This window comes from Cryptomeria japonica, chromosome 11, assembly GCF_030272615.1.
Source record: "Cryptomeria japonica chromosome 11, Sugi_1.0, whole genome shotgun sequence".
NCBI classification, from domain to species: domain Eukaryota; kingdom Viridiplantae; phylum Streptophyta; class Pinopsida; order Cupressales; family Cupressaceae; genus Cryptomeria; species Cryptomeria japonica.
The window spans coordinates 578,085,582-578,157,670 of NC_081415.1; the positions used below are offsets into that span (position 1 = coordinate 578,085,582).

Below are 72,089 nucleotides of genomic sequence, written 5' to 3' on the forward strand. Positions count from 1 at the left end.
TGATATGTATAACAATAATGGCCTGTTTGGAGATATTGGTGTTAGTAATGGTGGCATCATCAGGTAGTCCTTTAGTTGCTGGAATGCTTGCTGGAAGTTCTCTTCCCATTTAAAACAGACATTCTTATGGAGCAGATGTGTGAAGGGATGACATTTATCGACCAATTGTGCAATGAAGCGATGGATTGACTATAGCCTCCCTTGTAATGTCCTCAACTGACTGATGTTCTTAGGAGGTGGCATCTCCCTGACGACCTTTACTTTTGCAGGATCAACCTCAATTCCTTTGTTCGAGACAATGTATCTTGGGAGCTTCCTAGAAGTCACTCCAAAGACACACTTCTTTGGATTGGGGAAGACATTATATTGTTCTAGTCTGGTGAATATTTTGTCCAGTACTGTAAGGTGATCCTCTCTTGCTAATGATTTATCTTGTAAATCATCAACATAGTCTTCCATTAGTGTATACATCATGTAGTGGAAGATGGTAGTCATTGCCCTTTGATATGTGGCTCTTGCATTTTTGAGACCGAATGACATCACATTCCAACAATATGTTTCCTACGAGTATGTGAAAGTAGTTTTGTGTTGATATTTTGAGGTAATCTTTATCTGGTTGTATCCTGAGAATCAATCCATGAGAGAGAGCATAGCATGCCCTGTTGTTAGGTCCATGATCATATCAATGTTGGGTACGGGGAAGTCATCCTTATGATATGCTTTGTTTAAATCTCTGAAATTTGTATAGATACGGATGCCCCCAGTCGGTTTTGCCACTGGTACGATATTGGAGATCCATTCTACATAGTCAATTGGTCTTATGAAACCAACATCTAACAACTTTTTGAGTTTTGCTTTCACTAATAATGCGATTCGAGGATGGATTTTCCTGAGCTTTTGTTTTACTGGTTTTTCTCCTTCTGTTGCTGTCAAGTGATGCATTACTAGATCTAGATGTATTTGTGACATGTCTGCATACGACCAAGCAAATTTTATTTGCCGCTTCTTAAAGAATTCCATAAAGCGAGGATCCTCTAGGTGAGTTAAGGATGCTGCTAAATGGATTTTATGAGGGTTCCCCTCTGATCCTAGATTGACTTCCTTGGTCTCCTCTATGAGAAAGGATGATCTCTCTTGATTCATGCTAAAGGGGAGAATGTCAGACCTTTCACCTTCAGGTGCCTTATAGAGGTTTTTACCTTTAGATGCGTCCTTTGTTTTTACTTTTTTTGGGATCCAAAAGTGCCACAGTGTGGTTTTCACTTGAAGATCCTATTTTGATTGTAATATTTTTGTGACTGAAAGGTTTGACATTCTCTCCAAATTAGGCTACACTATTGAGTTCAATAACATACCCAGCCTTGTGATCCCCGCTTGGTATGCTATCTCGTAATTTGAGAAAGTCTATTATCACCTCATCATTTTGGAAGGTATCAAGGCTTGGAGGGTCTTGTTGGTCTCAATCAATGCGTTTGGGGTGGATAATTGGCATTGCTTCATATATTAGGTTAAGTTGATAGGATATATCAGTTATGGTGAGGATGAAGGTATTAAGGTCATCATCAGTACTCTCCTCTTTGTAATCGGGCTCGAGAGGTGACCTATCTATCCTAGAAGTATCCTCAGTATCTGGATCCCAAAAGGTTGTGATCCATGCATCTCCTTCAACTCTTTTATCTTCAAAAGTATCAAATGAATCTTCTTCAGATTCATATGAAGCTAAAGAACCCCATTCATATTCATGTGAATCCATCTAGGAATCACTTTGTAGAAATCTGTCATTGTATATTATAGGGATGTCTGCAGGTGTTAAAGTTTTATTGACAATGGCTACAAGTGTTGTATCTGATGGGGTTGTTGATGTTGCTTGGGTGTTTGTAGTGGACAAGAGCGGTAACCCTGAAGAGAAGGGTTTTCTTGCAACATAACTTTTGTGTCTGTTTGGTGTATGTGCGGACTTTGATTGAGAAGTGCTTGCATGACTCAGATTTTCTGATGCTATAGGTTTGTCTACAGTGGACATTAGCTTGACCCTTGAAGTAATGGATTTAATACTTGGCTGCTATTGTTTATTGATAAGCTTGAGCTTAGAAGAGCTCCCTGAACTAGAATTGAAGCCGAGTCCTATTTTATCTCTTGGTGTTAACGAGGGTTGTAATGGCTCTTGTACCCCTTTCTTGTCGGATCCCAATGCACTATGACCATCATAGCCCATCTTTTGCATCATGGTAAAACCTTTGCCATACCTCTCTGTAGGAATTTGGATTTGCTGTTTACCTTTGTTTGAAGGGTCTTTGTAAATCCATCCTACCAAGTCTTCATCAATAGTTTCTTGTTCTTGTGATCTGCCTCGGATGAATCCATCAAGTGTACATGTATTTGCTGCAATAGGTGGCTTGAGTGAATTTTTTGGTTTTCCATGAGTTCTAGGTAAGAGGGGTAATTGACTAACACAAAAAAGTTGGCTAATATTATATTCTCCAGGGCCTTCATCTGTTTCCTTCATCTTCAACTTGTCTTGTTTGGGTGTAGGGATCAATGTACTGGTAAGAGAAGCTGGGTGGATGTATGATGATGAGGTGGTGGCTTCTCTGTTGCTGGGCATAGTAGTATCAAGTTGTCTGATATTGTTGAAAAAGGCAAACGGGTTAGCATCACCAAGGATGGTAATCTCTACTCTGTTATGTAGAAACTTGATGCATTGATGGTACTGCTTGCATGACATGAATCCATGGTTTTCCCAATAGGAGATTGTATGGAAGAGGGAGGTCTAGGACTTGACAAACCACATTCTTCACCATAGGTCCTACCCTTACTAGTAAAGTAACACACCCTTTAGAGGAGTGTTCTGCATCGTCATAGGCCTTAATGGTGATCCTCTTTCTGACATCAACTGCTCCTTTTGTATACCCTAATACTATGATTAATTGTAATGTGAAAATGTTAAGGCCAATACCATTGTCAATCAAGAATCACTTGATTTTGTGTTTATGTATGAATCCCTCAATGTGAAGAGGAGTTTTATGAGGTTGTTGAATGGATGCATCGTCATTCTCAGCAAAAGTGAGACATGGTGATGATTTGAGACTTCTAACCATGGCCTGGAAATGATATGTGTTTAGGTTGGATGGAACTGACACTTCTTGGAGAGCTTGGTCCAAGATGGTTTTATGTGAAGGTGATAGGCGCAAAAGCTCTAGTATGGAGATGAGTGTTGGCGTCTTATCCAAGTGGTCCGTAAGGTTATATTGTTTGGGCATGTATGTCACTCTTGATGGTGCTCCTTGTACGGTGATCTTGCTACGACAAGTAATTTAGGATCTTTGCCTTTGATTGTAATGGTTTCAACTTGTTCATTAGCATCATAAAGGTTATTGACGGTATAGGTATATGGTGCGCCTGTATAGTTCACTATGCTATCTTGGTTCTTCCCTTGATGGGAGGGACCCCCTTTCTCTTATGATGTGAGCGGATTCTTCAACATGGTATGATCCGTATTGGAAGTTTTTGTTGTGTGGCCATTGAATTCTATGTCAACTCGATCAACGAGGTCTTGATGAATACTTTTTAACCGATGACATTTGTTCGTTTTGTGTCATTTTCCCTTGTAGAATTCACAATATTCATTATCTCTCCACCATGGAGGTTTAACCTATGGTTCACAGTTTGATGTTTTATGCAGTGTGATGAGTTCGAAAGATATAAGTTGTCGTAATATCTTTCCAAGAGGTTTGTCCAAGGGTGTATATGTTTGATTTGGCTTGAAGGTAGAGTACCTATTCTTAGGTGCCTCTTGCTATGTGTTGGGAGCTTGATTTCCTTGATTGTTAGGGGGAGGACCTTGATTGGTGTTGTTGTGGTTATGATTATCAGCTTGCCTAGTTTTATTGACTATTGGTTGGGTGATCTTGACAGTCATTGCATCCACAATACCATTGTTAACAATGTTTTTTTTCTTGGTCCAAAATTTGGGGTTGTCACTATTGTAGGCTGGTCGTGGACTATCTTTGTTGTCTTTGTAGATTTTGACAAGTTCCTTCTTGATAAGGGCTTTCTCGATTTTGAGTCCTTGGGCTATCACGTCCTTAAAAGAATCTGAACATTTGACTTCTAAGTGAAATTCCATCTCTTCATTTAAGTTTGAAATGAAGATTTTGATTGATTATTCCTTGAGAATGGGGATGGAACGTCTACTAGAAAGGTGTCTCCATCTTTGCAAAAATGTAGAGAATAACTCCCCATTCTTTTGTTTAGTGTTGCATAGATCAGCCATGGAGATATCATGTTTTATGTTGTGTGCATGATGAGTGACAAATTCTTGCACTAAGTCGTCAAATATCCTAATTCCGCTGGGCAAGCGTGAAAACCATTGCATAACGGAACCTCCCAAACTCTGAGGGAAGATGCGCATTAAGAATGTTTCGTCATACACAACTTCTAAGCAAGTGGAGTAGAATTCTCTCACATGGACTCTTGGATCTCCCTTTCCTTTGTATTTGTCAAATTTTGGAATCTCAAAATTGCATGGGAAAGCGGGCTTGATCATGTTCCTATCAAATGGATAAGGACATATATCTTCAAGAGCATATCTCTTTTGTGCCTTCCCTGAATTTAGTTAGTGGGTAAGGTCTTGTACTTGTTGTCTCAACATATCCATTTATGTGGTAGGAGGCAGGATGTTCCCTTGTTGATAGTTGTTGTCATAATTGTGGGTATTTCTCACCCTTTTGTCGTCTTGATTTCTTTCTTGCCGATGGCTATGTTGGGCTTGTTCTAGTGCATCCCTAAGTTGCGATATGTCAAATTCTAGAGGGAGTTTTTCTCCCTCTTGAGAAAGTCTTCGGAAATGGGTGTCAATATTTCCTTTAAGAATCTCATTGAAGAGCCTATTGAACCTGGGATTACTATTTGCTTCTTCTATTTCCGCTTGTGTAGGAGTTTCTGGGTCCTCTCTCCGTGCAAAGGGTTTGACGTCTTCTTCCTCTTCCCATATTTTATTTTTTTGTTGTCTCTGACTTTGAGACCGAGTCCTAACCATGTTTGAATTTTGTATTTGTGGAAGTGAGGTGGGTGAAAAGGGGGTGGTTGATCCTCTTCTTGTAGTCCCAAGATTTGATGATGGTGATAATGAGTTTGAAATTTGTATGGATGAGTGATCTCTTTTACTAAGGGTTGGATATCAACAAAGTTCTCTTTAAAATTGCTTGCTTGCTTTTCAACAATTATGTGATGAGGTGTAGCAAGGTTTGTGTTGTTACAATCACAAGCTACTTAGCTATGAGAGGATGCACTTATGCACTAGTTTTAACCTATCTAGATACTTAGTAATGCCCCTTAGGATGATTGATCCTAGACACAAAGACACACTAGAGAGTATTCGTTGTTTGTGATTAGCAATATCCAAAAGAACTAAGGATAAAACCTATTTGTTTGAGAGGAATGGATTTTTGATTTTTTGGAATGAGTGTAAAACCTTTATTCTTGGTGGAAAATATGGAAGATGTATTTTGATTGAAAAATGGAGAAGATGAGATGTGAAACCTTGGAATTTCTTCTAAATGATTGTGAGTTGTGGAAAATAAGATAGTGGATGAGATTAAGAAGACGAGTTGATGAAAGACTACCCTAGATGGAAAATGACTCAATAGGTGATTTCTGGTTGAGGTAGATATGACAATGAGATTTTACCACTTCTATTGAGAGATTGGGACAAGGTGGATCTTTGTTAAAAGGTACGTGTTTTTAAAGATTCCTCATCAAACTCATTTCCATGACCATGTAGATAATTGTGAAAAATAGTGAAGGAATGTTCGATGTTTGAATAAGACTTTGTGGTTTATGTAGATAAATTTTCTCTTCTTTAAGATCTCTTTTTGGCTAGGTTTCTTCTTCTCAAGACGATGATATATGGATTTATTGATATGCTTGATGATATGATGCATTTGTAAATCTTGTGGTGATTTGTTTGTTTTGGATTGTTGTTGGGGTTGAACTTGTTTCAAATGTTTGATTTCTTTGACAAGAAGACACATCAAGCACACAGACACATATAAACACTTCTTTTCTTTAATAACTTTGATTTGAACGCGATGTGTATGTTTAAGATCTTTTCAAATCCTCTTTTGTTTTTCACAAGTTTTGAACAATCAAAATATAAATAAGTCAGACTCTCCTAAGGTCAAAAAGGTCATTCCTAATATCAAAGCCCACATTGTGATACTCCTTTAGCTGAAACAACCCTGTCACATCAGGTTCACCAAAATGATGCATTCAAAAGGGGACACAATAAAAAATAAAGCTCAATAGTTAATAGGTTAGTTTCCAACCAAAAACCAACACAAATGAACTAAAAACCCTTTAAATGCATATCAAAAGAGAATAAAAGCATACAAAAGAAAGCATAAACACAATAAAAGAGGAGCACGAAGATTCCCTAAGATGCTCCCATGACGCTTGATGGCTCTCCCTTATTATTCTCCTCGTCGAGATCCAAAGCTATGCTTGAGTGCGGCCCTCAGTTTTTAGCATGAAACTGAAAAGGGGAAAATCTAAAGCCTAATGATTAAAGTATAAACCAAATAAAACATGAAATAATGCATTCAAATACATAAATAAACCATTATACCTTAGCTTCTACTCTTCCTCTGATTGAGCTTGATGAAGTAGAGGCACCCTTGTTGCTCTACTTGATTTGCTCTTTTGATGGTGGATTGTGGATTGCTCTCCACTACACAACAAGATTGGATTTGGATTGGATTTGAATGATGATGCTGGATGAGAGAGATTTGGCTTAGATGAGGGAATATTTGGGCATTATGCTGGCATGATGGATGATTTTGGATCTCAAATGGACATCATAAGATTGGATAAAAATTGGTTGATTTGTGAGGAGAAGAGACTTCAATTTATAGATTGGAGGAGGCCGAAATGGAGGGCCAAGATTGATTTCAAAATGAAGGGTTGAAATTGATTTGAAATGGAGGAGAGGATTGAGAGGACAAGGTGTGGGATTCAAGAGATATGTCATAAAAGGCTTTTTCTTGTCTCCACACCTCTCAAGGTACATGGTGAAGAACTCCCAAGTACATTGGCAAGAGAAAAAAGAATATAAAATTCCTTTCCTTGGGGGAAGAGAGGAGGAATTAACAATTCCAAAATAAGAGGATGTGTGGGAAGAATAAATGTATAAAGGAATTAAAAATTCCTTGGGAAGACGATGCATGGGGAGATTCAAAGAAATTGAATTTATTTGAAAGGATCAAAATTGACCCATTGCTAATCAAGGTGATTAGGGATATGCAAATGATTAAGGGGATAGAGGTGGCTTAATGAGTGACTAGAGTGCAAGTGGGAAAGTTAGGAGGATGTGACATGAGGAGAGATAAAGAGTGGAGGAATTTAAAATTGAGGAATAATGATAATCATGCTTAAAGGGGAATTAATTAGGCTAGGTGAAGATTAGGGAAAGTGATTTGTAGGAATCACATGATTAGCTTAGTTAATTGAAATTAATTAAGTAAGTAGGGTTTAAAAGAAATAAATGATATTTGAAATGATTTTTTAGAAGAATGAGAAATTATTAATTTATTGATAAATTAATTATAAGGTTATAATGATAAAACTGATTAAATAAGATTTAATCAATTTTAAGAGGAAGAGGACTAACATAATTAATCAAATTAATTATGTGGAAAGACATCAATTAATTGAATATTAATTTAATTAATTTTAGGTGTCTACATAAACCATGGATGCCAAATGAAAGATTGAAAGTGGTTGAAGATGAAATGCTAATGTTATGCAAATGCTTAAACTAGTATTGCTATGAGAAAGCTTAAGTGTGAGTTCTATTCAACTATAGTACAATGCTAAAAATGCTTCCTTCCTTTGCTTGAGGAACGAGGCTCCTTTTATAGGCAAAATGGTTAAATGAATGGTCAAGATTGATTTGGCTTATGGAGGGCTAGGATTGCATGATCTTCAATCCATGTGATAGTTTTAAAACCGATCCCATGTTGACAAGTGTCAATATGAGAAGGCTTGAGAGGAGAGGGAAGAATCATTAAATGTTTGAGAGGACATGAGGGTTACCATGGATGGTTGGGGTTATGGGGTAAGGCTATTATCCAAGCGTAATGTTATTATCCAATACGTAAAATTTTGTGCAAATTTTACCCATGGTTAAGCCTTGACCAAAGGGACAGAACCCATGTGGGTTATAGTGTGTTGAAGAAGGGAAGGCCTTTAAGGCTTTGTAAGAGCCGTAAATATTTTTGGGAGACTTTGAGGGTTAACTTGTTGGAGAGAAAATAGCTTTAAATGTTTTTGGGAAGTGACTCCTTCCTAATCCTTAGTTTAGGAATGTGCAAATGATTAGAAGGGGTCAGAAGATTCTAGAAGAAAGGTTAGTGAGCAAGTGGGCTTTGTAGGGGAATGCAAGTGGATGAGCGTAAATAGGATTTTTAAATAAATATAAATTTATTTAAATGTGTGTGTGCAACTTGCATTTGGATAGATATTTAAATAAATATTGATTTATTTAAATGTGAGAAGGGTATTTAATTAAATTTAAATTTAATTAAATGTGAAAGAGGGTTTTTTAAATAAATGTTTAATTTATTTAATATGAGAGGAAAGGGTGAGATTAAATAAATTGATAAATTTATTTTATAGTTGGACTATAGTTAGCAATTTTAATTTAAATAAATTTATGAAATTTATTTAATTAAAATAGTAGAATGGGGTCGAAAAGAATTAGTTAAATGTGAATCCAATTAATAGAAGGATATTAGTGTACCAAACAAATATTAAATATTTATTTAATTTAAAGGACAGATTTATTACATGATACAAAATTATTACAAATACAACAATTGGAAGACCAAGGGTCACAACTTAGAAATCCACTTTAAACAATGAGGCAAATACAACCAATGGAAGACCAAGAGTCACAACTTAGAATTCTACACAAAGGTGTCCCTCATGGGAGTTGAACTTGGGTCTCCATATTGAGAACTCAATGCTTTAACTAACTAATCTCAACCCCTTGGACTTTATTATTATATTGTTGTTATCTATTTATTTATTTTTATAAATATTAGTATTATATTATTAATAACATTATTTAATTATCAAAATTTAATATGATTAAATTGCATGTGAATTACTAAAATAATATTGTTAATTTATATTTTTTATATTATATATATGTTTATTTATTTATATAATATAAAACTTTAAAAAATGTAGATATAGATTCTAAATAATTTGTTAAATATTTTTTTATAGGATGTGTAAAATAAATTTGAAATTGTTTTTAGGTTGCAGATTATGTTAATGTATCTAAAACTTTGCCTAAAAAATTTCATTTAGATTGTGAAATTTGCTAATAAGATGTAATTTTTTTAGCCAGTTGAGAAAAATCATTTATGTAATTTAGAAACTAAAAGATCTGTTGGTGTAAATAATTATTCATCTTGGATATTATTACACTTACTTAAGTTTACTTAGGAAATGCATTTCATAGTAGTTTGGGTATGAGACACTTGGGTGTTTGTGCCACATTGGGATAATGTGTGTAGGAGAAATTCCACCTTTTATGGTGTTGATCTTGTTGTTACACTCCACATTCAGTGGGTGATCCACCTCATGTGGACTATTATATTATTTCTCCTACCTACCCACATCTATTTCCTACCTACCCTTGTTTCTTATTGAACCACATGTCATGTTTGTGTGCTCACATATCCCTAGCCTTTCCTATATAAGCAAACTCATCTACATTGTATGTAATTATTATTATTGATCATTTTCTATTGATGAGAATACAGTTTATTCTTGTCCTATATTGTGTCTCTATTTTGTACATTTCATTGAGCTCTTGATCTTGGCAAAATCTCACATGGTATCAGAGCCATTGGGGTTCATTGATTCGTCTTGAAGAGGCATTATTGCAACGTCAAGAGGCAGATCTGAGGAGCAGCATCTTTTGGAGGCGTCCTAGACCAGATCCGACCCCGCCATTGCGTCCAGAAGGCCGTTTCCATGAATTTTGGTTATAAAGTCGGCCTATTTTGGTGAGAATTTTTTTTTTGCCAATTTTGCTATTATTGTACGAATTTCAAAATTTTTTAATATATTTTTCGAAAAAAAAAAAAAAAACTTTTCGAAAAATTTTAAAAAAAAAAGAAAAGTTTTTTCTGGTTTTTTGGGGGGTCCGCAGACCCCCCCCCTTGTGCAGTCCATACTTGCGTGTCGCAGGTGTTGCAGGTTCGGACCTGCCACTGTCAGCGCCGACCGTCCCGTCCTCTTGCCGTGCCGCTGCTGAGACCTGCCGCCGCCTCGTTCCGCACGCCGTCTCGCAGAACGTCCCGCCGGTTGCCCAGACCGCCGCCCGCCGCCGCAGAACGTCCCGCCAGCCGCACAGGAACTTTGCCGGCCGCCTCGCTCCCGCCGCCAGCCCGCTCAGCTCCCGCCTTCGGCCGCCTTGGCTTTCGGCTCGCCTCTGATGACTCCGACAGCCTCCTCCCGCTGGCAGTTACAGAACCGACGGACCCGCGCTCGCCACGTGGCAGGCGGCCACTGGCCCGCCGGTAAAACCCATACACACAGTCATCCGCCACATCATTTGCCACGCAGAGCTGACGCGGACCGCCCAGTCAGCCGTCCGTACGGTACGACAGCTCAGTCACCTGCATAGTCATCTGCCCAATCAACAATCCGTACAGTACGGACGCCCAGTCAGCAGGGAGGCGAAGTTTTCGCGACGGTCATATGGCCGTCAAATTTAACCCCGCAGTTTGCTGATGTCATCATTTTTCAAAAATTTTGCAGGCCCCTCTCATTTGCATTTCTGATTTTGCAATTCAACTTCAGACGATGATATCTTGCTCATTTTTGCTCCTTTTTTCGCGCAACTTTTTAAAAAATGGGCTAGAATTTCATGCTCTCCGCAGTGGTGAAGAATGTTTTTGATTTTGATGCACTGATTTTTCAAAAAATGCAGTTTTTGGTGACTGTACCTGAGTAATCCCAGTTTTTGCAACTTTAGAGGCTTCGTTTAGGGTCATACGACCTCCTTTTCATGAGCTGTTTTTTTTGAAAGTGCGTATTTTTTCATCTACTTTCACATGATGCTATCAGATTGATGCCATTGTAAGTAGAAATTGTACTTTCAAATTTTGGCCATTTTTGGCTCTCTTGGTACTTGTATATTTGCTTGAATCTCAGTTAGATTCATTGCACTATTGATTGAAGTCTCTTGTATCTCATTTGAGAAGTTGTAAAATTTGCATCATAAGTCCACTTTGCCTTGTTTTGCAAGTGGCTCATTGTGATCGCACTAAGTATAAAGTGCCAAAATCATCATTTTTGGGGGGGTACTTTGATTGAGTGAATTTGGGGGGGCGTCTCTTGTGCTTTTGTGCTCTTGTGTTCCTTCCTTTTTGCTGCTACGGGTTCTTCTAAGTTTCCTCTCTTAACTCCTCATAATTATGCTACTTGGAAAATTGATGCATGGAGTAAACTTATGGAAAAAGGACTCACTCATTACATTGATGGAACTATTGTTGCTCCAGCTGATCCTAAGGTTGATCCAGTTGGTCACTTGGATTGGCTCACTAAAAATATCATGGCAATTGGTACCTTAAGAAAGTATGTATCAAAGGATCTCATTTTTCATATTGAGAAGTGTACTCTAATCAAGGATGCTTGGCAAAAGTTTCAAGACTTGTATGGTCAAGTTGATGAGATTAGGGGATATCAAATTGATAGTGATCTCACCATGTTAGATCCCAAGAAATTTGATACTATACAAGATTATGTCACTAAGGCAAATGAGTTGAGGGCACAACTCAAAGATTGTGGCATTGATAAAAAGGATACTCAATTGATATTCAACTTGATAGGCAAGCTTCCACAAGAATATGCAGCATTTGTTTCTAGTTTCCAAACCCATAGGATGATAATGGTTTCAAGCTACAAAATGCCTACATTTGATGCTTTCAATGAAATGTTGATGATGGAACAAACTAAGTTGATAAGCATGGGCATTCTTAAGGCTTCTAAGTCTCAAGCATTAGTGGCAAATCAAGGGAACAAAGGAAATCAAGGAAAGGACAACTCAAACAAGAAGAAATGACAATCAAAGCCTAAAGAAAAAGCACCATCTTCTCCACAACAAGGAGATTCATCCTCTTCCAAGAGAGATAATTCACCAAAGAGGGAGAGACCTACTTGTGCTTATTGTAAAAAGATTGGTCATGAGGAGCATCGTTGCCATTCTAAGAAGATTGATGAGCTTACACATATCATCAAAAAGCATAACATTGATTTGCCTAAAGTCTACAAGAAGGATGATTCATCAACTTCCACTTCCTCACATTCAAAAGGAAAAGGGCAAGCATTCATGGCTTCTACAAGTGGGAAGACTCACTCTTTTGGGACAAGAAAAGGAAAAGCTCTATGTGCTACTATCAGTCATGATTCAGAGAGATGGCTTCTAGATTCAGGGGCTTCTCATCATATGGCATCTTCGCAGTCTATGTTCTCTACATTTGAGCCTTGCACCATGCCACAGATTTTGATGGGCAATCATACATACATGGATGTGATTGGGAAAGGATCTATTGACATTGGGGATAACTCCTTCAATGATGTGTTGTGTGTACCCCACTTGACAAACAATCTCCTTTCTATCTATCAAATCACACATAGCGCAACTAAGAGAGTTGTGGAGTTCACACCTGACTCAGTTTTCATTAGAGACTTGGAGACTAGAGCTATCATTGCGACTGGGGTGGTTGATCATGCATCTCAGTTATACGCCTTTTCAGATTTTGTTGATGATGATGATTTCACATTTGATGATTCTATACATGATGATCACACTTCTTGTGATGGTTCAGATTTTGAGGAGAACTTTGGGCACTTGAACATGGGGATTCTCACATGTGACCCCATTCTTGAGCCTTGTATTTCATCTCCTCATATTGATATCACATCACCTATTGCACCTGATGATGCGGATAATGCGATAGTTTTGCCTTCATGTGATTCAGTGCAACAGGATATTTATTGTCTTCCAGCTTCAGATTCATGGGATGATTACTTAACAGATATTGCAGGTTTGTTTGTGGAATCCTACATTGTAGATTTGGGAGACATCATTGATGACATTCATCTTCTCTTTGATGAAGGTGATCCTTCTTCGATTGTTGCGATGGCACACTCTGACCCTCTTGTTCATTCTCTACATGATCATTCTTTCGAGGTTGACATGATTGTGGATACTTATGTACAGCAGTTGGAGGAGGTCTCTTTATGTTTTGAGGAGACATGTGAGTCTTTGGGACATGTTCTACATCCATCTCCACTAGATCTTGGAGTGCCTTTTTCAGCAGTGTGGCACAGTTTACCACCTTTGGAGGGGGTATCTTTCAGCATCGACATGGGGACACTTGAGTAGTTTTCAGAGATTCCTTTCATCATGAGTTTTCTTCATACATCTTCCCTTCATGATTGGGGAGACTTCATGGATACACCTTTGGTTTTGTTTCTTCCTAAGGGGAGGAATGTTGTTCGCCGTTCGTGGAGCAGTTTCTTCATACATCGAGTTTCTATCATTGGTACAGATTCCACATTGAGGGGGGGCTTCCTAGCTTCTCTTCTTCTCTCATATGGGGGGGACTTTTTCCTCACATGGGGTTTTGTCCTTCACATACTTCTATGAGAGTTCTTTGTATCTAGTTTTCATCTCTCTTTTGGGGGAGGGTTTTTTCCCATTAGGTTTTTCTCTCTTTCCCCACTTTGTGAGAGATTTCATTGCATTGGTTTGCATGCATTTGCATTTGTACATGGGTACCTAACATGGCCTCGTAGCCGGGACCCATCTTGCATTGCTTAGTTGCATTGTAGACTTAAGTGCATTCCCCTAAGTTGCACTTAAGGGGGGGTGTTGGTGTAAATAATTATTCATCTTGGATATTATTACAGTTACTTAATTTTACTTAGGAAATGCATTTCATAGTAGTTTGGGTATGAGACACTTGGGTGTTTGTGCCACATTGGGATAGTGTGTGTAGGAGAAATTCCACCTTTTATGGTGTTGATCTTGTTGTTACACTCCACATTCAGTGGGTGATCCACCTCATGTGGACTATTATATTATTTCTCCTACCTACCCACACCTATTTCCTACCTACCCTTGTTTCTTATTGAGCCACATGTCATGTTTGTGTGCTCACATATCCCTAGCCTTGCCTATATAAGCAAGCTCATCTACATTGTATGTAATTATTATTATTGATCATTTTCTATTGATGAGAATACAATTTATTCTTGTCCTATATTGTGTCTCTATTTTGTACATTTCATTGAGCTCTTGATCTTGGCAAAATCTCACAAGATCATGCATCTTAACTTTTCAAATAATGAAAAAAAATATCAAAAGAAAAATTTAATAGTTCTAATTGGTAGAAAAACAATTGAATAATAACAAGTTAACAAATCATTTTTTGGATCATAACAAGTATAATAAAAAAGGATTCCGCTCTGCAACTTTCCCGCTCACTGCTTTTTTGAATTTTTGCTATGGTTGTCGTTTCTGCAGGGGAGGGCCGTCCTCCTCAGACCTTGACCCCCCTGCTCATCTGTAGCTATGTCGAGATCTGGCACTCATGCTGCATTCTCAAAGTGTTGGGTGGGTTCTTTTGGTCGAGGATTCTATTGTGGAGGCCTGTAATGCGGCTTTGCACAAGGCTCCCTCCCATGTGAAGATTCCACATGTGGCCTCTAACTTGGATTCTCAGGTGTGGGGTCTTTGTCTGGTGAGGCTCAAGCGAGCACTTGGAAATGCGCTCTTGTTGGAAATACAAAGGCAGTGTTGTCGACTCAGCTGTTGAAGGTCACTGTTGGTGAGGATGGTCCTGAAATTTGTCTCCTCGACAATATTATGGATAATATTGTCTCCTCTTTACACCTCTACTTAGTGGGAAGATTCTTGGCCTTCAGACCCATGATAGACATGGTTAGAAGATGGGCTGGTTCGAGATGGAAACTAAAAGGTAGTGTCTCTATCTCTGTTATGCTGGGTGGGCTCTTTTTATTCAGGTTCACTACTGAAGAAGACTTTATTTACATCCTCTCTGGTTCGTGGTCCTATGGAAAACACTGCTTGGCCCTCTCTAAGTGGAAGCCAAAGTTTGACCTTAGTGCTGATCTCCTCAGACTTGCTCCTGTTTGGATTAGACTCCCTGGCCTCCCTTTGGAATTCTAGGACGATACCATTTTCAGATGGATTGAAACTCATTTGGCCAGTTCGTTGCTGCTGACAATGTGACGATGCAAAAGTCCAGACTCGTTTATGCTCGCCTTTGTGTGAATGTGGTTGTTAACAACCCCCTTCCTAACTTCATCGCTCTCAAATCTAAATGGGTTAAATGGACACAAGCTATTGTCTATGAGAATGCCTCCCTTTATTGCCAAAGATGTGGAAAACATGGCCATGTGATAGCTCCTCCGCCTCCAGAGGACAAACAAAAGGAGAAATTGTCCTCCCCGAGAATTGTCAATGAGGATTCGATTCAGAATGTTCCCCCCCTAGCCCCTCGATTACTGACAAGGTTGAGGACCCAGTTAAGGAATTGATGGAAAGGAACGATTCTCAAGTTCATGTTGAGGATGGCTACCCCTTCCTAGAGGATATTCTTAATATAATGAAGACCCCTGACCCTAAGGCACCCCCCCCTCCTCAGGGAACTACTTGGGTCCAAACCTAGAAGAGGGAGAGATCTCCCGGAGGGAGGAAGAACAAGAAGGACTGAAAGTTGAGGAGTGCTTCAGGGAGAAGGGGTATGAGGAGGCTACCCTTAATGTGCTTAAAATTATGAATCCCAATACTATGAGGAACGATGGGAGGGGTATATGGTGTGTCGGGGCTACCCCCACGCACCCCAAAGTGAACGACCTGGATCCGAGTTCTTCTTCTACTGCTACTTGTGTGGAATCTACTGGGGAGATCATTGTAACCTTTTTCTCCCAGGGTAGTCGATCTACCCCGTCTTCGCCTGTGGATAAAGAGAAAGAGGAATGGAAAGAACCAAAAAGAAAGACTAGAGGAAATAGGAAGGCGGATGTCGGTAATGACTCTAAACCAGGTAGACCCTCTGAGAGGACCCTCAGAACTAAGGTAATGGCCAGAGAAATTGTCAGTGGGCGGCAATTAACTCTGGAGACATCTCAAAAAGGCAAGAAATAAAGTTCCTTTCTTGGAACTTAAGGGGCTTAAACAACCCTCAGAAGTAGTATGCTCTTAAGAAATGCATTGTAACCAATAAGGTTGATATTATTTTAATTCAGAAAGTGAAAATGACCTATCAAAACTTTGCTTCTCTTGTGAACAATTTATGGCATGGTGCTGCCTTCTATTATAGTGAGGCGGAAGGCGCTTCAGGTGGTGTTGCGACTCTGGAATAACATTAAGTTGGATGGGAATGCAGTTACCTTGTCTCACAGTTTTCTTGCTATAAGGTTCACTTTGAATAAATTATCTAGGTACTTTTTCAGCATATATGCTCCCAATACTAGAAATGGTCGGGCCCTGGTCTGGGAGGAAATCTCCATCTTCATGGCTGATAATAAGGAGGCAACGTTCATGTTAGCTAGTGACTTTAACACCCCTCTTTATCCCTCAGAGAAGTTGGGTGGTCTAACTGATTACAGTGATAACATGCTTGACTTTGCTGACTTCATTAGGAAAAATGACCTGTTAGATCTTCAACGGAATCCCTTCACCTGATCTAACAACAAAAAAGGCTCTAATCTTATTCAGGTCAGGCTAGATAGATTCCCAGTCTCAGCTAAGTGGGACCTCGACAACAATACCTCTCTCTCAAACCTCTCTCGCACTATTTCTGACCATTCCCCAATCCTCCTTTCTTGGGTTGATAGGCCGATCTCAGGCCCCATACCCTTTAGGTATGAGATTATGTGGCACTCTCACCCAGAGTTTAAACAATGCATCCAAAATTGGTGGAATTCCCATGTTCAAGGTTCTTCTATGTTTAAAATCTCCAACAAGCTGGAAATAATTAAAAGGGAGGTCAAAGCTTGGAATAAATCTTCTTTTGGTGATATCTTTAAGAGAAAGGAGGTTGAAACTAAACTAGACCAGCTCCAAAAAATCATTGCTAAGAGGGTCACCTCTATGGATATCCACAAAGAGGAGGAACGTTGGAGACAAAAATGGAAAGACATCATGGGCCTCAAAGAGATCTATTGGAAGCAAAGATCCAGGATCCAGTGGTTAACTGAGGGGGATAGGAACATCTCCTTCTTTCACAGGTCCGCTTCGAAGCATAAGAGGAGAAACACTATCCATTCCTTATTCAATGATAGAAATGAAGAATTGGTGGGGACTAATGAGATTGGGCAATGGGCTTCTCTTTTCTTCACTAATGCTTACACTAATGATAGGGCGAGAGAACCTATAGAATTAAGTGATAAGCTACTCAATCTTATTCCTCATGTCCTTAATGATGCTGACAATGAGCTGCTGATGTGTCAAGTTACCGAAGAGGAAGTTAAAGAGGCGATTTTTGCTATGGCTTCCTATAAGGCCCTAGGCCCTGATGGCTTTCCCCTGACCTTCTTTTAGGAGTTTTGGGAGATTGTGAAGTATGATTTGATCAAATCCACTAGGGACTTCATTCGAATGGGGAACCTTCTGAAGAAATTGAATAATAATTTGTGTTGGTCCCCAAAGTGCCAGATCCTAAGCTTATGACAGATTTCCGTCCTATCAGCCTGTGCAATATAGTTGACAAGATCTTTTCTAAAGTTATGGTTAACATAATCAAACCTCTATTGGATAGATGTATTAGCCCCTCGTAGAGGGGTTTTGTTCCGGGCAGGCAGATCCTTGATGCCGTCATAACTACTCAGGAAGTCATTCATTCCATGGAGAAGAGTCGCAACCCAGGTATGGCTTTTAAACTTGACATCTCTAAGGTTTATGATAAAGTTAACTGAAATTTCTTGTATGCTGTTCTATCCAAGTTGGGATTCCGGGAAAGATTCCTCAATGTTATCAAGGTGGCTATGGAAAGTGTTCACTACTCAGTGATTGTCAATGGCACTCCTTGGGGATTTTTCAAGGCTGGGAAGGGCCTAAGACAGGGTGACCCTCTATCACCTTACTTATTTATTATGGTGGTAAAAGTTCTGAGCTATAAATTCTCCCACTTGATCAGGAATAGAAGAATCTCGGGTGTGAAAGCGACTTCTACCCTTCCCCCGGTGGTTATGCAACAATTTGTTGATGACACTTTCCTGTTTGGCCAATTGTCTTTTATTGAAGCTAAAGAATGGAAACACTTGTTGGAGGATTACACCAAGGCCTCAGGACAACTTATTAACTATAACAAGAGTAAAATTTATTTTCTCAATACAGATAGGAATCTCCAAAATAAACTAATCCAAATTCTTGGATGTTGTGCTACTAATCTCCTCGATTCCTACCTGGGTCTTCCCCTCACGATTAAGGAGGTCACCCCCCAGTTTTGGGAGTCTATTCTGGAAAGAATGCAGAAGACACTTGTTGGTTGGATAGACAAAACTCTAAGTAGTGCCGACAAACTTCAGCTTCTGTTAGCTTCTGATCAAGGTGTCCCTATCTATTTCCTATCCTTATTTAAGATCTCCATTGCTATGGCTGAGAAACTTGAGAAAATCCAAAGAAGTTTTCTGTGGACGGGTATGGAGGAAAAATATAGACTCAGTCTTGTCAACTGGGAGGTGGTGTGCAAACCCAAGTACATGGGAGGTCTAGGGATCAGAAAAATTTCGGACCTGAATAAGGCCTTGTTGACTAAAATTGGATGGAATCTTGTGATGGGTAGTGCTGACCGGTGTAAGATTTTGTGGGCTAAGTACTTCAACCACTCCCCCTTTTCTTCCCTTTTATCCTCTCATGACCTCCCTTCAGGCTCTAAAATTTGGAACAACATTGTCAAAAGCCGGAAACTACTTAAGGGAGGCCTAAAATGGCAGTTGGGCAATGGTGAGAAGATTAGATTCTGGGAGGATAACTGGATTGTGGATAAACCCATGGCCTTTACTCGCTTCAGCTACCTCATGGGGAGTCTCAAGGAATCACTTGGTCCTCTCGTGATGAATTGTATATCCCCCCTTCATCGTTGGTTGAGGCTTGCTAATGGCCTGGAGGATAACACTCATTTGGGTCATTTGGCGTGAGACCTTCAGTCTATTCTTGAGGAGGTCAGGATTCCCCTATCCTCCCATGCTGACAAGTTCGTCTAGGCAATGAATCCCTCTGGGTCCTTTAGTGTCAAGTTGGCCTACAATCTTCTCATCACTCCTACCAATGATTGCTATAGCTGGAGGAAAGTTTGGAATTCATAGAGCTTATCCCAAAAATAAATTTTTTCCGGTGGACGGCTCTCCATGGGAAGATCCTAACCATTGATAACCTTAAGAGGAGAGGCTTTCTGATGGCCAATTGGTGTGTGTTGTGTAATCGCGTCGAGGAAAGTATCAATCATCTCTTTATTCATTGTCCCTTTGCCTCCATGGTCTGGTACAAATTCTTACATAAATTTAACATCGCCTGGACCTTCCTGGAAGACTTGCAGTAGTTTATCATCAACTGGAAGTGCCTGTCTTCTCACCCCCCGATCAGACAGTTTTGGAAACTCATCCCTCCTCATATCTCCTGGAACATCTAGAAGGAAAGGAATAATCGGATCTTTCGTGATACCAACAACTCTGTGGACACTGTGGTCGGCATAACGAAGAAGCTTCTTAGGGGGAATGCTCTAGTCTGCAAATGGAAAAAGCCGCAATATGCCCCGTTGGAGATGGATTGCAGTTGGGTTAGGATATGGAATTTGCCTAACAAATTCCTCCAATATGACATTTCTAAAAGGTTGGAGAGATTCAACACTAGATGGTCAGCCCCTCCCCCCTCATTTGATGTTGCTACTCGCAGCGGGAGGTGGAATTATAAGGGACAACTTGGGCAATTTGGTTTTGGCCTATACTAGAAATTTTGGTTCAGCCTCGAGTAACATGGCTGAAGCCTTAGTGCTCTTTTGGGGTCTTAAATTGACTCTCACTATTGACGCTAAAAGATTGGTCATTGAGGGGGATTCTAAGCTGATCATTGAGGCAACTAAAGGTATTTCTGGGATTAGTTGGATGATTCACAACATTCTTAATGACATATGGTCTATGATTGTTTGGCTAGAGGAATTTCACATTCAACATATTTATAGAGAGGGCAATTCGGTGGCAGACTCCTTGGCTGCGACGAGCCTTGAGATGAAGGGTATGAGGTGCTGGAAACACTTGGCATTGCTTTCTGACTGACAAAAATCCCTCATAGGGAGAGATCAAAATTACCTTACCAACCAATGAATTGCTATGGTTTATTTTACGGGTGGATATACTGGTCTATCTGGGGGATCATGATGAAGGCGGGAAATTCAAATTTGAATTGGGCGGGTTTTGCCAAGGTGGCCAACGGTGGTCCCATACTCTTCACTGCTTTGACCTGGCAATGACGTGTTTGGTCACCTATGCTTGTGATACTGACTATTTGGAACTGCATCTTTTAATCATTAATATGATAGACCATAGCAAGTGCAATAATTATTGCTTTAATTGGAGTTCGAGATTTTTCCAAAATGAAGCTTTTTGCAATTTGGCAGAGGAGATAAGAGGTGTCCTTTTGCATGCTTATCGGAGCTGGCGGGTACTTGCCTTGGGAAGTACCATAATTGATAATTATTGCCGTTCTTATCACACTTCGTCTAATATTCTATTGGCCATTCTTGCTCTTCACACTAGTTTCTCTCTCTGCAAGTCCATATTCAGTTTGATGCTACTTACCAGCATCACTTTGGAGGAAATTGATATGGGGGGGATTTAGTCCGAGTTGAGCCAAACATTATTGATGAGTGCATCCGCAACGACCCTTGTGTGTGGATGTATGTCAAGGAAGGGGACATTGTTCCGTTCATGGAAGCCATGACTGGGTTTGATGAAAGTCTTTCCATGTAGTTTATTAATAGCTGGAACAACAAGAGAGTCATCATGGGTGACATCTCATTTGAAATTAATGAGGATGTCATTGCCCAGGCTATGGGTTTGTCTACCGAGGGAAGGAAATGGAAGAAGACTAGTAGGGTCACTGACGAAACCAACATGAACAGATTCTTCAAAAAGGGAGAGGAGACTGTTAAGCTGCGGGGGGGATTCAATAGAGAAGGTCCTCCTTATCTGTGGGACCAGGTGTGTAAAATTGTCATGAAGTATTTTACCCTTGAAGGTAGATATGGGGTTTTCTATTACTACCACTTCTCGTTGCTTAATTATTTCCATAACCATGATATTATTTCCTTTCCCTTCTTTTTACTGCATGCTTTGAAGTCCACTATTAAGGATGTTCGACAAAGTATGAGTCAGGATAGCAATATCACTATCCTTCACCAGGGTTTAATGTTTCATCTATAATTTCCACCGGGCCCTTTGTCCACCCAAACCTATCCCTGTCCAGCCTGCCCCCTCCTACCCGGGCCCCTCTGCTGACCTTGCTGGTGCTAAAAAGGGAAATAAGAAGACCTCAAAAAAGACCAATACCCCCTGTCAATCCCCTGGCCACACCCCCCTCATTTCCCCTCCTAAAATTGGAGAAAGAAAGAAATGTAACCCTTCTGCTGCCAAAGTTGCCTCCAAAAAACCCATAAATGATCCCAAGGTCCTTTTAGTTGAGTCTAACATGGAAGATGGTGTGACCCCTCGTAGGTCCAATAGATTCGCTTGTAAACCCTGTATGAAATAACTTGTTGTGAGAAAAAAATATGTCGAAGATGATGTGGAAGACCCAGAGAAGGAGGACAATGATAAGGTCGAGGATGACATGGAGGCCACAAAGGTTTCAGAGTCTTCTAAGCTGGACACCAATGCTTCTGACTCTAGGTCCTTGTAGGAAAAAAGTAAGAACACCTCCCCTTTATCTGCTACTCCCCCCCCACGATAAAGGTAAACAGATCTGTGAGGAGTATGAGAGGAAGTCTGAGGGCGTGCAAACTACTGTTGATGGAGGTGAAAAGGAGGAGGCTGTTCAATGTGCGGGCTGTAAAGTTATTTTCGAGGAACTGAACAATGTGAAAAAGGAGTTTGACTCTCTGGATATGCATGTCAACAGAATTGCGAAATTTGCCCTGAAGGTCATGCATTCCTCAACCACTACTCTGTGTCTTCTGCATCAGGACAAAGAGAACCAGAGAGGCTTGGGAGGTGACACCACGAAGGATCTGTTTGAGTTGCTTGCTGATGATTGGATTGGTCTGCTGCTTTCCCAACACATGGTGGCTAGAAAAAATGAATAATGGGTATTTTTTTACATTTTTGTTTATGGTTTCGATGTTGGATCTGCTGGATCCTAATTATGTTTAATTTCATCATCAGCCCTGCGTGGCTTGTTAAGACTCTTTTTTATTTTTTCCAAATACTGCAGTATGAACAATATGCTTACTACTAGGGATAGTTGGTTTAATGTTAGTTTCTTTGTGGATATCTGCTTTTTTAGATGTTGTATGGACAAGATTGCCATCAATCTTGTGATCTTCTATAGTAGTAGGTGGATTGTGTTTTTGATAGTTAAGATAGGGATTGGCCGAGGCTCTGCCGTTTGGCTGCTGTGTGTGTGCTGTTAATGCTCTCTTTGAGGCTAGCTATGTAATCCGAGTCAGCTCCCTTGTTTTGGCTGTTTTTTAATCAAAAACAAAAATCAAATGTAAACAATTGCAATAGTACTAAGCTGAAATTAATATTATACAACTTCAAAAATACAAAATAATAGATATGCACTTAATGTGTATTATAAATAATATATAGCATGATAGTGACCAAATACTCTTTAACAATTATTAAAACATTTAAATAATATAATTAAAAAAATCAATATTATATAACTTACAAAATACAAAATACAACAGTAAGAAATTAGGATGAAGAATAATATCTCCATACTTTATTATTACATACATTTAGCCAACCCGGCTGAGATTGTCACTTTTCCAGAATGATTATTTATGTACGACAGTGATTGATTTGGGGGAAAAATACGAGTTGAAATTGCATGCAAGTTAATTATGTGCGGTATCTAGAAAATTCTCTGGTTTCTTTGGGCCCACAAAGTCTTTTTTTTGACAGTGAGGCAAAAAGCGACGTGCATCCAATAGCTGTGGTGGCTTGGATAAGAAGGAATAAGAATTTAGATACGTGGAATTCACACGAGGGCCGGCCGACATAAAATACAGTTTTTGGTATTGTAATCTTAAATCTGATCCAGTGGATTCCTGGAAGCTTCTATTCATCCCAATCCGCTTTCTGATGTCATCATTGACGTCAGCGACAACTTTGCAAAAGGCATTTTGAAGAACATCATGATCGACGAATCACCTATACTGTTTCTTAAAACGACGGCTGATTGCCTGATTTTTCATTGAACAGGATACCCAATTCATTCTTTGCCGAACCATTTGATTTTGAAGATACTTATATATAGGACAGAGTGAACCCAATTTGCAGAAATTGATATGGGTATGATGTCTTTGAATGGTGATCTTATCAGCCAGATCTTAGGTCATGTGGATGGAACAACACTTGCAAATGCAGGATGTGTGTCTTCAGAGTTCTGGTCCATTGCAAGAGAGGAGAGGATATGGGAACAGGTGTGCTGTTCTCTCTGGCCTTCCATAGAGGATACAGGGATTAAGGAATTGATCTCTGATTCATTGGGTGGCTTCAGAAACTTTTATGCAAACTGTTTTCCCCTGATTGCTTATGAAAGCACCCAGAGGGATTCAATGTCCATGGAGCTGCAAAATTTGAATGATGGTGTTCCTTCTGATTTTGTGTCAATTGTGGATGTGGCATACAAGAATAAGGCCATCTTTAACAAAGTTGTGTGGGGCATCCTCTGTGCTCATGATTTTGAGGGCTGGTTTTCTAACTGCCCTTTCAGAATGGAGCTCATTGAGTTTTCTGATGTTGAAGATGATAATCATGCTGTTGAAGATGGGTTGCCAACAATTATAGAGTGTCTTGGTAAGGTGAAGAAAGATGATAAGATCTGGGGGGAATTGATGGAAAATATTAGGTTAAGCTGGATTGTTGTAAACAGAAGAACAAGGAAAGTTGCTAATTTTTCAAGCTGGAGTCCCTTGGCTGGGCAGAGGCATTGGGTATCTGATAAGGATTTTGTCATGCGCTTTGGCTCCATATTACCTGCACACAACATATTGCCTTGCAACTTTGTGCATTGTATTCTTGTTATGAAGTGTAGAGTTTCAGATGGCGATCAAGCCAGTTTGAAGATCAGTCAACTTAGCATGCAGTTGGAAGATGCCATGGGAGGTCAAGTTAATGGGAGGAACAGTTTGCTTATCCTAGAAAGAGCTCTTGGTTGCAGAAAAAGTAAGAACCATGCTCAGATTTTGGTATCTTACCAACAGTATTTCAGTGAGCAGAGAAAGTTGAAGGAAGCAAAGATGAGGAGTGAAGAGCGTTTAGACACCCTCTGCATTCTAAGCGGCATTGTTGCATTTAATTCGATTTGTTATTTCGTTTTCAGAGAGAGTGGTGCCATCATGGGACTTTGATCTCTCTAAGATCGACCTATTGTTCATAAAATTCATTATGAGAATGTGTATAATTGAACAGAATTTATTGGAATAAATTGTAAGAATATTTCTTGTATCAATGTTTCAGATCGTATTCTATGATACAGGAGAACATGAAAGTAATAACAATAAAATCTATAGATTGTAAAAATCTAATAACATAATTTCTCGAACCTTAAATATAATATCGAATTATATGTTTTTTCTTCCAATTTCATCTAAATTTTTTGCAAACGTCCTGTAAAATTAATACGTGAAACACCTGAGAAGGGGAATCCAGCACATAGAATTTATCCTATGATGATGTAAATGACCTATGATTTATAATTGTTGGTCTACATATTCTTACTTTGGTATGATACACAATTGTCTGTTTAAAAGTTTTAGGTGTCAAATTATGAGTGACATAATATCCTAAAAGAGGAGCTCCCAGAAAATTTTGGGGCCAAAGAGTCTGTTTCTGAGTTTGCAGAGGATGGAAACAGGGTATGGCGGTAATCTGAGTTTTCTTTCCTACAACGTTTGGATGATTTTTACTTTTAGATTCGTAGATTCTAAGGAAAATTTGAGTAGAAGGGTAAGGTTTAGAAATAAATATTGAGTAATAGATTGTATATTGATGTTTAGAGTTTCTAATTAGGCAAGAATTCATAAGTTTAAGGTTGGTTTGTTTGATTTTTCAAATGTATTTGACATTGTTCTTAGATAATTTCCAATTCAACGGTTTTGAGACATTCTAGAACAGTGGATTGTTATTGTCATGATACTTAATGAGAATGGTATTGGTAGAAGTTTTTATTCTATTTTATTAGGTTGTTTTGTGTTGTCTTTTATTTAGGATTATTTTTCTCTTTATTTTTCTTAGGCTTGTTTAGGAGTGAGTCATACAAGAAATTGAGTAAGTCACTATTTCTTATTATATGTATTTGTTATTTACTCTTTCTTATATTTCTTAGAAAGACAAAACAAAACATTTAAAATACAATCATACAATACATTCAAAATTATTTTAGTTTGATTGAATCTATATATTGTATTTGTGACACCACATAGTGTGTCATGGTAGGATAGGTTCTGATTGAAGACCCTTGGGCATTTTTCTATAAAAGAAGAGATTTGACACTTTATTTATAAACCCAATTAAAGACTTCGCTGTATGTTGAGAGAACTTGATGTTTAAGACACGATAGAGGTTGTGCACTTGAAGGTAGAAGTGGATCATATCAAGATTTGTTTGGTGATTCGCTAGCACCACCAAACCATCAATGAAAAATCTTGATTTTAATTGTACGTCATGATTAATCAAATTATGGGATCAACTTGACACTTTTTGATTTAGGATGTGAACACATTGAAATATTGCCACCTTTCATTTTGTCATAATCCATTACTACATGCTATTTCTTCATTAGTCATTCATCACCTAGTTGTTGCAAGGTGTGCGCCCTTGGTCTCCTTGTGCTGTGTAACACAACGCCCGGGTTTGTGACATGGGTTAACCGTCTCCTGTGGATTCTATAAGTCTAGATAGTGGTTGTATTGAGCATTAACAGGTTGATCTTTTGGTGCAACAACAACCGTACTCCTAACAAGTGGTATCAGAGCTTGGGTCACAGGTTCAAACCCCTTCGCTTGCACTGGGGGGAAGATTGTTGCAAAGTGTGCACCCTTGGTCTCCTTGTGCTGTGCATTGCAATGCTTGGGTTTGCGACATGGCTTAACCGCCTCATGTGGATTCTATAAGTCTAGTGGTTGTATCGGGCATTAACAGGTCGATCTTTTGGTGCAAGGACAACCGTACTTCTAACACTAGTACACCTAGCACCTCTTATTACCATTCTTTCATCATAGTCCATCTAAAGTTAAACATCTAGTGCACTTTTTCTTATCTTTGACTGGAGTTGCAAATGATGTAGATGGAGAAGAGGAAAAACCACATGTCCTTGGTCTATGTAATTGAGTTTGATTTGTTTTTGAAGATACCTTAACTCATCAATTTCCTTTTTATAACATTGGTGTTCTTCATGTCCTAGTTGCTTACAATAACTACATGTGGGCCACTCTTTAGAAATTTTCCCTTTGGATTAGGAAGATGAATTAGTTGGAATCTATAACTTTGTGCCTTTAGCTTGATCCTTATATTTGTTTCTTTGCCTTTGTTGTATTGTAATAAGGGTGTGTGCCTTTGAAGATTTCAAAATACTCATTTTCAATTAGTTTGTCTTGCTCCTTTGTGAGAGAAACAACAAAATCTATAAGTGAAGGCATAATAAAGTGTGCAACAAAAGTGTTTTTTGTTGGATGAAAAACAAAAACAAACATTGAATAGTGAGGATTTAACTTGTATAAGACACTTAAGACCAATTATTCATCTTACTTTTCAATTTCACATTGTTTGAGTTGAAACTTGATCAAATTCAATTTGGTGAAGTAATCATATATGGTGCTAATTTTTTGTGGATTGAGACTTACTAGTTCATTTCTCAATTAAGTCCTCTCATTACATCTTGTTTGCCAAATAGATATTCTAATGTTGTCTATACATCATTTGGCTTTGTGGTGGATTCAATTCAAAAGAGTGGTTGGTACCATAAACTTCATTATTATGATCAAACTATTTGTGCCTAGTTGTGGCTACTATAGATTCATGTTCCAAACCCATTATGACATGACATAATCCTAGTTTCTTGATATGCATCTCTATTTTACATTTCCATTCGTAGAAATTGTATGGAGTAAGGATTAGTTCCATTGTTGTTGAATTGAAAAATTATACAAGACAACCCCTTAATTTATTTAGAAATCAACATAAGCCTCCCCAAAAAATATTGCAAGAAAAATTACAAGTTGCATTAATATTGAATGCATAAATCTTTCATTTCTAAGTCATGAATATTTTTACAATTTTTTGATAAAATGACTATCCAAATCTTAAATTTGATTACAAATTTGAAATTCTTGTGATTTTTGATTAAATTTCAATAATATATTTGTAAATTTGTTATCTTGAAAGTGAAAGTTATGCCTTGTTAGAAATTATGAGAAAAAGTTTTGACTTCAAAAACCAAAAAAAGTTAAAATGATATAATTTTACAAAATAAATGATGTCACTATGCCCACAACAAATCAAATTTCCATCTACTACAAGAACTTCTAAAAACACTCACCATCAACGGCCCCTAGTGAGGCTGAATGGACGAGCCTCATATTGAGTGGCAAAATCTAGTCTGTGAAAGCCCTCTAGACTGATGTGATCGTAGACTTTGTGTCCTTGCTAGACTGCCGTACTCACAAGTCTGAACCTCTATTAAAAAAAAACGCAAGACAAAAAGAAAAAAAAACCCACCTTTGGACACTTTAGAGAGAACCTGGTAATTACGACTTGGTGGTTTGACCTGATTGCTAGTGGCCAATAGTTTGAAAGATAATTACAAAGCTACCAAAAACTGCGGCCATGAGAATCCAGAAAACCGCGACCTGGGAAACCGCTAGCGATCACAACCAGAATAGCGACCTCGTCGCGGTTGGATATTAGTGGCGCCGTTGGAATTTGATATATTTATTTTTAATTTTTGGATTCACAATGCTTGGTTGATAGGGCTTAGTATTAGATTCATTAAAATTTGAGCATAAATTTGCAATTCATGACTCTATTATCATGTCAGATAGAGCAAGCAAGTAAAATCAGAATACAAATTTAGTGATATCTTTTATAAATAAATAAACAATGAGCACACATGTTTGTCTATTAAATAAAAAATGAGTGTGTAAATGTACAATGAAAGGAAGAGGAGGTAAGAAAGTAGAACTGAATGTTTGGCTGCTCACTCGCAATGTGCAGCACATGTTAGTTCACATTAGACAAGTATGAGAATGTGTGAAATCTATATGAGGTGAGGTCAATTAAATTTTATTAATAGGACAAAATTGAAAAGAAAAGCACAACTAAAATTTGTTTTGATGTATGTCATAGAGAAAGTTATTTTACATACCTAAAACAAGTTATGCAAGAGTTTTATGTGTGTTCCATTATTGTAGTATTTTCTGAGTCATGGTAATTTGAAAGCATATTGTTGATAATCTAATTTGATATACTTAAGAAATTTACAAAACTAATATATGTGATCATTTTCTTACTTAAAAGGTCTTATTTTCCCTTGTTACAACTAGAATGATGATCTCTATAGTATGGAATGGTCATTCGATTTGGAAAACATGGTTATATATTTGATCTGTGATTCATAACCCAAATAGTGTGGTGAACCATGTAGTTTAATTTTGTTAAATTAAAATAACGAGTAAAAGTATTCTTAGTTTAACTTATAAGCTATCTTTTGCAGCTAATAGTTAGATGTCTAGAAAAAGGTGTAAATTTAGTAGGAATTCTAGTTCACATCCTTGGGTTATGACAATTTGCCATTGGAAATGTGGTGTTGGTTCTAATGGCATACTTTAGTGTCTAAGTTTGTTCATTGATTATTTTTGATGTTTGGCATTAAGTATTGTTGTCAAGATAGTTTAGGAAGCTTCTAGTAAGTTTTCTCTTAATGATGTTGATTAGAATGCTCTCATGATGTGGTCACATGAATGCTCCTTAATGATCTTAGATGAATAATAAAGAATTAGAAAATTTTGTCAAACATGTCACTCTAACATGTAATTAGAAATTATTTACACTTTAGTTGGCTCATAATGGTTAGTTAGGGAGGAAAATATGAGGCTAATTTAAAATAAATAAATTTAAATGTTCATGGCTCAAATTTGTACACAATACAATGAATTGGATCAGTTACGGATTTAAACTAGAATGACAAACAATTAGATGTAGATTTAAATTTGAATCTTATCAACTTTTGTACAAAATAAATTAATTTACATACTAATTAACATATAATAAAAACCTAATCAAAATATATCTAAAACAGTTCAAAAAAAAATGTAAGATTTTACCACTCTAATTTTAAAATTCTACTATTATACTTATAATATTTTACAATGTATAACTAAAAATTCATCAAAATTTTATTTGCAAGTTTTCCTCCTAAATTTAAGCTCATAAATAAAAAAGCACCTAACAATTCCAAGCAGTCTCTCCGAGAGAACCTCCTTACCAACCTTTTTGATGTGCATTTTTTCTTCGTGTCCACACAATAAGTACTCTAAAAAATAAATTAAATCCTGTAAAATTAAATATTTATTTAGTAGTCGTTGGATCCTGAAATAACACCTAAAGTTAAGTAGCATGCCATTAATCATGTGCAAAGATGAGATATATACAATAAAAAAACATCAATTGAAACTGAAGGTACTGAACCTATTATATGCTATATTGGCAGTTACAACGTCCCACTAAATTGATGAGTGAACAAACATTGGAAATAATCAAATCCATATTTAATTGTACAAGGAAAAATTTTCATTCGAGAACTTATCATATTTATTACTTTTATATTATATAATCCTCCGACGGAAGAGAGTCAGAAGACAGAACACCAAAATGAAGCGAATGTAATAATGCCAGTTAGAATAAAGAAAGCATCCAGACGTCCTTCCTTCCTAATCTGTTCTTCCTTCACTGCTCTCTGTTCTCTCAAGTATTTTCCACAACATTCCAACATCTTATTGTGGTTCATACTCCTCCTGCAATGCAGAGCTCTTTCTAAAATAAGCAGACTATTTCTCCCATTAACATGAGCTCCCATGATATCTTCCACCTACATACTCAGCTCAGTCATCTTCAAGCTGGTATGATCAGTTTGTGAAACTCTACACTTCATCACAAACTTACACTGTACAACTTTGCAAGACACTATGTTTTCAGCAGGCAATATAGAGCCAAAGCATATGACACAGTCCTTGTCAGAGGACCAATGCTTTTGTCCAGCCAGGGGACTCCAGCTTGAAAGATTAGCAGCTTGCCCTGTTTTCCTGTTTATCACAATCCAACTTAACCTAATATTTTCCATCAAGTGCCCCCAAAATTCACCTCCCTTCTCAATCTCCCCAAGCAGAATTGTGGGCAGCTGATCTGGGCTAGTGTGATCCTCATCAAAATTAATGAGATCAATCCTAAATGGGCAGTTGCAGAACCACCCCTCAAAATCTTTTGAAGCAGGGATGCCCCACAAAACTTGAGAATATATGAACTTATTCTTGTATTGCAAATCCACAAGACACACAAAATCAGATGGTTTGTTAGCATCACCCAGATTCTTCAAGCACCTTGAATTTGTCCCAGATTGATCATAATCAATGAAGGGAAAGCAGCTTGCATAGAAATTTCGAAACCCCCCCAATGAAGAAGGGATGAGTTGCTTAACATCTGTCTCCACTGTGGAGGGCCAGAGAGTCGAACATGCGTCTTCCCATATACTCTCCTGCCTTGCACTACACCAAAATTGGGAAGACACACACCCTGCGTTTGCAAGTGTTATGCCATCCACACGCCTTAAGACTTCTGTTATGAGATCACTGTTCAAAACCATCTCACGGTGATGAAGCTTCACTGTATGCTATAGATGCTTAGTATAATCTATGAAATGGGCAAAAATTTAATTCACTCTAGAATTGTAGAAGACACCTGATTCATAAAAGCTACAGAATGAAGGGGTGCAATAAATGGAAGTAGGATCCACAGCTGACAAACTCTCTGTAATAAGAAAAGATTGGGTATAACTCGAGTGAATTATGGTCTCCAACATTTATATTTATAAGGCGGGTGGATAAGTAAATGCGGGCACCAAAAGTCGTGATTGAGTTGCGCAGGACATTCCGTCTAAAAGCACGCAAAGCCGAGATGAGATCAGATCAAAGTCTTAATAAGTTAGTGGCGTTCACGACGAATGGATTCTCCTTGGCACCGATTATGCGATTGTTTATTTTGGGCAGGATGAGAGTGACGGAAAAGGATATATCACGAAACCATCCAGAGCAAGGATATGTTTTTTATTATTATTATTATAATATATAGCAAACAATTTGTTCTTGTGATTGTGTCGCTTTCTTTTTGGGTTAATGTAGGGGAAAAGATTGAGTAGTTGAGTGCGTCCCAATTCTTGTGATAGAAGTTGTTGATTTAATTCCCCATTTAATGTCCAACTTTTGTGCAACATTGCACCAATAGTTGAATGAAATATACCATTTGTTGTGAAAAGTAACCAATCACGTGATGCCACATCAGCTGCACAAATATTGGGGCCCTTTTGCACACCTATTGGTCTCACTTTTTTTTGGGTTATTTTGGACACCTTGGACACACACACACACATATCCCCTTTATATTTTGCAAGTCATATGTACTCTACCTCTCCTTTTTACCCGCATCTCTACCTCTTTCTATCCCCATATCTCCTTCCTATCCCTATCTGTCACCATCACTCCCTCTTTTTATATCTCTCTCTAGCACATATACACAAACTCCCTATCCGTGTCTCTTTATATTCCCCCCTTTCTAGATCTCTCTTCCTCTCTCTAAACCTTTCTTTTTGTTACTTTTATCTGTCACATTTTCTCTCTCATTCATCTCCTTTATCTCTATCTTCGTATCTCTCTCTCTCCTCATGGGTGATCTCACAATAGTGGGTTACACTTATTGGCCAAACTTGACAAATTGACATCAACATTTTGAAATAAATCTTATTTTTTTGACACCAATAGCAACTAAAATTTTAGGAATTTGAAGATGATGTGAGCTAAATGTATTTTTAAAATTTTGGAATTGGGTAATAGCAAGAAGTTGAGTCCACTTAGAGTGGAAGTTTTACACTTAGTTGATTTTCACAAATTGTGTGGCGTGCAACGAGATCCGGACCAAAACGAATCGAGATCCTGTTTCACTATTTGAACCTGGAAAACAAAATGGGATATCATTAGAGATGTGATCTTAAGGCTAAAATTTAGGATTGAGATCCCATTTCAAACTAATCAGAATCCCATTTTATATGAATTAGGATCTTGTTTTGAAAAATTATTAATTTTTTTTGAAAAAACGGGATTCGATTCATTTTCATTGTGAGAACAACTCAAGATCCTGATTCAGAGAGCTCAGTCGACCGCTTAGCAACCCCTCCAAGTAGGCTTTTTCCTTTTTAAAATTTTTTTAGTTTTTGTGTATTTGTTTTAATTTTAAATGAAAAATATTATTATGTTTAATTTTTTATTAAAAAAATTGATTTTAGGTTTCAATATTAAATTAATTTATAATTTCACATTTATTCATGTTTCAAAATTAATGTAGTTTATATTTTTTTGTAAAATAACTTGTTTTGCATAATCATAGAATAGGAAAACAAAAATGAAAGTTAAACCCAAACCATAAGCACAAAATAGGAAAATCTTGATTTTAATTGTACATCGTGATTAATCAAATTATGGGATCGACTTGACACTTTATGATTTAAGATACGAAGACATTGAAATATTGCCATCTTTCATTTTGTCATACTTTATTATTACATGTTATTACATCATTAGTCATTCATCACCTAGTACACCTAGTGTATATGGTGAAAATGGATAACAACAATGTTGAAAGAGTAAATGAATTCAACCACAAAACCCTAGCCTAACAACAACAAAGATCCACCATAACATATGACGATTACCTAAGACAATGCAAATCAAATGAAATCACAAAGATTATACCATCACATGTCCAATAGGGTTTGGATCTCCATTCTTCATATCTCCATTGATCTTGCTTGATATATTTGCTCTCATATTTTATATGTGCACAAGAGCTCAACAAAGAATGGAAATGTGGTTGCAAGTAGGCTTGATTGCATATGCAAGTTCGAAAGCGTAGTCGGGGGTTTGATAATGAAGGAAGCATCTCCTTATATAGAAGACACTATAAGAAATGGAAGGATAAGATTGAGAGGTGTAAAAGAGGTCGACTATGATTAGAGGGTAGGTAAAAAAAAATAAAAATAATGAAAGGGGTAGGTAGTGTATGAATTAAGAGATGAATGACATGTGTCATAGGTAGAAAAGGTTAATGAATTAATTAAATAAATAAAGATTCATTTAATTAATAGAAGAAGTGGGATCGAATTAAATAAATAAAAGTATTTATTTAATTTAGGAAAAAGGATAATTTAAATAAATAAAAGTATTTATTTAAATGAGAAATAAGGCTAGAAGAGGATAAATGAATTAATTAAATAAATAAAGATTTATTTAATTAATAGAAGAATTAGGGTAAAGTAATTAAATAAATAATATTTATTTAATTAGACTGGATAATTTTAGGTGTCAACATTTTGCCCCTCTTTGAGACAATGCAGCTTGTCGTGTTGTTTCAAAGAAGATAAGATGAACTGATACAAAGTTGCCCCAAGATGGGAATGATATGCCCCTCGAGAGATTGGATGAAAATGTCTGAAAAGATCACAAAAAATCTCTCGATAAGAAAGAAAGGCTAAAATGGATTGACCGGATAGGATAGAGTGATAGAGTCATAGGATAAAGAAGACTGACTCGAGAAACGAGGGCTAGGGCTAGGGCTAGGGCTAGGGTAGTCTATAAAATAGACCACGAGGGGAAAACATCCTCATTGTCATCCACACATCCAAGAGATCAGAGTGCAGAGAGAGAATAGAGCAGTAACAGTCAGCAGCGATGGCATTGGTGCATAGATTCGATCATGTTCGCCGATTTCAGAGGCCAGCAGATGCAGGAGAGCCGGTAAGTACAACAAAACATCCTTGTACTTTGTCGCAATAAATGTTGTCATTAATGCATGTTAGGTAGCGCATTTAATACATTTTAGAATATGTCAAACAAGGTCAAAAAATGCTGAGGCGTGTCTGTGTTTGTGCCAGGTGCGTCTGTGTTTGTGCCAGGCACGTCTGTGCAGGAAAATGCGTCTATATCAAATGCGAGCGCGTCTGTGTTGTGCAGGCACCTTTGTACAATATGTAAGTGTGTTTATGTCATGAAGGCGCGTTTATGTCTTCTAGGTCAAATCGACAATTCTGTGATGAACAAACGTTGTCGATTGGATAAACTGCTGAGAGGATACACTCAAGCAGGTCCTCTAGGAAAGACTAGGATAGATCGAGGCACTTTGTGATGAATAGTGAGTATCAAGACATAGTACTTTGTGATGAACAAGGAGTACTAAAAAGAGCAGCACTTTGTGATGAACAGGGAGTGTAAAACACGTAGTACTTTGTGATGAACAGGGAGTACTACTAGGATAGAAGCAACACTTTGTGATGAACAGTGAGTGTTACTAGGATAGAGTATCATAAATACTGAGATAAAAAATAACATTTTGTGATGAACAGGGAATGCCACTATGATTGACATGATTGATTTGCTTGACTTGCAGGAGGACCTACCTATGCTGGAGTCAGAAGAGATATTCCCGTCGACTCAGAGTTTGTGAGCAGAGCTGACAATTGAGGAGAGAGCAACGGTTCAAGCTATGGACCTGCGACATATTTTGTATATGCCTAAGTTTCGGGCAAACATGGGGCTGTTGATTGCTTTAGCTGAGAGATGGCACTCAGAGACTTGTACGTTTTCATTTGCCAATGCGTGAGATGACAATCACCTTGGAGGATGTTTATAGGATTCTGAAGATATCGATCGATGGGGAGTTAGTTCCTAGGGAGGGAGTTCATCATAGCCTTAGAGGGCTCCCTATGTATTAGTTTTGTACCATTTTGTATAATGATGTAGACACCTTCAGGTGATTTTAGCCATATGATTTTGATTGTATCATGACACTTATGATTTTGAGATATATATGAGATGATTCATCTTTGCGGCAGCTATATGCATGTGTACCTATGTGATGAGATGTTTCATGATGTATGTTTCTATGTGATGGTTATGATATGGATGCAAATATGTACATAATGAAATGCAATATTTTTGTTCTTTTATGTTTTATATGTTATGCCAATGTGAATGTGAATGTATGAAATGCAGATGAATATGATGAGAATGTAGAATGTGCTAACATGTGTTGTGTGCAGGATGTGATGTAATTGTGATATCTATATGTATGTATGAAATGATTAATATGTGGTAATGCAAGTGCAAACTACATGAAATGCAAATGTTTTTGGTGTGTCATTATACTCAGTCATGTGATAATAGGCTATACAGACTCAAGAAGGACGATGGAAGTCAATCAAGAAAGGGGGATGGAAGATAGAAGATATGAAAGTGAAAGAGCTTCTTGTGCATTATCATCATTGAGCTTTATTATGGAAAAATAAGTTATGACAATCGAAGCATATGTTCGACCCAGAAGGTCAGTGTACCTGTTTGCATGGAGATTAGACAGTTGCAAACAAGGAATGCCCTAGTTCATACTAGACTCATAGTGTCCTCATATCCTTGGACAAGTCATAGCATTACTAAGAGACAATCCACAGACAACAAATAAAAATAGGTGACGATACCCCATCCTCGCCTTTCTAGTCAAAGACATCTCAGAGATAAAATCTCTAGTCAGAGACATCCCAGAAAAGCTAAAAGACATGTCACCAAAAGATAAAATCAAAAGAAAACCAAGACTTGACACCAACATCCACTGTAGTCCTCAAGTTTAGTGTCTCTTGTCACTTATATAAGTCTATTTGATTGTGGTCACAATGTTTACTGTCACAAAAAGGATAGATAGCACTGAACCATAATGTTGTCAGAGTCTATTGAAATATTTGATTTGTTGAAGCCCATTGTTGCTGCTGTGTCTCATCTGAAACTGACTAACTCCATGCAACTGATACTTTATTGCGGAGAAGACAAAACCTTATTGCGGATTGGTGATGTAAATGTTTCTTTATTGTGGATTGTGCGCGGATAGACTGAAGGAAACTAGAAGAAACTGTACTCCTCAGAACGTGTGATGATCTCGGTTCCACGCCCATCACTAGACGTAGGATCTGCCTTAGCCACAGATAGGAGTTGATTTATTATGGATGTAAAGGGTGAAAAGGGGGTTATTATGAATGGCTAACCAATCTTAGGTAGATCAATAACAAGCCATGATGGGAATGGGTAAGGTTATTATGGATGGATAGGTTGTGAGTGTGTGCAAAGTGAAAGGATGAAATGGAATCCTGAAGGAGGGAGGAGCAATGTCTCTACACATAGCCCTAGTGACCCATTTTTCACCATGGTACTTGCTCAGGGCGCCACTAAAGTGGTTTTCATTGTTGGATGAAATGTTTTTTGTTATTCAATTTTTTTTTTGTATTTTTTTGATTTTTTTTTTGTATTTTCGAATTTGGATACTTTGAAGAGCTATGTGTGAAACCTGAAAAGGTGCATGTTGTTGATAGGATCCTCCAAAGGTTCGCCCTCTGGGGTTGAAAGTTGATATGCACTAGATCCATAGGCTATTGTAATGATGTAAGGACCAAGCCAATTTGGTTTGAACTTGCCCTTCTTCTCTTTGTCTTGCTGATTTATAGGATTTTCTCTGAGAACTAAGTCACCCACCTCAAATGTGTGAGGCTTGACCTTATGATTGTATCCACATTGTTCCTTGACCGAATGATGTGTAGCTCGAGTGACTGTCTTCCTTGATAAAGCAACTAAGATAGAATTACTAGCGTGTGGACTACATAGGCCTATATGCGTGTCACCTAAAAAAGTTTGGGCATCCCTGATAACAAAGTCCCTAGAGGAAGTTCCATTAAAGGTCCATGATGTATCGCCAGAAGGAAAAGGATGTGTGAAACAAGTAGATGAGTTATGAAGGCTTATGCTTGCGAAAAGAAGTAAAAGTAGGATAGCATGATGGAGACTTAAGATCAACAAGTATGCTTTTTGACTTGAAATTTTAGAACTTTTGCCTCCAGTTATTTTGATATTAGGGGAGATCATCTCTTTCTCTTTTTCTTTCATAGAATTTTTATCCTTGACCTTGATTTTTTCAGAGTCTAATAGCTTTTGATTTTGATTTGGACTAAAGGACTTTTCTTTAATTTTGACTTTTAGATTTTTCTTTTCAAAACTTGATTCTTGATCCCCAATAAGTAAGGGCTTTTGTGATTCTTGTTGATCCAAGTCTGGAAGTGGAGTGGAAATGGTAATACTATGTGAGTTCTCAAGAGGGATGGCAATACGTTCAATAGATTCTTTGTTGGAACCACTCTTAGGACTATTGATATCAAGAGGTGCTTGCACCACTAGAGGAGATTTGCATTCAGACTTAGTAGCCACAACACTAGGTGGTTCACACCCAATTTCTTGATATTGTAAATTGTTTATAGATTGTTTCTGTTGAGTGAATACCTTAGGAGATAGTGGGTGTTGATCAATATGAAAGATATACTCACCACATCCCATGTCTTTAACCTTGAACATTTCTTTGATCTCTGCTTGTTTTGATGTAGAAGCTTTCAAGGATTCTGGATCAACATATGCTGATGAAGGAATACCCTCTCGATTAACTGGGATTGTTATTTCTGATCTAGGTTGCAGATTGTTGCAATATATGAATGGATTCGGATCACCTTTGATGGTCACTTCAACTCCATTGTGAGGAAACTTAATGCATTGGTGGCATGTAGATGGGACTGCTCTCATCTCATGAATCCAAGGATGTCCTAGCAATATGTTGTATGTGAGATCAAGGTCTAGGACTTGACAAATCACATCTTTTGTAATTGGCCCAACTCTGAGAGGTAAAATGACTGTGCCCTTGGATGAACACTCTTCATCATCATATGCTTTGATGGTAATTTTGTTTGCAGCATTCACAACTTTGTCTGAATATCCCAATTGTTTATTAGTGCTCAATGTACAAATGTTCAGACCTGCTCCTCCATCTATCAGGATTTGTTTTATTCGATGCTTGTGTAGGAAGGCTTCAATGTGTAAAGGTGCATTATGTGGTTGGCTCACAGAGGCGTCGTTAGCTTTTGTGAATGTAAGGGAGTGTGGAACAGAAAGGTATCCCACAATGGCTTGAAACTGGTCCACGTTTAGATCAGTGGGGATAGTAGTGTCTCTCAAGATTTTGTCAAGAATAGCTTTATGTGCGGGGGATATGCGTAAGAGCTCAAGGATTGAGATAAGCGCGGGTGTCTTCCCTAACTGTTCTACAAGGTCATACTCAGGCTTGGTTGATGAGGAAGCAGCTTTTTAGCTGGAGCACCTTGCAAAGTGAATTTACCTCGACGAGTTGTGACATTACATTCAGAGGTAGGTTTAGAAGAAGATCCAATGCCTTTTAGGACAATCTTGGGTCTTTGGGTAGAAGTCTCAGGCATTTTATCCTTGATGATAATGGTAGAGACATAATTGTCCATTGAAATGTGATTGATAGTTGAATCATAGTTATAGGATGCTCTGGTATAGTTGGTTTGGTCATCTGTGGCTTTAGCTTTTCCCTTGTCATTCTTTGCAAATGGTTCTTTAAACATTTCATGTTCTTGATTGGATGAGTGTCCTTCAATCTCAATGTCACCTCTATCAATAAGATCTTGTATGATGTTCTTCAATCGGTGACAATTTCCTATTTTATGTCCTTTGCTCTTATGAAATTTACAATACTCATCATCATTCCACCAATTTGGTTTGACCTTTGGCTCATATGGAGGTAAATCTGGAATTGTTATTATCTTGTTTGCCACTAGCTTCTTGAAAACTGACTCAAGTGGTTCTCCCAATGGAGTGTACTTCTTTTGTGACTTTGAAGTTGTTTGAGTATTCACTTGATTGTTTGTAGAGCTTGATCCAGAAAAAATGATTTTGGGTCATACTATATTGGCATCCGCAACACCATCATTGACCGTGTTCTTGTTTTTATTCCAAAATCTTAGCTTATCTTTTCCTTTAAAGTCATCTTTGTTTTCCTTTAATATCTTGATGACTCCTTGTTCAATTAGGACCTTCTTTATTGCTAAGCCTTTTTCAATGACGTCTTTGACGGTGGAAAAATAAGCTTTTCTTAGGTCATAACCAATGTCTTTGTTAACATTCTGAGTGAACATTTCTACCATTTGTTTCTGTGGAATTTCACAAGATCATCTGCTGGCTAGATTTCTCCATCTTTGTAAAAATAATGAAAAAGATTCTCCATCCTTTTGCTTGGTGTTGCACAAAGTAGTGACTGATATGTCTATCTCTATGCTTTATGAGAAATGCTGGATAAATGCCTCAGCTAAGTCACCCCATGACTTAATTCCAGGTGGAAGTTGGGAGAACCATTCCATAGCTTGATCACCTAAGCTTTGTGGGAATAATCTCATCAAATATGTCTCTTCTGCTGCTACCTCAATGCAAGCTGTGAAAAACCGGCTTATATGTGCCTTAGGGTCCCCTTTTCCTCTGTACTTATCGAACTTAGGTGTCACAAAGTGTGTAGGAAAAGGAGGCATTGGAATGCTTTTGTCAAATGGATAGGGACATATGTCTCTCATTGTGTAAGTTGGCTTTGGTGTATTTATGTCCTCCATTTTCTTTTGTAAGTCCTTAATTTGTTGTTCCAAATTGTTCTTAGGTGGAGACTGACTTCTTGAACCATACCCCATGCCTGAGCCACCTAGTGGAGGAGGAGCATGTTGCATATATGGATGATATTGATCATACACATGTTCATATGGATGAGGTCTATAATGATGCTGCGTATATGGACCACTTGGTATAGAGTCATGATGAGGAACAAAATATCTGCTTTGTCCACGTATACCATACTCCATAGGAATGTCATGAGTTTGTTCTAGTGTGTTGCCCCCAAATTTGACGTGGGGTTTCCTTGTGTCCAAATTTTGAACATGCTTTTGGATATCCAATTGCTTTGGTGGTTGGTCCTTAGCATTGGTATGTGATTGAGTATACTTTTCTACATAAGACTTCCATAATGGTCTACGAAGGTGAGTATCATATGCTTGACCATGTGTGTATGGGACCTCTGGTTTTTGAAACAAAGATGATGGTGATTCAAGCACAAGATGTGGTCCTCTATTGCCTCCACCATTAGGCCTCCGTTGATCCATATTGAGGTGAGGTTGTTGCAAAGGTTGATTTTCCATTATTTGAGACATGTCAAAATCATGAGGGATCTTGGCTCCACTATGTGCCATCACTTGTAGAAAATATTGTCTATCTCTCCTCATTATTTCCTCAACCAATCTGTTGAAATGGGGATCCATAATGGTGTCTTCCACTTCCGCTGAATGTATAGAAAAGTTGTCCATATTGTCATTGTGTGTGTCATTGTTGTTTGTGGTCTCCATGTTCTCAACATTTGGAATGTTTCTATAGGCATCCATGTCAGGTAATGTAGTATGATCAGAATTGAAAAAGATATCATTGTCATATTCATAGGAACTCATGTTTGGAGACTCTTGAGCCTCTTTAGTTTCTCTTCTAGATTTTTGGGAACGGGTTTCAACCATGAACTAGGTATTGACCAATATGTGTGAGACTAGATGAAAATGGAAAAAGTATGGAAGACCAAGAGTTGGATGGAATGTAAATGAATCAGAGGTTTACTTGCAATGTCCAAAGTGTAATACCAAGTATGTATGTAGTAGAGTAGGTGTGGCTTCCAAAGAGATGATAGTTTCTCTTGATGAGGTAAGTTGACCTTGACTCTAAGTAAGACCAAATGAGACCCAAAGGTGATAGACCTTGATGAGGGACTACTTAGCAAAATGTTGTTGTATGTAGTGTGTTGACAAAGTATGATGAGAACAAGAAAGTGACCTTTTGACTCAAGTTTAGACAAATGTGAATGTAATGCAAGATGTAAAGCAATGATGGACTTTGTGAGACCCAAAGATAGGTTGAATGCTAGATGAAAACCTAGAGAGATACCTAGGAAGCTCAATAAGTCTGAAATTGACTATTCCTTGTTTGTTGAATTATGAGAGTTTTCAATTCTGAACACAGACGCACTCAAATGACACAGACGTGCTTACATGACACAGACGTGGTTCTGTCAGACACATACACGTTTCTGAGATGTTGTAAGTGAAATGTTGCTCAAAAGACATAGACGTGTTTCTGCCCTTCACAGACACATTTAGATGACACTGACGTGGTTCTGTTAGACACAGACGCATTTCTGCATACTTTGTGCAATTTTTCCAATTTGCGAAGTCGTTTTGTTATGACCAAATTTGAATTTGTTTGACTATTTTTCGTGACAAGAGGACACAATGTTGATGAGGACTCAATGTTTGCAAGTGTTTAGACTAAAAAATGACTCAAAGAAAAGGGTGTTGTTTGATGGAAAATTGTTTTGCATACACTTGAAGACATAAAAGACACAATGTTTTGATGTTTGATCTTGAATGTTTGATAGTTCAAAATAAGACAAGCACAATTCTTATGGCTGGCCAGGACAATAGTTGTTGATCCCACATTAGGCTACGCTATTAAGAGCGGATACTTAGATGCTTGACCCCACTGGCTCCACCCTCGACACTCACTTCTCGGGGCAGCCAAGCATCAGTCCCCATGAAAACTCCCCGTGGTGAACTTTGTATCTCTACTAAGAACTGTATGTGTGTGGGCCACTCCAGAGGTCCGACCTCCTGCCCCAACAACTAGAAGGATTTTGGCTTCTAAAACAAAAAGGTGCTAGTAAGGGCATCAACTTGTGTGGCCATACATGCGACACTTTCAGCTCTATAAATACAGAAGGTTCCCAGTCGGTAGGGGTTACACCCTACAATTGATCAAATAAATTTGATCAAACGGGTTTATGGGGAGACATAGTGTCGGTATGAACTAATCAGCACACATATCCATAGTTTTCACCATGGATATAGTTGTTTATAGTGGTTCGGAAGAGGATCCAATGCCTTTTCATGTAGGAAAACATCCTCATTTTCATCCACACATCCAAGAGATAACAACAATGGATATGGTGAAAATGGATAGCAACAATGTTGAAAGACTAAATGAATTCAATTACAAAACCCTAGCCTAACAACAACAAAGATCCACCATAACATATGAAGATTACCTAAGACAATGCAAATCAAATGAAATCACAAAGATTATACCATCACATGTCCAATAGGGTTTGGATCTCCATTCTTCCTATCTCCATTGATCTTGCTTGATATATTTGCTCTCAGATTTTATATGTGCACAAGAGCTCAACAAAGAATGAAAATATGGTTGCAAGTAGGCTTGATTGCATATGCGAGTTCGAAAGCGTAGTCAGGGGTTTGATAATGAAGGAAGCATCTCCTTATATAGAAGACACTATAAGAAATGGAAGGATTAGATTGAGAGGTGTAAAAGAGGTCGGCTATGATTAGAGGGTAGGTAAAGAAAATAATAAAATAATGAAAGGGGTAGGTAGTGTATGAATTAAGAGATGAATGACATGTGTCATAGGTAGAAAAGGTTAATGAATTAATTAAATAAATAAAGATTCATTTAATTAATAGAAGAAGTGGGATCAAATTAATTAAATAAAAGTATTTATTTAATTTAGGAAAAGGATAATTTAAATAAATAAAAGTATTTATTTAAATGAGAAATAAGGCTAGAAGAGGATAAATGAATTAATTAATTAAATAAAGATTTATTTAATTAATAGAATAATTAGGCTAAAGTAATTAAATAAATAAAATATTTATTTAATTAGACTGGACAATTTTAGGTGTCTACACCTAGCACCTAATCTTATCACCATTCTTTCATCGTAGTCCATCTAAAGTTAAACACCTAGTGCTTTTTTTCTTATCTTTGTCTAGAGTTGCAAATGATGTAGATGGAGAAGAGGAAAAACCACGTGACATTGGTCTATGTAATTTTAAGTTTGATTTGTTTTGAAGAAGATCCCTTAACTCATCAATTTCCTTTTTATAGCATTGGTGTTCTTCATGTCCTAGTTTCTTACAATAACTACACGTAGGTCACTCCATATAATTTTTCTCTTTGGATGAGGAAGATGAATTAGTTGGAATTTGTAACTTTGTGCCCTTAGCTTGATCATTATTTTTGTTTCTTTTCCTTTGTTGTATTGTAATAAGGGTGTGTGCTTTTGAAGATTTCAAAGTACTCATTTTAATTAGTTTGTCTTGCTCCTTTGTGAGAGAAACAACAAAATCTATAAGTGCAGGCATAATATTTAAAGTGTGAAACAAAAGCATTTTTTGTTGGATGAAAAACATAAAAAACATTGAGTAGTGAGGATGAAAAACATAAAAAACATTGAATAGTGAGGATCTAACTTGGATAAGACACTTAAGACCAATTATTCATCTTACTTTTCAATTTCACATTGTTTGAGTTGAAACTTGATCAAATTCAATTTGGTGAAGTAATCATATATTGTGTTAATTTTTTTTGGATTGAGACTTATTAGTTCATTTTTCAATTGATGCCCTCTCATCACATCTTGTTTGCCAAATAGATTCTCTAATGTTGTCTATACATCATTAGGCTTGGTGGTGGATTCAATTCAAAAGAGTGGGTGGTACCATAGGCTTCATTATTATGATTTAACTATTTGTGCCTAGTTGTGGCTATTGTATATTCATGTTCGAAACCCATTATGACCTAACATAATCCTAGTTTCTTGATATGTATCTCTATTTTACATTTCCAATCATAGAAATTATATGGAGTAAGGATTAGTTCCATTGTTGTTGAATCGATAAATTATACAAGACAACCCCTTAATTTATTTAGAATTCAACTTAAGCCTCCCAAAAAATATTGCAAGAAAAATTACAAGTTGTATTAAAATATTGAATGCATAAATCTCTCATTTATAAGTCATGAACATTCTTAAATTTTTTTGATAAAATGACTATCCAAATCTTAAATTTGATTACAAATTTGAAATTCTTATGATTTTTAATTAAATTTTAATTAAATAGTTGTAAATTTGTTATTTTGAAAGTTGTTAGAAATTATGAGAAAAAGTGTGACTTCAAAAACCCCAAAAAGTTAAAATGATATAATTTTACAAAATAAATGATGTTACTATGTCCACACCAAATCAAATTTCCATCTACTATAAGAACTTGAAAAAACACTCACCATCAATGGCCCCTAGTGAAGTTGAATAGATGAGTGCCATATTGAGTGGCAAAATCTAGTCTATGAAAGCCCTCTCTAGATTGATGTGATCATGGACTTTTCATCCTTGCTAGACTATCGTACTCACAAGTCTGAGTCTCTATTTAAAAAAAAAAATGCAAGAAATCCACACATAAAACCTGCATACAAATATTAGACTCACAAAATTGTCAGATTTATGTGTTCACGCTGGGTTCACCAAAAAAATGTAACTAGGAAACATCAAAGCAATATCAATTACCTAACCATAAAGCTAAATCACAATGAAATGAAATCCTAATACATTCAATGAAGGAATTGAAGATAAGATATAAAAAGGAAATGCAAACCAAATACAATCTCCTTCAATTGACCTCCATTGTTCTTCTTTCTCCTTCAAATTTGTGGATGCCAACGTTAAAGCAAATGTCTTGCAAGCAAGATAATGATGAAATTGACATAAAATCAGACAACATAAGGATACTCGAAGTGTGGTTAAAAATCAATGAGAAAAGGGCTAAATTTATAGAAAAATTGAAATTGATTGGAGAATCAAGATGGATTAACAAAGATGGCATAAAGCAGATTTTGACTGGACATATCTCCTTTTTGAATTTTAAATTGATATTAAAGAGATATTTTACAAGAAGATAAATCAAGAAAATCAGAGCTAACTGGTTATTTCCATTTTCAATTTTTAGGAAGATATGATAATGATTTTTGAAAATCATATAAAGTAGATGATGACATACTTTCCATTTTTTAAAATTGGGAGAATATGAGAAAATTAATTTATTTAAAATGGATAATGATTTATTTTAATTTTTAAATCATTTCTCGATTTATTGCCATTTTGAATTTGGATGAGGATAATTAGAAATTAAATTAATTAAATAAAAACAAATAAAGATTTGTTTCCATTCTTGATTTTTAGAAGAAGATAATTAAGATTTTATTAAATAAATAGAAATTTATTTAATTATGATGAAAGAATTAGCTAATTAAATATTTTAAAGAAATTATTCAATTACGAGGAAAATGAAATTGAATTTAATTAAATAATAAAGATTATTTAATTAAAGTTGGATTGAACTTAATCAAATAATAAAGATCATTCAATTAATGTTAGGAAATTAATGATTAATGATTAGGAAAATAGAAAATTTAAATTAGAAGAATGACATAATGTCAGCATATGATGAAAATCAAATGCGACATGGAAGACATGTTAAAAATTAGGTTAACAACGCAGGAGTGATGACCAATTTTGAGTGTCTACATTTTGCCCCTCTTTGAGACAATGTGATTTTGTGCATTATTTCAAAGAAAACTGAAAAAATGATCATGCCCCAACAAACTGAGGAATGGAGGTCGGATGTCCCCTCGAGAGATTGTTTATGTATGAAAGAAATATATGATCTCTCGAAAGAAGAGAAGAATGGTTAAATAGAAGTGAAGAATGTTAATTGATTGTAGACAAGGGATGATTGATATCAAATGAAGAAATTCTCAATTGATCAAAGAGAATAATAATTGACTTGATGAATAGATAGAAGAATTCATGAGATAGAAAAAATGTTAGCCAAAAGAAATTCAAATGAGAAGTGAAGAATGATTAATGTGATGAAATATTGCTTTCACAAATGCAACTAGTAGGTGAGATCCTTTATTTGATATGACAAAACGGATGCGGCGCACCATGGCAATGAAGGCCAGGGCGATAATGAAATCCCTTTGTGTAAGACAGACATGTTCACAGAAAAGGAATGGTTCAAAAATCCTAAGACAAACTTGCCCCAGAATGTTATGAAACACTCCACAAATAGAAGACAAAAATAATAAAGGACCATGAACCATCCCGACCACTCTAAATCACTTAGTGACATCATCGAGCAACATAGGAACATGGTCGAAGCCAAAAATAAATCAATAAAAAGATAAGACTCACAAATTCAAACAAACATTTTGATCTTCATTGCCAAAGTGATAGTGTCGTGATAAAAGGACGATCATGTTGTCTAGTTTCAGGGAATGGAGTACCCCGTCTAAGATAGGACACAGTTTGGTTTCGAGTATACCACACCCTGTATAAGACCCATGATAATATTTACAAGGAAAAATGATAATTTTGATTTTGATTGATTGACATGACAATTTTGATCAGTTTGAATGCCTGGTTTGATTGAAAAGTTCATCTGTTAATGCATGATTTGTTAAGTGCAGTGTTGTAACATGTTATCTGTTTGTTGTCTACACAAATGTTTGTCTATGTACAAAAGGGACTGTTTATTGGTGAAATGAAACAAAAGTGATTGTTTTTGAATTTTTAATGTTTTGAAATTTTTAGGGTTTTTGAACATTTTGATTTTTAGGGCTTTTTTCTTCAAGATATTTTATGAATGTTTTTGAATTATTTTGGGACATTTTTTGAATGTTTTTTATATTATTTTAGGACATTTTTCAATTTTTTTAGGACTTTTTTTTTTTAGGACTTTATTTGATTTTTTTGGATTTTTATGATTTTGCCCCTAGTGTTTAGCAAGGCAAGGAATATGACAGGTGAATAAATAGGCTTGCTAAAATGTTGGTGGATAGAGGGAAGACAAAGGCTTTTTATTATGGAGATAATGGGACAAGAGACTGGATATGACAATGTCATGGCGTGAGGGAAATATCAAGAGGTTTTTGAAACCATGTTTAAATTTTGCATCCTTATGTTAGATCAAGACCAAGGAACAAAAAAATAGTGTATGGATAGTGATAAGATATGGATAGGATAAGAAAGACCAAGAATGGATAAGGGACATGGACTGAAGGTTGGGATAGGCTATGGGACAGTGGCAAAAAGTTGCAATAAGCCAAGGAATATGGATGAAAGGTTGTAATAAGAAAATGGATAAATACCAAAAGCTATGATAGACTAAAAGCTGCAAACAAGATGCATGATGCTCATGCCCATCCTCAGCCTTGTCAAGATCAAAGGTGTAAAGGGAAACTGGACATGAGGGATGATAGGACAAGGAAGGGGTATGACAGGGGTATGATAGGATAATGAAGGGTGAAAGGATAATGAAGGCCAATAGGATAATGAAGGATGATAGTAGGAAGATAGGATAAAATAAATGAAACCCGCGCCCAAGTGTGGTGTGCAAGAAGTTCATGGATTATGCATGACACCTGTTTGCCAGGTTTTCATCATGGTACTTGCCCAAGGCACCTGTTTGCCAGGTTTTCAGCAATGGACAAATTATTTTTGCTTTACTTTTTTTCTTTTTTCTTTCTTTTCAAATTTTTTTTTTGAATTTTGACTTTTTCAGTAGAAGATGGACACATGATAGGGGATGGAAGAAGGACTCAAGCATCTTGTTGTTTGGATAGTAGCCTTGAAAAAAAGGGACCATGACCTTTAAAAGCATGCTCAAAGACATTGGTAGGATAAGGACATGGAAAATAAGATGAAACTAAGGCAAGGATTTATGCAAAGGATTGAACCAAACGGATGGAAGGATGGAAAATATGCATTGCATAATGGATAGGGTATTGGAAGAATTGGGCTTTAGTGGATGGAAATGTTGTCAAGATCGACATTGGCACACACCTTGAGGGGTGATGGACTAATGGAGGAAAAATGTATTTTGGATATTGAGATTTTGACGGAGGAAAGGCTATGGATTTTGGTACATAAGGGCCCAAAACGGATGAAGAAGGTGATGGAGGAATAGACTTGGAAAGTTTAGATGGAGGAATAGCAATTTTAGATATCAATCTAGGTTTTTCTTTTTGTGCTTCAAGGAGCCTCTTGGGAATCCACATGGTTTTTGATGTTTCATTTTTTTGTAGTTCCTTGGAGTGCATTGCTTGCATAAGGGATTTAGGAACCCATATAGATTTTGAATTTCCTTTATTTTTCTCAGTGGGCCTTTGTGGCCTTCTGGATATTTCTTTTTCTTTATACATCATATTGTTCTTTGTTTTGACATGTTGATTATATTGGACATGTTGATCCTTGAATACATGTGGATTGCTAGACTTATGACTTTTATACTTGGCATCCAAATTGCTTGGAGGGGGAAAGGAATGCATGGATGGATATGAATGAAATGTAGTTCTTTTGGATGGATGAAATTTACTCAATGATGTATGCATTTGCTGACCTTGCATAGAGGACGAAGGGATATAAGGACCTAAGATGGATGGAAGGTATGATGGGGAAGGTGTATGTTTTGCATTTGATGGAGGGATACCAATGTCTTGAGAGTGAGTTGTGTAGACATGACCCTTAAGATCTTCTTTGATATGGAGGGGTTCTTTCTCATGAAGATCTACCCCTTTGCCTTTATGAATATTTTGACTTGTAGGATACTTTGTGATTTTAGAGGAAGATGCAAGTCCATTATTAGGTGGACATGACATGAGAGAAATAATGAGATCATAAAGTGGATCGAAATGGACCAAAGTGGAAGAACCCATTGTGCATGTAGGGGGTTCATGAACATCTTGCACCAACATGTTAGAATCATGAGGGGGATTAGGATCACTAGGGGGATCAGGATCACAAGGGGAACTAGGATTGTGTGGTGGACATGGATCAATGACAAGCTCTTCAAAAGATGGAATGGGATAAATAATGGGATCATAAAAAAAAATGATATCTTGGAGTGTATATGGAGGATTGAGACAAGGAGATGGAGTAGCAAAAGGATCTTTTGGAGGATTTAAAGGAATAATTTGATCTTGACAAGGAGGAAGATCATTGGAATCCTCTTTAAAGGTGCTTTGCCCTTGAATTTCAATGGAATCATCATAAAGGATGGAAAGGATATCTTGATCTTTCTTAGGAAGTGGAATGTCAATGGGATTTGAAAGGACATTTTTTTCATGAAATGGAAGGGGATCGTTTGGGATTGGATGGACTGGGATATCTTGATATTGCTCAAGGAATGGAGTGTAAATAGGACTTTGGATAGGATGGACAAGAATAGAGGAATCATCATGAGATTTTGGGAAGATGGGATCCTGGTCAACAATTGGATGGGATGATAAGGTTTCAGGATCTTGATCTTGATCTATTTCAAGACACGTTTCTTCATACTCTAAATTATCCTCTTTACATGGGGTTGGACTTTGGATATGCATGGGGAATTTTGGCAAGGGATCAATGCTTTGGTACAAGCAGGGTGGACTTTGAATGGGACTCTCTAAAAGAGAAGCATTTGATGGCATTAAATCTTGCATTTCCAAATAGCACAAGAGATTTGTATAAAGGCATTGATTAGTATGTATATTTGTGGCAAATAACCCTTGGGAGGATGCATTATTTGATGCATCATTTGGAGGTGATGGTGTAAATTGATCTTGTGAAACTTCAAAATATGATGGAATGGGAGGGGAAGTGGAGGCCACTTGAGGTTCAAATTCTTGATGGATGGATGAGCCATTGCTAGACATTGGTGTATGATTTTGGTCATCCTCAGGAAAATCACTTAGGACTCTCTTTAAGATTTGTCTAATAAGGCCACCTTTCTTTGGAGACGCATTTGAATCCTTGCGAGGTTTTGACATGATTGGATTTATATTTTGAACTTTCTTGGCAGGAATTTGGTCTTGGTTTGATGTCATGTTTTGATATTGGACTTGGTTCAATTGTTCTGACATGTTTGAAACTTGGCTTGGTGTGTGTTGCAACCTTTGTTTTTTAATGTTTGGTTGTGGTTGTTGACATTGATATTTTGATTGAACTTGTTGATATTCCACAATTGGTTGAACCATTTGTTGACATTGTATAGCTGGTTGGACATATTGTTGAAATTGGAACATTGGTTGTGTTGGTTGTATATGTTGGACCATTGGTTGTGTCTGTTGGAAATGTTTGAACTGTTGAACAATTGGTTGTAATGGTTGAAAATGTGAATGATAGTAAACACCTTCTTGTTCTTGTTTTGGAGGCACATAATGTTGTTGTCTCTTTTCTTGAAATTGTTTCATCATCTCTATTTGTGAGAGGAGAGATGATATGTTTGATTGTTCGATAAGAGATCTTACATCAATTGGCTCAATATTTGGATTTCGACTTGGAAATTTTTGAAACATTTTGGACATTTGTGATCTATTCTTCTCAATGTTTTGCACTTTTTGTTCCAATATCTCCTTTTCTTGAGCTAGTTTCTCCTCTAGTTTTTGTATTTGGACATTTAAATCATCATGATAAGTTTTATCCAAGTTCTGAGACATGTAGAGATTGGATTGACATGATTGATTACTCAATTGTGATGTCATGGCTTCATAAGAAGGTTGAGACCTCATTTCAACAAACATGTCACTATGCAATGCAACTAATGGGACAATGCAAGCTAAAAGGATGAAAATGCAAATTATGTTGTTGGACTTTTGAAAGTTTGGGATGAAAATAATGTGCACCTAAATGCAACCTAAATGATTGACAATGAAAACCAGGATACGTATGCAACCTATGTCTCTGATGATTTTGGAGATTTTAGACACACCTTAAAAATGCAACCCTAAAGATTCAACCCTTAGGAAATTGAGATTACATCTAGACCTTAAAAGGACAAGTTGACAAAAGGACAAATGACAATGCCTCACCTATATGCTTGGATACTAAGATAGGTTTGACAAAATGTTGTTGATGACAAAAGAGACAAAAGTTTGACAAGGTCTAGACTTCCTAACAACAACTTAGGGTTTTATCTAAAGAATTGAATTCTCAAGTATGACAAAAACCTAATTTTTACACCAAATGCAAAAGGACAATGATCTAAGGTGCAAGCCTACAATATGATATGACAATGACCTAAGCTATGGAATGACCTTGGGTACACAAAATGACACCTAAGGAAGGACCTAAGGATGGTATGCAAAATGACACCTAGGAGAAGATATAATAATGATATCCAAAAGGACACCTAAGATAGGACCTAATAATGACATGCAAAAGGACACCTAAGATAGGACCTAATAATGACATGCAAAAGGACACCTAAGATAGGACCTAATAATGACATGCCAAACTTAGGAAAATGGTGTTAAACCTACATTCAAAATGAGGACACCTAACAATGAAATGGATTGAATTGAATGGAATGACTTTGTCCTAAAACCTAAGTATGGACTATGAAGGACCTAAACCCAAGTGACATAACTATTGAGACAAAGTTTTTCAATGTGTTTGAAAGCCCTTTTTTGAATTTTTTTTGATCTTTGTTGGATAAATGCTCTGGTTTTTTTTAACCTTGTTTGGACAATGTTTGGACTTGTTTGACAAATGATGTTTTGTGACAATTGTATATGATTCAAATTTTGACAATCACAAAAGACAAGATGTTTGGACTAGACCCAAGATAATCATGCTCATTCACAACATATCCTATGACTGACCGGGGTAATATCTGTTGAATCCTCTAACCATAAAATACAACACTCAGCCGAATAGCTAGATGCTTGGTAGCACTGTCTCCCCCTTACAGTGCACTCACTTCTCAGGCATACCAAGCTTCAAGTTCAAGGGGAATCACTTCCCAAGAACTTTTTATCTCTAACTAAGGAGTACATGAGAGGTGTCTTCGACATGCGCGTATCACAATGCCTGAGCCAACATATAGAAGGTTTTTGGTCTCTACAAACAAAGGGTTATAGTTAAGGCATTCGTTCGGGTGGGTATTGATCCGACAAATAAATCATCACAATACCATTCCAACACCCATTGTCTACAACTTTTGTTGCATCCACAATTATTTAGAGTGGTTTGGAAGGGGTTCGTCTTCAACCTTGTCACCACTTAGGGTCGTTCCCTCTCACAAATTGGGAGGCAGGCCCACTATCTAAAGGCTAAAAACACAAAAGAAAAATAAAAGAAGACATTACAAGAATTGATTATTTGAACTTTAGAAAATGAATTGAGTTTATTGATTCATTTGCATCCTAATTAAAACTAGATGAGGTTAATTCCGCATTAATTTGAAAAAGATTTGATCAATTTAAGCCATGATTAAATGTAATTCATTGTTCATTTTAAACCCTTTATTGTTGTTCTTTGATCCAAATTCTAATTAAAACTATGTGAGAATTGTAGGATTCATTCAAACCTCCTAATTAGGCTATGTGAAGAGTTGTTGTTCATTAAAACCTCCTAATTAAGCTATGTAAAAAATTGTTGTTCATTAAATCCCTCTAATTAAACTATGTGAAGATTTGTTGTTCATTGCATGTTAATAAATCTTGCATAAATCATTGTTTAGGCTCCATAGATCCCACATGTAATAATAGATCCTCTTATAAAACTTGCATGCAACAACATATTAGTGCAAAAAAGTTGTATGCAATAATGGATTAGTCCAAAAAACACACATGCAACAACAAATCCTCACATAAAACCTGCATGCAACAAAAAATAGTTTAAAAAACCTGCATGAAACAATATATTAGGACAAAAAGCCTACATGCAACAATGGATTAGTCCAAAAAGCTTGCATGCAACAATAGATTAACACCAAAAACCTGCATGCAAAAAGAAATCCACAAATAAAACCTGCATGCAAATATTAGACTCACAAAATTGTCAGATTTATGTGTTCACGCCGGGTTCACCAAAAAAATGTAACTAAGAATTTGGGAAAACATCAAAGCAATATCAATTAGCTAACCACAAAGCTAAATTTCAATGAAATGAAATCCTAATACATTCAATGAAGGAATTGAAGATAAGATATAAAAAAGAAATGCAAACCAAATACAATCTCCTTCAATTGACCTCCATTGTTCTTCTTTCTCCTTCAAATTTGTGGATGCCAACGTCAAAGCAAATGTCTTGGAAGCAAGATAATAATGAAATTGACATAAAATTAGACAACATAAGGATACTCGAAGCGTGGTTAAAAATCAATGAGAAAAGAGCTAAATTTATAGAAAAATTGAAATTGATTGGAGAATCAAGATGGATTAAAAAAGATGGCATAAAGTGGATTTTGACTAGACATATCTCCTTTTTGAATTTTAAATTGATATTAAAGAGATATTTTACAAGAAGATAAATCAAGAAAATCAGAGCTAACTGATTATTTCCATTTTCAATTTTTAGGAAGATATGATAATGATTTTTGAAAATCATATAAAGCAAATGATGGCATACTTTATATTTTTTAAAATTGGGAGAATGTGAGAAAATTAATTTATTTAAAATGGATAATGATTTATTTTAATTTTTAAATCATTTTCTCGATTTATTGCCATTTTTGAATTTGGATGAGGATAATTAGAAATTAAATTAATTAAATAAAAACAAATAAATATTTGTTTCCATTCTTGATTTTTAGAAGAAGATAATTAAGATTTTATTAAATAAATAGAAATTTATTTAATTATGATGAAAGAATTAGCTAATTAAATATTTTAAAGAAATTATTCAATTATGAGGAAAATGAAATTGAATTTAATTAAATAACAAAGATTATTTAATTAAAGTTGGATTGAACTTAATCAAATAATAAAGATTATTCAATTAATGTTAGGAAATTAATGATTAATGATGAAATGATTTAAATGATTAGGAAAATAGAAAAGTTAAATTAGAAGAATGACATAATGTCAACATATGATGAAAATCAAATGCGACATGGAAGACATGTTAAAAATTAGGTTAACGACGCATGAGTGATGACCAATTTTGAGTGTCTACATTTGGAATTTGATATATTTATTTTTGATTTTTGGATTTACAATGATTGGTGTTGACTCTAAATTTTGCTTTGGGAACAAACAACCTTATGGGAAATTCAGTGCTGGGGAACCAATTTGCACAGGAAACACTAAATGACCTCCGGGATTGAGAAGCCAGCCCTTCTTTGGGTTTTGAGGAAAGGGGAAAGAAAGAAATACGCTTTAAAAGTAACACTAAAATACTTGGGCGATACGCCAAATCATTAAGAAACAATGAACCAACATAAATTAAGAAGCATCTAACTTCTATAAGTCCATTCAACAATTTACAAGTTCATATCAAGAACATAATCAAAAGCCACAACAAGATTTACTTGAAAAACATATGGAAATATTCATCATGCATTCATCAGATAACAAGTGTGGAAACATAGTTTAATCAGTGAAGTCTTGGATAGAGATATTCCCAAAGTTATTGGAATTTTCAACACAAGAGCACAGAAAATACCATTAATAGCATACCAAAAGAGGCATCATAAAGGCCATAGGCACAATTTGAATAATCTTCTTCTAGCAAGACCAAAATAGTTTTTAAAGGCTGGAAACAAAAAGAAAACTCCTACTTTGCAAACTGGACTGTTCTTCTTTCTTTTCAAGTTCTGAACCCCTTTATAGAAGGGAAAAGACAACATTTAAAGAGGTCCCTGCTTCTGAAAATAGCTCCCCAAAATGCCAAAATGGCACAACCCCTTCGTAACAGAAAACATGTCGTGTCGCTATGGAGGCCACACCCAGCAAAACAAACCCTGGAATTCTACTTTTCGCCCGCAACGGTCTGTAGGTTACCATGAACTGAAAAGATTTTGCTAATCGCGAACGGGCTGCAGAAAGAGACACAATCGCAAGAAACCATTCGCATACTGCGTTAACGAGTGGGCTTGCTAAAAATAGTTAGCACGCATTGCCATTTGCAACCCCCGCGTTGCTTCAAAAAATGGGCACCAAAGACGAACCGAGGGAGCAACGCCGTGCCACCAAGTGTCCTATGAACTCTACCCTGCTGGCTAAAAGGCGATAACAACTGAGCCCGCCAAAAACATAAACTGGGGGAAAAATAAAGTGAACATTTCCTGGCGACTAACAGGGGAAATTCTGCTTGTGAAATAGGAGAACCCAAAATTAGTGGCTTCACAAACCAGACTTCAAGCCACAATGGGACAGAAAAGATCAAAAGCCTGCTGCAAAGGCAACCATTCGTCTTCAGAGAGCGTAACTTGCACCTCCAAATCTTGGAAATATTGATCCAGGCAAATTACTTCATCAAAGGGCAGAGGTACAGGCTCCTCCTAGACCTGGTTCAAGAGAGCAGAGAGCTAGGCTAGAGTATGCAAAAGACATTCCACCTCATTTACCGAAATGGGACTTCCCAGCTGTGATAGGAAAGCTCTATCTTGCTACACATTTTTGACTTGCTGCAATACTTGCTCAATCCGTAGTACAGAACCATTTGCAGGGAAAGGAGAAGGTAGGCCTAAAGAAATGAATTTCTCGACACGCCGTTTGATGTCTAGTACTAAAAATTGCAAAGGCGCCAGAGCCGCTGACACCTGCATAATTATCCTGTGTCAGTTTTTGAAGACATTAGTCTTTTTGATTAATTGCTGGCGATCCGCAATCCCTTTCTCCCTAAGCTCCTCCTCTTGAGCGGAATAAAGCAACTGAATAAGATTCTGGGCTATTGGGAACTTCGGACCAATAACAAGCATAAAACTATTAATAAGGTGCCCAACCTCGGCACAGAGGGACTGCATGTCACTAAAAAATCTTAACACCGACTGCAAGGATGGGCAGTACTATTTTACTCTTTCCCAATGGGAAACATACAACTCTGTCAGCATGGTAGAGAAGTTTGGAGAAGTCTACTACAGAGGTGGGAGACTCAGCAATCATGATATCTCAATATCTTTCACAATCACCTCTTGTTGGAGCTGCTAGCTTTTACTTTGTTCAATGGCCACTTGATTTTCCAAGGCTAAGATTTTTGCCTTCCCAGTCCTGACTGCTTGTTGTAGTTTCAATGTATGATTTTGCTCCTGCTGTAGAAGAGTCTCTAATTCTGAAATGCGCTTGCCAGATTGTTCAAGGCTAGTTTCTCTCTCCTTCAGTTCGGCCTCAAAATTCATCTTTTCCTCCGATCGTGACACCTGGGCCTCACTCAGTTGACGGGCATAATCCTCTTTGAGAAGGATTTCTTCACGCAATTGCATCTGAACTTGGGCAACATCCCTAGAGGCAGCTTTCAATCATTGTATCTCAGAGTCTTTATCTTGCAATTCATTCAGGGCCACATTTCTTCTCACTTCTTGACCTTTTAGCTGAGAACCTACGCTGTTAAGAGCCGACTGCAACTTTCCTTTCTCTGAATTAGCTTGAGTTAGCAGGCTCTCTAGACGATTGATCTCTGATACCCAAGCCTTATCTTCCTTCCTTTGTTGGGAAAGGAAATCACGGAGGCTAGCGTTCTCTGCTTGGAGCTTTTCTAAACGATGACTTTTCTTGATAAAGTCCGTGGATACTGCTTTGGAAGTCTCTTCCATCATTCTGACCTTGTCAAATACTGTGGTGCTTTGGAGACTAACGCCCATTGCTTGTAGTTCATAATCATCGGGTTTCATCTGAGATTCTGGCTTGTCAACCTTGGGAACTAGATTTACAAAGTAAAGGCAATCCCTTTGCTCGCTGAAATGGGTTTGCAAACGAGGGTGAGCGCGACAAGAATCTTCCTTCTCCTTTTGCTTATTGGTCTTACTCAAACTGACGGTTCTATCATAAACAACTTGTTGCTGGAACCTATCCAGATGATCAATGGCTTGACCTGCAAAAACTACACCGGGAGGGACTACGAAAGGGAAATGCAAAAAAGGGGCAGCGAAAGAAGATTGGACCGGATGAGTCACAGCCAACGGGGAAAATAACGAGACAAAAGGGGAACCCACTAACGGGAAAGAACTGGCAGACACCGCGACCATACTCGGGGGGGAAGACTCTTCAAAACCTAGCCTATGCAACACAGGGACTGCTTCTGATGTGGGTGACTGAAAAGATGTAGATATGGAAACCGCACCCGGGAAAGGAACGAAAGCCTGTGTGAGCACATCTTGAGGATCAACCGACATATCCACCAGGGCCAAAGTGAGAGCAGTAGGGACTGAGGTTTGCATCATGGGCATGGGGGCAATTGCGAGAACATTCGGAGAATGGGAAGAAGGGAAAAAAGGGCGTACCTGATCAGCAAAAGGATGCGACGGCTGAAGATCTATAGATGTTGCCGTTGATGTATTGGGTGCAACCCCTTCTGACCCACTGAGATATGGCTTCTTCTTTGGAGGGCCCTCAGAGGACTGCTTCTCGGACCGCCTCTTGCTAGATTGCGAACGAGGTCTGCGAGTTGCACTATCTAAAGAAAGAGGGATCTCTGGTTCCGGCTCCTGCCCTTCGATATTTATAATCTCGACCTCTTGCTGAGCAACTATCTTGGGAGATGAGTCTCTGCGTGAGGAATTGTCACCTGTCTCTTCGTCAGATTTATTTACTTTACTCCATTCTTGTTCAAAACGCTCATCCAGGGGTGCATTCCCAAGGCTAGCTCTAAGCTAATTTACTTCCTCACGATAGACCCAAAAATTTTCCCTTTTCTTTTTGGGCCAGGATAGAGTTTTCGTGCCCTCCAACAACGCTCGAGGAATAGGCTTCGCGGGGTTGAACCTTTGTACTGGGGAATAAAATTTTAACCATGGGGGAAGATCCAAAATAGGAAAATCATTAGGACCCACATATTTGCTTGGGTCATCAACCCGAGGATTTGTACGTTCTGTCCATGAGTCCCGAGGCTCATGCCTCACAACGTTTTTCCTTTTTCTTAAGTAGCCATTAGGGTCATAACTCCAAGAGTCATCAATTATTATGAAACCTAGCTGCACCATCTTTGAAGTCAGGGTTTCCTTAGCTACTTTTCTTCTTACTAGAGTAATTGGACCAATGGCCTTGTTATCCTCAGTAATGGAGGTTTCGTGCTTCCTAGCACCAATTGCTTGCTCGACTCTTGCCAGCTGTCTTGCCATTTCCAGAGCTAGGGTTTAGTTAGTCACATAAGTGGGTTGCCAGAAAGGTTCCTCAGAAAACCCATGCACACGAATGAAAGAAAAATCAGGGCCCACAAACCAGTCGCAAGGAGGGCATTCATTCTGCATCCAGTTCATTTGAATATGTGAGAAATGGGCTAGAGGTTCGTCAGGAATCACTTCAAAATCTTTGAGCACAGGAGCCAAGAACAAATCTGAAAACTGGTAGGAATCATAAGAGGCCAGCAATAGAGGTGTCCAACAAGACACCAACATTACACTGCTCGCCTCATCGTAAGTGGCCAAGCGCATGAACTATGTGAAGAAAGCTTCATTTTGATGCAGAAGCAGATGCACAACACTGAAGAGAATCTGAAGTGTCGCAACTGTTGAAACTTGGATAACTTCTTAACCATGGCCTTAGCAATAGTCACGGAGAAGTCGAAGTGGAAAGGCTCTCTTTGCTTCCTACATTTAAAAAGAAAGCCCGTCATGGAAGCTGTGATATCTCGGTCGTTATCATGACCACACAGCCATGCCAGGGTAGACGAGATATATTTGAGGTCATCTTGCTTCAGATCACTGTAGGACAAAGGGAACTTCAGAAGCCTCGCTGACAAACTCCGGTTGAGGGCATTTTGACAGAAAGTTAACACATCTCTCCTGGTGCTCCAAAATTTCTCCATGGATTTTTCTGAGAAAACCTTAGTGTTTTCAAGGATTGGGGAGCATATCATTTCCCTAATGGCCTCTGGAGATATGATCAATTTTAGGTGCGAGTCGTTGACAGAACATGAGGCAGGATCAAAAGACTCTGCACAAGCGGCCACGAGATCAGGGCAGTAAGGAACTGCGGGGACCAAAGATTGAGAAGCACCACTCTTCTAGAAACACACCGCTATGGAATGAGGATCATTTCTGTGATGCACCATCCTCGATCAAGCAGCCTCTCTAAGGCTTTTGGGCTGCCTTCGGACCTCGGGCTCATAGATATTTTCTAAAGAATCCAGAACAACCAATGAATTATGGGTCATTGTTTTATTTTTGGCTTTCATCTTTGGATACTCCTTCTTCGAGGGAATAGCATGCAAGGAGTAAGATAGTTCTTCAAAAACATTAACCCAGAAACCTCTGGGAGCAGCCCTCGCGGACGAAGCCTCAGGATCCATATAAGTAGACAATCTTCCTTTCCCTTTTGCTAGAAAGCCAGAAATGAGAGATGGAAACCTGCACATCTTCTTTTGGCCTCACTTTTCAACAAAAAGACCAATAGATTGATGACCAGGAGAACCTTTGAACTTTAAATGCATGACAAGCCTTATTTTTTGCGAAAGCTAAGGATCAGCTAATACGCGCGTCAACTCAAAATGCTACTACGATCAAACTCCATGAATGAGGGGAGCCGTCATTCCCACTTTCCTAAAAAACTACTTGGTTGTTTTGATGTTCCTCAGGAAACGTTTCTTAGGAAAAAATCTTTATTTGATCGAGAGGATCGGTAAGAAATAATGGCCGCATGAGCTGAAACAGGCTAGCGGAGCTTTCACATTTAAAGGCGACGTACTTGAATGTACGTATGGCTCTTTCTTTTCATCCATTCCTCTCTTCGAGGTGACTGACGAGATGCCGGTATCTTGAAAATAATCCCATTCGCATGATGCAAATTAATAGAGGCGTGACAGAGACATTGGAATTAGGGAATGGGTAAGCTCTAGTTGCCAGTCGCTTACCTGCCAAGATTTTTGCTGTAAATATGTCTTTTTAGACATTCTTTCACCACAACAAGAGCTCTAACGACGGAGCTTCTAAAGAAATGGATACTCCAGTTCGGCTTGTCAGTAGAAGGGCACAAGTCACTTTCCTGGGGAACATATCAGACCGACAGCTGCAAGGGATGACGCGAAGGAAGAACCCATTAATAATTGCCGCAATCAAATGGATACTTGGGGAGGATTTCATTGGTAATCCAGACCGATACCAGGTAAATACGGATATTTGCTTGTGCTTCATGGCTTCTTTGTTGGATTGCGGCTAACCCGGGTTACTAATGACGCAGCTAACTCAAGCGCTTTTTCTTGCAGACTACCTAGGTGGCCTTGAAGATGTAATCGCGTACCATGTACCTTTCCTAGGACTCCCTATGACATCTAACTTGGAGCGGTTCATCTTGCAGAATGAAGAAGTGGAGTGGCATCCACTTATCAATGGTTTGAAAACCATGACGTTGTCTTCCCATAGGTACCGCATCGAGCTCACTGTAGAATTCCTCCTGCAAGTCCATATGATAGTCCCCATTGCAGAAGGCACAGACTAGTATACTGGGTTCAGGGACTACATTTTCCCAAGAATCTTGATGCCGGATCAGCAACCTGACCTGGTGGTTATATTCATGCATGGGGAGACTGAGAGTTCCTCGGACTCAGAATGGTCGGGGGAAGAAGGGGACTCTGACACTGAGGAGGAAGACACCAAAGATAGTCTCTGAAAAGATTGGCAAAACACGACTTGCATCTGAACCACAAGATGTAAACAAAAGAGAGGCCGAGGGCCCACACATTTTGTAACAAAAATACGAGAAAGTCTTAATATAATGATTTTACTTTTCTCTTTATCTGATCTTTCTCTCTTGATGCTTGCAGGGTTGGAAATAGTTAAAATAAATACACATCACACATATGCACATAATATACCCTATTTACTTGAAAAGGGAAGGGGAGCCTTAATAAAAAGACTTGAGATGAAAACTATTAACCGGGATGGAGAGGAGGTCTCCATTCATATCTTCTAACTCAAAAGCATTGAAACCCTTGCATCCTATGATGTGGAAAGGACCCTCCCATAGGCAGTCAAATTTGGCGTGCTGACCTGGTTTCACGATCCTCTCGTTGTACTTCAGAACAAGGTCTTCGAGGGCGAAAATCACATTAGAACTCTTTTTACTATCAAACCACCTTTTTATGACTTCTTGTCTGTCTTGGAGAGCTGTGAAGGCAGCCTCCCTTGCTTCCTCTAGCTCCATAATCTCTGCTAACCTTACAACCATTGGACCATTTTCGGCAATATCCATGGATTTTAGCAACTGCAACACCAAAATTTCCAGTGACAAGGGGAAAAGTGCATCTTTCTTGTATACTAGCTTGTACGGGGAGATTTTTAGAATCTGTTTGGGTGTTATGCGGTCTGCCCATAATGCGCTTCTTAGGTGATGGTGCCACTCCCTCTTATATTCCACACCTATCCTCTTGATAAGTTAGATCAGGTTCTTATTAGTAGATTCAGCAAGACCATTCCCTTGAGGGTAGTGGTTAGAGGAGGTCTTGAGGTAAATACCTTTGCTAAGAGCGAACTATGTGATTCACGAGCCTGTGAAGGAACACGCATTGTCTGATATAATGGTTTTTTGGGGGTCGTACCGACAAGGCAGATCTTCTAGGAGAGCCAACACTTTTCTTTTAGATGAATTTCATAGAGGGATGGCCTCAAACCATCTGGTGAAATAGTTGGTGGTGGTCAGGATCCATTTATGTCTGGCTGAACTTGGAGGACTGATCATCCCGACAAAATCAAGGCCCCATTGAGAAAAGGGCTCTTCCACTGACACATGCCTAAGTGGCATGGCCGCTTTCTTACCTCTCCCCGTATAATATTGGCACTCTTTACATCCTCTTACTAGGACGTGCACATCTTTGAACATGGACGGCCAAAAGTATCCGGCTTGGGTAATTTTGATAGTGGCCGTGGGTGCGGAGAAATGGCCTCCTGAGGGGCTGTAGTGAAATTCTTGGAAGATTTTATCAGCCTGGCTTCGGTCCACACATCGGAGCAGAACTCCGTCGAAATTCCTTTTGAAAATAATTCCATTTATTAGGCGAAAACCACTGTTTTGGAGTCGGTAGAATCTTCTCTTAGCCAGGGGAAGATTTTCGGGAAAGATCCCTATCTTCATGAAATTTTTCCTTTTGTCAATCCAGCTGTCGCTGGGGGTGTCAGGCATAAACATAACCGTTTCTTTTGTGATGGCTTCGAAACCATGGGGTTCACTGTCCTGCACTATATACTCACACAAGCCCCTCCCGCAGACTAGCTTTGTAGGCTTGATATCAACATCATATTCTAGGATCTTAGTGATCCAATTCGCCCTTTTTTCCTTGATGTCACCCTCCATGATGTACTCCCTCACTGCAGGATGAGATAAAAACACCGTGGTCTTATTGCAGGCAATGAAATGTCTGAATTTCTTCAATCCTTTTACAACAACTAAGGCTTGCTTTTCCACAAAGTTGTAGCGGAGTTCATAATCTTTGAGAGTTTTTGAATGGAAAGCTATGGGGTGCTCTCCTCCCTTTTGTGTGTCCTTTTGAGTTAACACCATGGTGATACTATGCTGACTAGAATAGACATACATTATGAAATCCTTGGACATGTTTGGATTATATAACACTGGGGCTGAACAGATGGCATGTTTTATTTGGTCAAAGGCATTTTTGGCTTCAGCAGCCCATTTGAAATGTATATCTTTTTTAAGAATGAGGGTGATGGGTCTTATTATTCTAGCAAAGTCGGAGATGAAGCGACTGACAAAATTGACCTTTCCTAGGAATGATTGCACTCCCTTTTTGTTGACCGGAAGGGGGAGCTCTTTAATAGCCTTGACCTGGTCTAGATCAATAGAGACACCTTCTTTAGAAACTATATGCCCTAGCAACTTCCCTTGAGGAACCACAAAGATACATTTTTTTGGGTTCAAGGAGATTCCAAATTCAAGACATTTTTGCAGGACTAACTCAAGATGATCAAAGTGATCTTCCCGGTGTTTGGAAAACACAGTCAGGTCATCTAAATATATCAAGATAATCTTATTAATTAGCTCTTTGAAGGCCAAATCCATGGCCCTTTGGAAAGTGGCCCCAATGTTTGACAAGCCGAAGGGCATCTTTTGATATGCAAACGTTCCCCACTTGGTAGTGAAAGTCGTCTTGTGTTGATCCTCTCCTTTCACACTTACTTGGTTATATCCTGAGAAACCATCAAGCATAGAGAACATTTCTGACCTAGCTACAGTGTTTAATAATTGCTCCATCGATGGCAAGGGATAATGATCCTTGAGCGATGCTTGATTCAGGTACTTGAAGTCCACACAGAGTCGAATATCTCCATTCTTTTTCCTAATAGGGACCAAATTTGACACCCATGTACTGTGCTTTATGGGGTAAATAGTCCTTGATTCGATCAGTTTCTTCAACTCTTGAGCCATGAGGGATTCGAACTTGGGGTTGACCGGCCTTTGCTTCTGTCGGACTAACTTAGCTTCATTTGTGAGTTCAATGGTATACTAGATGATGTTAGGATCATAAACTTTTAAATTGTTAGACCAAGCCATGACACCTTCATATTTATCACAGTATCAGGCCAACTTCTCCTTGTCTTCGGAGGAAACACCTTTGCCCACTTTGAGGATTCTTCTGCTATCGACTGACATTTCAACGTAATCTCCTTTGTCTGCTGTGAGCTTCCACTTATCCTTCTTAACATCCTCATGATCAAACAAGTTCTCTAAGGTAATCAAACCATTAGGGAGCTTGTTGGGTTTTAACTGAATAATCTAGTTTCCGTAAGCTTCTTTGATCCTAGGTTATAGCTGATTGGCAAACTCTCCCGAGCTTTGAATAAACAAAGCAATCTGCTCATCACTTTCAAACACCTTCCAATATGTATCATTATCAGGAATAGCCGGACGAACCATGATACTGACTGCTAGGTGGCCGACTAAGAGGTCTACAACTGGATCAAAATGAGCTCCTATGGTCGCCATGTGATCTGCTACAGTATTTAGTGTCTGAGGAATGCTTGTGATATTGAAAGCATCGAAACTTTCTATTAAATCCCAAACTTTGGAACGGTAAGATCTCATGCGAACGTGCTTGGCACTGGATATCCCTCGAACTTGGTGCACTACCAATTTAGAATCACCGAGGACCTTCAACTTTTTAATGCCCATTTTTTCTGCCATGTTCAAACCTTGAATTAGCCCTTCGTACTCTGCTTCATTATTCGAACATGCGAACTGCAATCGGAAAGACTTTCGGATTTGTTCGCCCGTAGGAGCGGTGAGACAAACTCCAGCTTTGGAGCCCATTTTGCATTTGGCACCGTCAAAGTGTAAAGTCCATAGTGTTGAAGATAGCTGATCTTCGGAGAACAGATCTTTGGTGAGTTTTGGGATCAACTGATCCTCTTCAAAAATGCAATAAGTACCTAGGCTAGTGGCATGGTAATTAGAGAAGGGGTCAGAGTCTATGGACTCATTTAGGAAAGCTTCTTGTTCAGGTGGAATTTCCCCGGTTACTTCATCTTCTAAAAGCTCTACCACCTTTTGCTCATCATTGGTTATAGAGGTGTGGGTAGGCTCGAAATTGATCAAGGCTTGGTCAGCTATATGCTCAGCGTGAAGGGGTTCTGAAAGGATCTTCATCTTAGTGCCGTGTCGGGTACGAAGGATAAGGTGGGACCAATCTAGGGACATATATCCTCCTATTTTAGTAGTGAAATCTTGAGACAGACTAAGCCCAAAGATAGGAGGGATATCAATGACCACTACTTCTTGAGATACTGTTACACTTGGACATGCAAATAAAGTCAAGGGGAGGCTTTTGATGAGACCTATCGTCTGAACTTTATTCCCATCTTGCTACATTACTCCCTTACTTAAAGGGTCATACTTAATGTTTAATACTTCGGCAATTTGCTTAGGCATGACTGTGGTACTAGCACCAGAATCTATCATAGAGTTATGCAAAAGTTTATCTCCAACTATAAGGGTAAGTTAAAAAAAGATTCGACTTAGCTTTACCTTCTCCTTGTGCAGTGGAGGGTGAGCTCTCATTTGTCAAAGCAGCAGGGAGATGGGCCTTGCTAACTGCTGGGTGGCAAACCATTCCATTCGTCTAAAGGAGCGGCGGAGCTACCGCACCTGCATCCTTTTGATCATGGGACAATGCCGCTCTTAGCTTGCTTTTCTGTTCAGGGATACTCAGGAGGTCCCATAGAGAGACATGAGATGGAGCTTTCTTCAATTGCTCTACTACATCCAATGCTAGGGGCGTGAAAACCTTAGGCTCTTTAGGTTTATAAGGGATGAACTCCTTCCTGGGATAGGCGGAACCACTAACTGGTGGTTCCGGGGGCCTATTTACGGGCACTGATCTCATATTGCTGGCGTCCTCCCCAGTCAAATGCCTTTTAGAATGAAGGTTGTAATCCGAATGCACCATATGGGTTCCATCTTTCAGAGCTCCTACATCATTAGTTAATACTGTGTCGTCCTCCTCCATCCATGAAAAAAGTGCGTGATCAAGGGCGATTTCCACTTCTTGTTGTAATGACATTCCTTGCATCTACGCCATGAAAGCCGCATTATCCATGCCTCAAGATGTATATGCGGACTCATCCGATATTATACCTGAGTTCCTTTGTTCTGCGACCTTCTGTTGCAAATTTCCCCTTGGGCAATTCCTCGGAGCATGAGCATTGTTGCATGGAAAACACCAAGAATTGGTGTCGTCCGCCAAATTATTTTGACCTACAGTCAATTCTCTACCAACGTTTGGGTGGATGACCTGTAATGGATTAGGGACGGGGACTATTTGGCCATTCGGCGAGAGAGATTTCTCAGCCTGATAATTAGGATGTTGATAGGGAGGTCAGTTTCCTTGGAAGCTTTGCTGAAAAGGGGGTTTGGTAGGAGATACCTGGGCCTTTTTTAGGTTGACAATTTCATTAGAGAAGGATCTTAAGAGATTTTTCATATCATTGACTTCAACAGCTAGAGAGGCAGTTTGGGGAGTAGCTTGAGGAGTAGGGAACGAGTACATAGACTGCGGAGCCGAGGTGCTCAAGGCGGTTTCCTCCTTGACTTGGGTAGATATTTTAGGGAACACTGGCATTGTAGGGCAAGGTGCGAGCTTTCCAGCATCGATAAGGTTATTTTCAGCCTGAACTGCTAAGTTGAATGCCCGCGGAAGAGTATTACCCCCTAAGGATTGAATCATTACTGATATGTCGAAATTGAAAATTTTTAGATAGAATACGAAAGCCATATTTTCCCGGCGGCGGCCAGACAATGGCATCCTTTGCCAGGTTCGCTGGAATCTCAGGTTAAAATCAGTTAATGCCTATGTGGGAGTCCTTTTGATTGTAATGAGCTGGTGCATTAGGGACGATCTATTGGCTTTGTTTGAAAATCTCTGAAAGAAACGATCCCCCAATTGATCTCAGTCCCCTATAGTACTAGGGCCTAGAGATCTAAACTAGTCCAAAGCTTTCCCTTTGAAAGACGCTACGAGCAACCTCAAAGCTACATTCTGCTTGGTGATGCCATGTATAGTACATACAGTAGCCACATCTTGCAGATGTTCTCCAGGGGTTTTATGACACTCTCCTGCGAATTTGGGAACGACCTTTAGCGCTGTTGCCGGAATGGCTCCCCAAACTACAGGTGGAACTGGGGGAATGAGGGGGCTACCATTGTCCCATGTCACAAAATTCCAGGGAGGGACTTATGCCATTACAGTGTGTATGATAGTGGGGAGACCCTGTGGAGGCGAAATTGTGGTAGAATGGATGGTCACCAATGGAGGAAAAAGAAGATGAGGATGTAGGGCCGTTTGACTCCTGGTGATAGGCTTATGACTCATAAACTAGCTGGGATGCGGTTTAAAATAATGGTCCCACCGGGCATGCCAGAAAAAAAAAATGTTGACTCTAAATTTTGCTTTGGGAACAAACAGCCTTATGGGAAATTCAGTGCTGGGGAACTAATTTGCGCAGGAAACACTGAATGACCTCCAAGATTGAGAAGTCGACTCTTCTTTGGGTTTTGAGGAAAGGGGAAAGAAATAAATACTCTTTAAAAGTAATACTAAAATACTTGGGCGATACGTCAGATCATTAAGAGACAATGGACCAATAGAAATTAAGAAGCATATAACTTCTATAAGTCCATTCAACAATCTACAAGTTTGGATCAAGAACATAATCAAAAGCCACAACCAAATTTACTTGAAAAACATATGGAAATATTCATCACGCATTCATCAGATAACAAGTGTGGAAACATAGTTTAATCAGTGAAGTCTTGGATAGAGATATTCCCAAAGTTATCAGAATTTTCAACACAAGAGCACATAAAATACCATTAATAGCATACTAAAAGAGGCATCATAAAGGCCGCAAGCACAATTTGAATAATCTTCTTCTAGCAGGACCAAAATAGTTTTTAAAGGCTGGAAACAAAAAGAAAACTCCTACTTCGCAAACTGGATTGTTCTTCTTTCTTTTCAAATTCTGAACCCCTTTACACAAGGGAAAAGACAACATTTAAAGAGGTCCCCGCTTCTGAAAATAGCTCCCCAAAACGCCAAAATGGCACAACCCCTTCGTAACAGAAAACATGTCGTGTCGCTATGGAGGCCGCACCCAACAAAACAAACCTTGAAATTCTACTTTTCGCCCGCAATGGTCTGTAGGTTACCATGAACTGAAAAGATTTTGCTAACCACGAACGGACTGCAGAAAGAGACACAATCGCAAGAAACCGTTCGCATACTACGTTAACGAGTGGGCCCGCCAAAAACAGTCAGCACGCATTGACATTTGTAACCCCCGCGCTGCTTCAAAAACTGTGCACCAAAGACGAATCGAGGGAGCAACGCCGTGCCACCAAGTGTCCTACGCGCTCTGCCCTACTGGCTAAAAGGTGATAACAATCGGGCCCACCAAAAACATAAACCGGGGGAAAAATAAAGTGAACACTTGGTTGATAGGGCTTAGTATTGGATTCATTAAAATTTGAGTATAAACTTGCAATTCATGACTCTATTATCATGTCAGAGAGAGAGCAATCAAGTAAAATCAGAATACAAATTTAGTGATATCTTTTATAAATAAATAAACAATGAGCACACATGTTTGTCTATTAAATAAAAAATGAGTGTGTAAATGTACAATGAAAGGAAGAGGAGGTAAGAAAGTAGAACTGAATGTTTGACTCTCACTCGCAATGTGTAGCACATGTTAGCTCACATTAGACAAGTGTGAGAATCTATGAAGTCCACATGAGGTGAGGTCAATTAAATTTTTTTAATAGGACAAAATTGAAAAGAAAAGCACAACTAAAATTTGTTTTGATGTATGTCATAGAGAAAGTTATTTTACATACCTAAAACAAGTTATGCAAGAGTTTTATGTGTGTTGGATTACTGTAGTATTATCTAAGTCATGGTAAGCATATTGTTGATAATCTAATTTGATATACTTAAGAAATTTACAAAACTAATATGTGTCAATTTCTTACTTAAAAGGCCTTATTTCCCCTTGTTAGAACTAGAGTGATGATCTCTATATTATGAAATGGTCATTTGATTTGGAAAATAGGGTTAGATATTTGATCCATGATTCATAACCCAAATAGTGTGGTCAACCATGTAGTTTAATTATATTAAATTAAAATAACGAGTAAAAGTATTCTTAGTTTAACTTATAAACTATCTTTTGCAACTAATAGGTAGATGTATAGAAAAAGGTGTAAATTTAGTAGGAATTCTAGTTCACATCCTAGGGTTTTGACAATTTGCCATTGAAAATGTTGTGTTGGTTCTAATGGCATACTTTAGTGTCTAAGTTTGCGCATTGATTATTTTTGATGTTTGCCATTAAGTATTGTTGTCAAGATAGTTTAGGAAGCTTCTAGTAAGTTTTCCCTTAATCATGTTGTCACATGAATGCTCCTTAATGATTTTACATGAATAATAAAGAATTAGAAAATTTTGTCAAACATGTCACTCTAGCATGTAATTAGAAATTATTTACACTTTAGTTGGCTCATAATGGCTAGTTAGGGAGGAAAACATGAGGCTAATTTAAAATAAATAAATTTAAACGTTCGTGGCCCAAATTTGTACACATGACAATGACTTGGATCAGTTATGGATCTAAACTAGAATGACAAACAATTAGATGTAGATTTAAATTTGAATCTTAAAGATACATGATAATAGAAATATACTAAAATAAATTTGTCAATTTTCGTACAAAATAAATTAATTTACATATTAATTAACATATAATAAAAACCTAATCAAAACATATCCAAAATAGTTCAAAAAAAAATGCAAGATTTATCATTTTACCATTCTAATTTTAAAATTCTACTACTATACTTATAATATTTTACAATGTATAACTAAAAATTCATCAAAATTTTATTTGCATGTTTTCCTCCTAAATTTAAGGTCATAAATAAAAAAGCACCTAACAATTCCAAGCAGTCTCTCCGAGAGAACCTCCTTACCAACCTTTTTGATGTGCATTTTTTCTTCGTGTCCCCGAGATAACGACAGAATAAGTACTCTAAAAAATAAATAAAATCCTATAAAATTAAATATTTATTTAGTAGTCGTTGGATCCTGAAATAACACCTAAAGTTAAGTAGCATGCCATTAATCATGTGCAAAGATGAGATATATACGATAAAAAATCATCAATTGAAACTGAAGGTACTGAACCTATTATATGCTATATTGGCAGTTACAACGTCCCACTAAATTGATGAGTGAACAAACATTGGAAATAATCAAATCCATATTTAATTGTACAAGGAAAAATTTTCATTCGAAAACTTATCATATTTATTACTTTTATATTATATAATCCTCCGAGGGAAGAGAGTCAGAAGACAGAACACCAAAATGAAGCGAATGTAATAATGCCAGTTAGAATAAAGAAAGCATCCAGACGTCCTTCCTTCCTAATCTGTTCTTCCTTCACTGCTCTCTGTTCTCTCAAGTATTTTCCACAACATTCCAACATCTTATTGTGGTTCATACTCCTCCTGCAATACAGACCTCTTTCTAAAATAAGCAGACTATTTCTCCCATTAACATGAGCTCCCATGATATCTTCCACCTGCATACTCAGTTCAGTCATCTTCAAGCTGGTATGATCAGTTTGTGAAACTCTACACTTCATCACAAACTTACACTGTACAACTTTGCAAGGCAATATGTTTTCAGCAGGCAATATAGAGCCAAAGCATATGACACAGTCCTTGTCAGAGGACGAATGCTTTTGTCCAATCAAGGGACTCCAGCTTGAAAGATTGGCAGCTTGCCCTGTTTTCCTGTTTATCACAATCCAGCTTAACCTAATATTTTCCATCAGGTGCCCCCAAAATTCACCGCCCTTCTCAATCTCCCCAAGCAGAATTGTGGGCAGCTGATCTGGGCTAGTGTGATCCTCATCAAAGTTAATGAGATCAATCCTAAATGGGCAGTTGCAGAACCAACCCTCAAAATCTTTTGAAGCAGGGATGCCCCACAAAACTTGAGAATAGATGAACTTATTCTTGTATTGCAAGTCCACAAGACACACAAAATCAGATGGTTTATTAGCATCACCCAGATTCTTCAAGCACCTTGAATTTGTCCCAGACTGATCATAATCAATGAAGGGAAAGCAGCGTGCATAGAAATTTCTAAACCCCCCCAATGAAGAAGAGATGAGTTGCTTAACATCTGTGTCCACTGTGGAGGGCCAGAGAGTCGAACATGCGTCTTCCCATATACTCTCCTGCCTTGCACTACACCAAAATTGGGAAGACACACACCCTGCGTTTGCAAGTGTTCTGCCATCCACACGCCCTAAGATTTCTGTAATGAGATCACTGTTCAAAACCATCTTGTCCATCTCACAGTAATATTTCTGTAATATAATCAATGAAATGGGCAAAAATTTAATTCACAGCTACGGAATGAAGGGGTGCAATAAATGGAACTAAGATCCACAGCTGAGAAACTCTCTGTAATAAGATGGGATTGGGTATAACTCGAGTGAATTATGGTCTCCAACATTTATATTTATAAGGCGGGTGGATAAGTAAATGCGGGCACCAAAAGTCGTGATTGAGTTGCGCAGGACTTTCCGTCTAAAAGCACGCAAAGCCGAGATGAGATGAATACGGGTATGGCAGCGTATCATCTCAATTATAGCTCGTAAATGTGAATGGGTGGGCAAATTGACTACCTTACGCGTCAGTCATTTTAATCATTATTATTATAATGATTTAGAAACCATTTGTCGTTTGATATTAGCCGCTTGAAAATGCAGAGAGAATGGATTCTCGTTGGCACCGAAGTTTGCACAGCTTATGCGATTGTTTATTTTGGGCAGGGTGAGAATGAAGGAAAAGGATATATCACGAAACCATCCAGAGTAACGATATGTTTATTATTATTATTATTATTATTATAATATGTAGCAATCAATTTGTTTTTGTGATTGTGTCGCCTTTTTTTTGGGTTAATGTAGGGGAAAAGATCGAGTAGTTGAGCGCGTCCCAATTCTTGTGATATAAGTTGTTGATTTAATTCTCCATACTTGCTGATTTAATGTCCAACTTCTGTGCAACATTGCACCAATAGTTGTATGATAAGTACCAATAGTTGAATGAAATATACCATTTGTTGTGAAAAGTAACCAATCATGTGATGCCACATCAATTGCACAAATATTGGGGCCCTTTTGCACATCTATTGGT

General features: G+C 37.9%; 4 protein-coding genes across 4 annotated transcripts; 1 reads left to right on the forward strand and 3 right to left on the reverse strand.

The window, feature by feature from the left end:
- Nucleotides 1–23,544: 23,544 nt before the first annotated feature.
- LOC131045616 (probable F-box protein At2g36090) lies at nucleotides 23,545–24,744 on the forward strand. The gene has a single exon (XM_057979214.2). It carries the CDS (start codon nucleotides 23,622–23,624, stop codon nucleotides 24,684–24,686), a length of 1,065 nt encoding a protein of 354 aa, XP_057835197.2. The 5' UTR covers nucleotides 23,545–23,621; the 3' UTR covers nucleotides 24,687–24,744.
- A 5,283-nt stretch (nucleotides 24,745–30,027) lies between these two features.
- On the reverse strand, nucleotides 30,028–31,608 carry LOC131859941 (F-box protein At2g27310-like). Its single transcript, XM_059214242.1, has one exon. The coding sequence runs from the start codon at nucleotides 31,190–31,192 to the stop codon at nucleotides 30,422–30,424; it is 771 nt and encodes a 256-aa protein (XP_059070225.1). The 5' UTR covers nucleotides 31,193–31,608; the 3' UTR covers nucleotides 30,028–30,421.
- Nucleotides 31,609–64,130: 32,522 nt separating this feature from the next.
- Nucleotides 64,131–64,970, reverse strand: LOC131860348 (uncharacterized). The gene has a single exon (XM_059214744.1). It carries the CDS (start codon nucleotides 64,968–64,970, stop codon nucleotides 64,131–64,133), a length of 840 nt encoding a protein of 279 aa, XP_059070727.1.
- Nucleotides 64,971–70,138: 5,168 nt separating this feature from the next.
- LOC131045605 (F-box protein At2g27310-like) lies at nucleotides 70,139–71,374 on the reverse strand. The gene has a single exon (XM_057979202.2). It carries the CDS (start codon nucleotides 71,237–71,239, stop codon nucleotides 70,223–70,225), a length of 1,017 nt encoding a protein of 338 aa, XP_057835185.2. The 5' UTR covers nucleotides 71,240–71,374; the 3' UTR covers nucleotides 70,139–70,222.
- Between the last annotated feature and the right edge of the window lie 715 nt (nucleotides 71,375–72,089).

Excerpts from the sequence above, each read along its gene's own strand:
- LOC131045616 (XM_057979214.2), top strand. The coding sequence starts at position 23,622 with ATGGGTATGATGTCTTTGAATGGTGATCTTATCAGCCAGATCTTAGGT.
- LOC131859941 (XM_059214242.1), bottom strand. The coding sequence starts at position 31,192 with ATGGTTTTGAACAGTGATCTCATAACAGAAGTCTTAAGGCGTGTGGAT.
- LOC131860348 (XM_059214744.1), bottom strand. The coding sequence starts at position 64,970 with ATGAAGATCCTTTCAGAACCCCTTCACGCTGAGCATATAGCTGACCAA.
- LOC131045605 (XM_057979202.2), bottom strand. The coding sequence starts at position 71,239 with ATGGACAAGATGGTTTTGAACAGTGATCTCATTACAGAAATCTTAGGG.